We start from the raw sequence: 72,089 nt of genomic DNA on the forward strand, positions 1-72,089 counted from the left end.
TGTCTTCCTCTCCTTTGTGCCATAAAAAGACAAAAGCCAGAGATACAATCATATCTATTCCATCTGTCCTTCCAGTAAACATCCTGCTATAGGAACCTGCTCTTTTTGGTTATACGGCACAGAGGATAGCAAATCAGCTGTACAGTTGCATTATTATTTAGAGCAAGGCTAGACAAAAGCTTTGAAGACAATGCTGTACTATGGGAAGCAATTCTGTGCAGACAAAGGGGAATGTGAATGCACTATCCAAACTCATATTTTCCATCTAGAATTGCTTTTACCCCCCACACAAAAAAGACTTATATTAAAAGCTTTTTTCAAAAAAGGCTAAACAGCAACTACCCACCCACTAGACTAGGCTGATTTTATATTTCAGACTGAAACAACAAGCATTTATTGCTTTTTACAACTGGAGAATTACAAATGCTTCAGAAATAGGGCTTGGCTGGGATGAACCCCCCCCAAATAGTTCCACCTCTGAATGTGCCATATATCTTCATCCTAGAGCTGAATTAAAAAAATTTAGGATACTTTTTTCTAAGAATATCTCTGAGATTTTTCTTTGCAGAATTTTCTTTGAATATTCTCAACTATTTTGGGGTCAGTTGCCACCCCCTGCCTGCCCCTATGCACACATCGTGCCCCAGGTAAGGCATTGTGGAGGATGAAAAAATGGCAGCCAGACTGGAGGGCTTTAGTTCACTGGTGCAGCATCAGCTTTGCATGTGGAAGGTTCTCAGTTCAATCTCCTGGGAGGGATGGGAATACCCCGGTGTGAAGCCTTGGGAAAGCCACTGCTAGTCAGTGTAGAGCAAAATGGACCAAGGGTATGAATTGATGTAAGGCAGCTTCCTAGTGTTATAGGTTTGGCGGGTCAGTCTGGATGATACCCACAGGTGCCCTCCAAATCTGTGATACTGTGTAGGTGAGGGTTGCCACCTTTGTTCTGGCAAAATACAGGACAGGACGGCAAATCACATCAGCTCCAGCCAACATGGCCAGTGGTCAAGGGTTATTGGAGTTGTACTCAAGCAACAAGGACGCGGGTGGCGCTGTGGGTAAACCACAGAGCCTAGGACTTGCTGATCAGAAGGTTGGCGGTTCGAATCCCCGCGATGGGGTGAGCTCCCATTGCTCGGTCCCTGCTCCTGCCAACCTAGCAGTTCGAAAGCACGTCAAAGTGCAAGTAGATAAATAGGTACCGCTCCGGCGGGAAGGTAAACGGCGTTTCTGTGCGCTGCTCTGGTTCACCAGAAGCGGCTTAGTCATGCTGGCCACATGACCCGGAAGCTGTCTGCGGACAAACACCGGCTCCCTTGGCCAATAAAGCGAGATGAGTGCTGCAACGGTCACGACTGGACCTAATGGTCAGGGGTCCCTTTACCTTTACCTTTATTCAAGCAACATTGAAGGGACACAGGTTTCCTATTCCTGGTGGAGAGGATCATGCTGCAGAAAGCAATCAATTTGTTCCTGGAAAACGCCCAAGACTTAAATTTAAAGGCGCCTCAGTAGCCCTGTCAGGCATTCAATCCCTCACACAATGAGGTAGAATGGGGATGAGTGCATTAACTCTGTCCCTTCCATGACACCATAATTTCCCCCTGAGTTGGAGGGATCATGAGTCTTTTCTGCTTGTGAAGGCTCCCTGCGTGATTTAGAACCCTAAACAAAGCTGGCTCCCTGTTGCAGACATTTGCTTCCAACTCATTGAAGGGTGACAAGTAAAGCAGTGAGAGATGGGATTAGAATGCCCAAACAGGGAAAGTAGAGTTACCATATGCATGCAATGAACTCTGTTGAAACTTCAAAAGCAGCAGCTTCCACCCTCATATTATTATATACAAAATCTCCTATTCTGTGCATGTCCAGGCTGCCTGAAAGGTATTTTTAAAATACACATGCAGTCAACAGCTAAACATCATAAAACACAAAAGGTGCAGAAACACAACACAAATGAAAGTATAGCTCCCAGAAAATAATGGACAAGAGGCATGAGAGAATGGCACGTTATCGGAGAACTCATTCCTGCTTTTACAACTTACACGTGTAAAAGCTATTCTACTTGCTAACAGGAACAGAAAGGGAGTGGGGTAGATAAGGATCAATGAATAACATCCTGATACATGAGCACCTATGTAGGAAGGGAGGGAAATTCATGAATACACTTTGTGCAACCAAATCATCCATTCTGAAGGTAACTTGCTTCACATTAAAACTGAATCAGCAGCCAGCTTGAGTTTGCAAAAGAAAAAGAGGGAGATAAAATCCCATTTCTCTTGCAAATGCAATGTTATCTAAAGGTTGAGAATAATGATTCAGAAACATCTAGCCTGCCTGATCATCTGTCCACATTCAAAAACTGAAATGCTGGGTGGAACTAATGGCTCTAGTTATGCATACAGACATTTCCCCCAAGGGAATGAGGTGTGAACACAGTGATATTAAAAGTGTCCTTAGCAGAGCCTGATCTAATCCTGCAGCTGACATTGCTTAGGGTTACTGTTTTATGATGGGCGGCTGTTAAAGAAATTCTAGCTGAAGTGATCTATAGGAAAGAGGAGAGCAAACAGAAAGGAAAGACAAAGAACAGCCTCAGTGTGCCATAAACTACCCCCCCCCCAAACTAAACCTACTAAAACTTACTGTCTGCATGTCCTGTAGCACTAAATGTATCTTTGGGAAGTGGATAATCTTGTCTTGTAAAAGTATCAATGCACCTTTCAACAAACAATAAATAACACAAAAACACACACACAGCAACTTTGCACAAGTCTGGATTTCTGGCTGAGAGGTGTAGGGATGGGATTTTCTGAACATCTTGGCGTTGAGCTAATTTGCACAGATTTCTTCTAATACCTGCCTGTTTCTTTAATCTTGACACAAAGCAAGGTGGGTTTTTAAAAAATAAATCTGCCAAAAATATAAACAATTATCTCATATTAATTATATGCATTATTATATTATGATATTATACACATATTGTATGTGGACGTGTATGTACATATATACTCGTGTATTAATATTTATAAAATTGCGCTTCAGAAATATGGTAGGGTATTGCTTGAGATGACTCCCTCTACATTATATGCATATGTTTCTATATATTTAATTGGGCTTTATTTTCAAAAACAAGGCACGGTCACTGATGCAGGCAAAGCTTGATTGAGTCAACACTACCAGATTCTGTGTTTAAACCTGTTTGAAATGGATTCCTCCTCCATCCTCAGAGAGAGAGATCATGATGGTTTCTGAATGGCCACAGCTCATTAATTTTCAGTAACTTCATCTTTGGGACTGTGAGGGTACTATAAGAAGTAAGCCAGGGCACAAATTAAAGTTTCTCTGGGAGACAAAACAAAGGAAAACCAGGTAATGAATTATTGTTATTTTTAACCTTTCACATCCCACTCCCGAAGTGCAAATAAAAAAGTCTGTTTACACTTAATGAAAACAAGTCCAGACATATTCTGATGCCATGGAAATCAACACTTTTATGAATCCTGGTTTTTCTTAGCACCTAACATGTTCCAGTGCTTGAAAATTGGAGTTAGATAACAACAACTTCTTTGTACAGTTTCTTACTGAGGTTGCCAATCAGCCCGGTGACCCTCGTTCTAATTGCATATGCTTTGTTTCAGCGTAATCTCAATTCACAGTACATAAAGGTTCATATCAATTCACACCACTATTCAGGCAGTCTGTAAAATATGCAGACTAAGAGTTTTGAATGGCTTTAGCTTTGAAATTTTGATCCATCAAGACTAACCAATAGTGGTTTGGTTCATAATATAAGTTAACTGAAGGAAGTTTACAGAGGGAAGGTTTCCTGCTCCCTTCTAGAAACATTTGAACCTCCAGCGCCTCAGATCCTGTGTTGATTCATATATAGAATCATGTGGGCTGCATTGTAGGGTGATATCGGGGTGAGGGTGAGAGTGGAGACACTTTCCTTCCATGATCTAACTCACCTAAGGATCCAGTCCCAATTATGGACGATTTACCAACCACCCCTGGCAGACTGTTGCTCACATATATCCTCCAACATTTCTCTGATGAGAAAAAGGGCCATTCTATTGCTGAAGAATGAGCTTCTGAAAGTTATCTTAGGCTCCAAGCCATTGACTTTGACGTTCTCGAGTGAGGCAGTACAAAAGTGGTCATTTCTGTCCTACCTTTCACATTTTGATATTGTTTTATTGCTCTGGGTTAGGAGTTGTTTTACACCCCCATTCTTGAGTTTTAAAAAATAGATTGTAAACTATTTTTGTGATCTTGATAGTGAGCCACCTTGGGGAAAGTTTTTTTTTTTAAGACACTGTACAAATCATTTCACTAATAATAAGAACATAAGGTGAGCCTTGTTGGAGCAAGTGAAAGGTCTTTCTTTCACCACCACTGCTTTGAGTTGCAAAGCTCCAGTAACTTCATGATGTTTCCAGCTTCCTCAGTTACTTAAGGATCAAAATCAGTTGGAGGATCAGGTAAATTTATTCACTGAATTTACTTAGTCCCACATTTTCCCTCCCCTTTCCCTGTTGTCTTTCTGCCCCATCTCCTCCGCTCCCTTCGCCAAAATAAATATTTATGCAGGCAAAGGGAGCAGAACCAGTCCATCTGTGCAGGTATGTTTAGGTAATGCTCATGCAGATGGCCGGGTCTTGGGAACCAGTCAAGCACAAGGAGGGTCCCCAGGCAAAGTGTGGACACCCTGAAACTGGTGCCAGAAGCATTCTGAATGTACTGAAGATTAGAGAGGCCTCTAAAGGAGGTTGCAGCAGTCGAGACAAGCCAGAGTCTGCAGAGTAGGAAAGCAACTGCCCTATCTGGCAGAATTTGACATGATACTCTGCCAAGAAAATTTTGTTTGTGTTTGGTCTGCATGAAAGGTTGGAGCTGAGTCCCTCAGCATTCAGTAATAGCTTGCAAGCAGCATGGAGCTTGTCTTAAAAATGGGAGGGGTGGGGTATCCAACAGCTCTGTGCATATGGACCTTTCCATGTGGTTAATATGCTGGAATATTGTACTGTGTGTACACATGTGAATTATGCAGAATGCTAACTTGGAGAAGTGCACCATGAATGGAATCTACACACACACAAAAACCATTCTGAAAATGCTTTTTTAAAAAGTGTTTTTAAAAATACATTTAATTTTCCATAAGGCTCACCATCGTCATCTAGTGTCAAATTATATATTGCACTAAAAACACACTTAACACACACTTAAAACGTTTTATTTGCAGCTGTATAGCTGAGTCCATGATTAGAAACATCTATCTGTCATCTATCTATATCTATCTATCTATCTATCTATCTATCTATCTATCTATCTATCATCTATCTATCATCTATCATCTATCATCTATCTATCTAATCTATCATCTATCTATCTATCTATCTTCTACTCTTCCCCAAGGGCAGAAATTCATAAACTTCAAAATCAAAAGTAAAAATAAAAGTAAAAACTGCATGAAACAACAAAAATACAAAATTCAAAGCACATGTTTAAAGACAGTGGTGGCGGCTAAAACATGAATCCCCAATACACCTCATCGATTCCCCAGAGCCTAGGCAAAAGGTTCTGCCTGCAATGAAAACAATGTGGTGGTAAGATGCATCTGAGAAGGGAGGTCATTCCAAAGGCATGGGCCACTACAGAGAAGCCCAGCCAATTTATTCTTTTTTCATAATTTAATTAGCTCCTGGACATATTACTCTTTAAGGCACCAGAACAGATCACCCTTTAAAAGGGTCAGATATGGGTTCCAAGATGCCAGTCTCCAGTAACTTAATTCCTGCACCAGACTGGTAGATGGAGATCTGGGAATCAAGGCTGCCATACAGGTTGCAGTAGCAGTCAGCTGACCCTTAAGGGCAGTGGTGGACCTACATTTTGGGGACCCTGAAGCTGGAACTCTGTTAGTCTCTTGCTGGTCTTCTGTTACTTTCTATCAGTTAGTAGCATGCTCACTAGATTCATTCCTATAAACAATAAAAAGACTACATCAACAGTGCTGTACATCAGCTGCTCAGATTACCAAGCCTGGGAAATTGTGAATGAATCTACAGAATGGAAAGTGAATACATGGAAGCAGTTGAAACTGCAGGCTGCAATTAAATGCACCGTTGTGAGTGTGCATACATTCCATTGATTTCAATAGGGCTGTAGCATTCTTAACTGCCCAGTGGACTACAGTACTTGAGCTACATAGGCCTAATGCTATCCATATGGGTGAAGGGAACAGCTGCACTTACCTAATTAATATAGATTGGCTGCTGAGCAAAAACTCAAAGAAAGTGCTGTTAGAGAAGCTAAGGAAATGCTCAGGTAGTATTCCCACAATTTCTTTGTCTCCCTTCCTTCTCCCGCACACATCCTTTGTTTATTTTAAACAGTGAGTCTTTCTGACAAAGAATCATCTTTTTTGAGCATATGCGGAACCTACAGATCAAAGTTAGCTAAGATGGGGAAGATGCTCAAATCTTTCCTCTCTGGGTATCCCTTTCTTGCAGTGGGGATGCGGGGGAAAGGGTTAAGGCAAACGCCTCTCAAATATTTAAGGAATTGGTATGTGATTGTGTTGCAGGGCCATGTAGGCCAGCCCTGCCCTAGTTGTCACACCCTCCACTATCCATTCATTCAATGTTTGAGAGAAGTGGCTTTATCTATCTAGTGGCATCAACAAGAGATCTTGCAGGCGTTCTCTATGCACACATGTTGTAAGTGTGTAGAAATCATTCTCATGCACACCAAGAAGTGTAGTGGTAGAGCCATGCAGCTGGAACAGGACCAGCCCACATGGCCCCCACATATGCCTTGAATGTGTGGGAGAGTCATTTGTTTCCTCCTGCCCTAAGCAAAAGCCAGAATCCAGAGTGACCAGCAGATAACACTACCAATAGCTTACTTTGGAATTTGTCATATTGACTGACAGTGACAAGCCAAATGCATCCTCCATGTCTTCAGGCTCAGAGGTCCTGGACCATGATAGGATGTGAGCCAGGAAAAGGGGATTCCTTTTCACACACACGTACTTACAGGGAAATGATGTGCTTAGACCAGGAATGGGGAACCTTTTTCTGACTGAGGGCCATACTCCCATTGGGGAAACCTTCATCAGGGGGTGGGGCGCATGCCAGTGGGTGGGGCCAGATGTAAAAGAACAACAAATGCAATTTTTACCTTCATAAAGTAAGTTGGTTTCTACACCCACCCATTCAGGTAGGCAAGAGTCATTATCAGAGTTTAAGGATACATTCCACTCAGTGTATGAAGTAGGGCTGATGAGGGGTATGCCCTGGGGGGAGAGGGGTGGCTGATGGAGGGTGGTCAAGGGTGAGCCCCAAAGGCTAAATAGAGAGAACAATTGACCTCTGAGCTTGAGGTTCTTCACCCCGTGTCAGAATATGCCTTCCCTTATCTGGATCCTTGTACAGTGGTACCTCGGATTACATACGCTTCAGGTTACATACTGTCAGAGCTACCCTAGGTCCCAGCTCACAAAGGACCAACGCTGCTTCGTTGTTAAGTACAAAAGTCTTTATTGAAGTTCAGTTTCACTTCCAGAGCCGCAGCGCACAGCTCTACGTCTCAACCGTTAGACCGCTGATGCTCCGTCTGAGTCTCCTCCCCCTTGACACCAATTTAAGATTCTAGCCTTGCTCCACCTTTTCCGCTGCTCTTTCCTCCTCTGGGTCCGCCTGCCCGCCAGGGTCTCGCCCTTTCTAGCCTCCTCTGACGCTGATTCCCCTGAGCCGTCTCCCTCCCTCCGGCGGGCTTTAGGAGCTGGTTCCCCATCCGGGTCTCCTGCTGTCCCGCACGCCTGCACATTTGAACTTGGCGCGCGCGCCCAGCCAGCAGCTTTCCTCCTGACCGTTTCACTGCTGCTGTCACTGCTTCCCCCTTCGGGGGGGCTAGCTGCAACTGACCTCCCTTCTGTTCCTCCACTCTCCGATGGAGGCGTGGTCAGCCCTGACTCCCTCTCTGGAGGAGACGCTGGCCCTGACACATGTGACTCTTCCCCCCACTACGCTCTGGTGGGGAAACTGGTCCCGATCCTCCACTGCTGTTTTGGGGTTCCCCTCTGGCTCCTTGTTTCTGGTGCGTCCCCCCTGGGACCCCCCTTGCCCTGACCATCGGCGCCCCCTTCTGGGAATCTTCTGATTCGCTGGAGAAGCTCATGGAATCTCTCGGGCCACTGTCATACTCCCCTACGCTGCCCTCGGATTCTTCCCCTTCGCTCTCCAATTCCTCTCTCCCCATTGCTCCTGCTCCTGATTCCCTGACACATACACTTCAGGTTACAGACTCCGCTAACCCAGAAATATTACCTCGGGTTAAGAACTTTGCTTCAGGATGAGAACAGAAATCGCGTGGCGGCGCAGCAGCGGCAGCAGCAGCAGCGGCAGCAGCGGGAGGCCCCATTAGCTAAAGTGGTGCTTCAGATTAAGAACAGTTTCAGGTTAAGAACGGACCTCCGGAATGAATTAAGTACGTAACCAGAGGTACCACTGTAGTGACTTTTCATCTGTGCTTCTGGTAGCTTCTGTTGCCAAAAGCTCCTCCACCTGATGCACGTACAGTTTCCTGAAAAATTCTCCTTTAAGCAGAACTCTTAATTCTTTGCTACCTTGTTCTTCTTTTGCAGAGTCTGAATTTCAGAACTAGGGCATTCAAAGCAAAGTAAGTTCCCCACCTTGTTGCCTGCAACCCAACCCTCATATTATGTTGGGGCAGATTTTGCACGTGTGGATAATAAATTTGCCCTGCTTCTCTATCCAGGCTCACAGATGTCACCTGCATGTCTTTCAAGACCTGTAGCGCTCCAGGATTTGTTAGAAATCACAGATGAAATCAAAGGTGACATCAACACACTACCAGTTCACATGTTTACATTGTTCTCATGAATGAAAGATGTGGGAACAGCAGCCATCTGAGCAAAACCTGCCCAAAGGTAACACGAGAACCCCGAAAACAGGAAGGTACGAGAAAATATGTGAAAAATGCTCATACCGGAATCTGTTTGTTTATGCTGGTGTGGGATTCTATGAATTCCCAAGGAACCACAGCCATTCACCCAAGTCCCTGCCTTGTCTGGTGATGTCTGACTCTGAAAAGGGAGTCGGACAAATGAAAGGAAGGAAATAGTTGAAATGTTCATTTTCCACTGGAACAAGGTTGAATAGCCTTGAGCTGACAGATGTAGAAATACAATTGTTTAACAACTTCCTCCCAGCCAAGAGACAATATTACATACCTTTGTAAAATACAATACCATGCACATCGTACAATACAAGTACATTTTGTAAACTGGATACTTCACAATAGAAAACTTTAAAACTTGGCCAAAATTTTTTGGCTTTACCTTTCAAACAGAAAGGAAGTTATTATGTACACTGAGCTGGAGACCTTTGCTTCACATTACTCCCCCCCCCCCCAATTCATATTAGCTCTTGCTATGTCTCCAAGTAAGCCGAGTACTCTTAATGGTGTTACAGCATAGCTTTGCTTAATAATTAAAAAAACCCCAACCTGTTTATTTTTAATGTTAAAAGCCACTCCTGTCCCACTTGGAGCATCAGTTTTAAGATAACATATTTTATCAAGTAAAACAGAAAGCCATCCTCCAGAACAAAAATAAGCAGAAAAGTTTGTCAATGTATTGCATGGAGGAGGTGCAGTAGATCATAGGATCCCAGCAATTTGTTGGCAAGTTTGTTTTAAATCTTGTTTTGTCGTAAGATGGCCTAGGGGTTCATTGAACGGATGGGCAGGATATTAGATCCCTCAAATATATACACAATTCTTTAAGATGAAAACATCACTCTCTGAGTTCCAATACTATCTAGTCTATATAATCAAATGGACACTCTTCTATATGGAATAATGAAAGTAAACCGAGGAACACTTTGTGCTTATTAAGGTGACAATTGCTATGCTGGATCTTTCCAACTTCCAAGTCTCCTTTTAGTAAGGATGGGAGAGAAAGTCAGTTCGGTTAACATTTTAATGCAAATTCAATTTAATTCACACAATACAAAACAGTATGTAAACCAAAACACAGCTATCTTTCGAAATTCACACTTCTCCAAAAAAACTGTGATGTAGTTCCCTAACCAAACCAGGTGTACTTAATGCTGTAATTAAGGAACATTGCTGGCAAAATGTGTATGTGTAGGTGAGACAAATCTACAAACAAAATATATATTAGGAGATATTTGCACCAATGCTGACACATTTTCATGAGAACTTTTTTAAAAAAGAAATCTAGCACAAATTTAGTGCTCATTTTGTAGAATGTTCTCCATAGGGAGGTTAGATTGATGCCTTCATTATGCACCTTTAGGTGCCAGGCAAAAACGTTTCTCTTCAATCAGACTTTTGGCTGATTGACATCCAATGCCTTTTTAGGTGTGCTATGGGAGGAAGGATTATTGGGTTGTTATTACTATTATTGTTACATATTTTATGGTTTTTATATTGTAATTTTATGTTGTGAACCCCCCTGAGTTCTACAGATGAAGGGCGGGATACACATTTTAATAGTAGTAGTAGTAGTAGTAGTAGTAGTAGTAGTAGTATAGTTCGGCATTTTGCATAGGCTTTTTGCACAGGCATATTATTGCATTTTGCATAGGCAATAGTTTTCTGGTTCAGATGCATGAAACTCACACAGTGAATGGCTTTTTTCTGGAAAAAAAGAGTGTTACCTATCTCAGTGGCTCTTCAGATAGGAAGACATGCACATAACCTTTCTCTCACAACTCACATCAGACAGAGGCACACACATTATCCACACCTAGCAGGCAAAGGTTTGAGCTATGGTACCTGCAATAATAGGATGCTGGATGAGTGCAACCCAAACACCATTTTGTTTCCTATTTCCACACAGTGAGCTTCTTCCGACCTCTCCTCTTTTGTCATTGGCTGTTATTCCAAGATGGAGACAGACTTAATTGTTTTGGGTTGAGTACATTTTACTAATCAGACACATACCCATGGGGGCTATATGCACCCATTGTTGAAAAACATTAGTTTATGATCTTTTAGATGAAGAGCTCTCTGCACAAGGTAGTGAATATATGGAGCGTAACACATCAGCCTCCAGGGAAGCAAAAATAAAGAATGAAGAGATTTATGTGAAGATATTCACATTTGTAATTCATACTGCATTTATTATATATGATTCCACAACATTTAATGTAGGATTTCAGGAACAAAACAAATGAAGGGTACTGTGATAGAGATATTTCTACTCCCATTATCCAGAGCAAGAAGCAATACAACTAGGCCTTGGCCTAGGCTAGGCCTTCAGCCAAATTCTGCCTCATAGCTTGGGCATAAACACAACAGGCCAACATTATGATTTTTCTGTTGAAGCAGAACAGAGAGGGAATGTGGAAAATAAATGTTAATAATTGCCTAGCAATTGCTGCTCCTGGATCATCCATTATTTGTTTATATAAAGGTATCAGCATCTTTGGTCTCTGATAGCTGTAGTCTCTAAATGTATTCACTATAACTTCCCTCCCTTAAGCTATGTATTCTCATGTCACTGCCACAGTTAATGAACCAATTTCCACAGTGAAGAGTTTGTAACCAGAGTTTTCCTGTCAGTAAACCCTGAAGAGAATAGCACGACGACTGGCATACCCTCACCAACAGAAGCTAGTGCTGTAAAATGGCATCTCAGCCTCCCATATCCTATTCTTTAAGGACAAGCAAGCAGGGACTTTCTATATGAGAGATAACCATAGGGAGCTGTTACTATAGTGTGTGTGCAAAAGGGATCTCTTGAGAGCAAAACAGTGGGGGACATTTGCCAGGCAATGTCAACTGCAAGTAGCACTGTAGTACCAAATTTGATTTGGTCTGAGAGGAGCTGTGGGCTCAGCTGCAATTTTAACAGATCCCAGTATTCTGTCCTCCATCTGTGGCGTCAGCTGGTGTACAACTCCTCCAATTTGGCCCTCGCTTTTGGCACTTTTCTTCACTTAGGAGAGTAAACCTGGTCCAACAGTCTGATACACTCTTGGTACATTGTGCTAATAAACATAGTTATTAAGCAACACTACGGACGATCCACCTATTGGTCAGATTGTAGCTGATAATGCATCACACTACAAGAACACTGTGGTTTACATTGCCTCCCCCTTGCCAAAAGCTTTGTGGGGTTGCTAGACCTTAAGGTAGCTGGACTTCCTGGGAATCCTGCCCCCGATGCCTGCTGTATGGGAACTGGGTGTGGTTGGTCACTCTGTATTGTTAGAAGTCACTTTAGATGTTGTTACGTATACCCTAGCTCTGTGAGCAGAAATGGTGTTTCAGCACTTACACAGGTTTGGTCACCTTTGAAATGAAGTCCCCAGAGGCTTGTTGGCATTTTTTTATATACAGGATCATCATAAGAAGAGATACAGCATTAGATATCCCAACAGATCCACCCCAAAGGTTCACTGCACCCAAATCAGGTCTTCAAGGGGAACCACCAACATATTTAAAGCACCAACAGTCCCAGATTTGTCCCCTTTTCAGCCTGCTATTTTTTAAAACAACAAGAACAACCTGCCAGTTTATTATCTTATTTCAATTCCAACTCCATACATAGATGCAGTTATCTTTTCACTGTTACGTTGTTGTCAGCATCCATCTGTCTTGGAAGACAATTGAAGAGTGCTCATTTGGGGGGTGAAGTCAAACTGTTGGAAAGTTGCAGTACCTGCTGTGGCTAAAGAGACCAATATGGGAGAGACATGTTTTCTTGCAGCTGGAGCAAATGAAAGAGTCTGGTTGTACTGCTGCAGATGCACCATGGTGTTTCTTCTCTCTGTGCTCCTCCCAGCAGTCATTCCTCACATTTACACTTTGGTGGTCACAAAATGGCTGCTGCAGGGGTGTGGCATATCACAAAATGGCTGCTGTGGTGCATATCATAACATTAAATGGCCACTGTGGCTTGACATAAAGGAACTGAACAGGGAGAGCAAGCATTGTGGATTTCTGAGGGGATATTTACAGAGTGTCATAGGAGGTACTGCTGGGCACATTGATGCCCATGGGCATCATGTTGGAAATGCCTGTGTTACTTCACTTGGAGGGGTGGTTTTTAAAAATACAGATAAGGGTGGAAGTGGGCAGGCAGAGTTGAAGCTCTCTATGTGGTGGGAATATATCCTCTATTTCTCATAGCTCTTTCAGTATTTTCATTTCACATTTCTGCCCCAGCAAAAGGCTGGAGGACACACAAATTTATGCCAGCATTTTAAATCATCACAAAAGACTCTTCACTAATGTGTCGCTTGAAAAGTTTGAAAAAAGGACTCCAGGAAAGCAATTCCAGTTAACAAAATGCCTAGACAGGAAAATGTATGAGAAGGGTACAGGAAGAAATGAGTCTATTAAAGGGATGCTCTTAATGTGAATCACATTATTAAAAAGAAGCTCAAATGACATTTCCCCCCCATTTAGAGAGTTTAATCATCTTCTAGGATCTCAGCCGCCTAAACTGAGCATTAGACCCTCGCTATCTAGTTTCCGTACCCCTTACCTGTCTCTTTGTACTAGTTTATCTACTGTAGAGATGAAACAGAAGAGTTCTATTTGCCATTACTTTAGATTAGCCTACAGCTTCCAGAGTCTGAGAAAATAAGATGAGGGGGGAGGAGAAGCATCCCGCATTTTATCTGGGATTGAGCTGTGATTGCCCCTTCCAGATGGGTTGCTTCCAGCAACTGATTCTCTTACTGACTCCTGTCTGTTCTTCAAACTGTCACTCCTTAGAAAATTATTTTGAAATGCCAGACTGGACCTGAGAATCCTACCAGCTCAGACTGGAATAACTGGAGCATCATGATTGCATTCTCTCCCAGGAGGCAGGGCTGGATGAGCTAAGTGACATCTGGTTGCACAACCAGAACTGATCCCGCTGGCCAGAATGGAGGAATGTTCTGCTCCTGTATGATGTTCTCTGTGGCCATATAGCTCTCCATTTCCTCCATCAAGCAAGGAGCCAGAAGAGGGGCAGAAGGTAGATCAGGATCTGCTGGCAGATCTCTGGGTGATTTGCAGTACATCAGCGAGAGTTTCCAACTCCCAACTGCTTTAATGATGGGAACAGCAAAACTAGGCTGCCAAAATGAAGAAAGTTACCAGGCGTGAGTTTGGGTGAAAGTACAGTTAGCTCAGTTTAGTTCTGGTACTGGAAACAAATTCCTAGGCTCACCATGTGCTCAAAGGAACATGCTTTATAATGAACTGTATGGCTTTTGGACTGGGCTCTCTTTGGTGTATCTGACAAGGCTGAAAATGATTTAGTTGTTACTTTTTCGCAGGCCCATCCAACCAAGTAAGACAATTAGATGTGACATGGAAGTGAATCTCCCTAGATTGTTAACAGAAGCCATAAAGTTGCCTGTATAGCTCATACCAGATCACTCGAATATTAATGAGCAAAGGGAAAGGGTTTAAAATCCCTCCCCCTGTGAAGTGTTTCTAATCCAAATCAAGAAACCCAGAAGCTGCTAGTATTATCCTTTTTTAAAAAAATTAAAAGTCGGCAGCCCCAGTCACAAATCTATGCAACATGTCTGCTTTGCTCCTCATTCAGTCCCTGCCTAGCTCTGGGTTTTCAGATTTATTTATTTTTTAAGTTATTTTTTATTAAAGCTTGAAAAAACAAGCAAAGAAAAATCAATACACAGAAGTCAACATCAAATATCAAGCAATTTTTAACATAAAAACTAAAAGAAAGAAAAGAAAGAAGTAAAGAAGACTTCTGATTTCTGTCTATCAGCTTTAAAAACCTATGCAAAACTCTTACTCCATAATAACACCTACTTTCCACAAACCAACCTTTTTTCCTGTATTCAAAACTATTTTCAGATTTGGCAAGTTGTGCACATGTTACCAGCTTATGCAATACTGTATAGTTTCCTATGTATGCAGATACAGGAATGATTTCCCCCTCTTAAAAATAATATTTGAAAATTCCCTTGCAGTTTTTGTTGTTAAAAAATTCATTCATAATTGTCGCAACATTCACCATGTGTGTACATAGCTGTGTGCAAAGGATTCTGAGTTCAGATGATACCACAGCATATACCCAATAATGACCAGTCTGGACCATCTGTCAATCTAGATTTGAACTTCCAAGAAGTTGCCTGCAGCCTCTGTGCTAGTTCCATGCCCTAAAGGATCATGGTAAGTAAAAGCATACTTGCATTTTATAAGTCGGTAAAGAATCACCTGACTTGAATACCTTATTATCATTCTTTTAGCATTTCCAGAGATCACAAATCACTTGAAGGAGGTTTCTTTCTGCACACCTGAGTCAGAACATCAGCACGAGTGGTCCTATGAATTGCTTGTGAACTTTCCCTTCAGAGTTATAAAGGGGGGAATCATGAAGCATAAAGGGTGTTCATTGCCTTAATGCTGCTGTGAGAGTCTCTAGGGAATTGGTTACTCATCTCCATTATTCAGTGCAGAGACTGTGTGTGGAAAGAGGTGTATGAGGGGAATATCTCATGATAGTGCCATCTATACACTAAATTTGAACTGCACTGACAAAATCTGATGTGATGATTTATCTGAGAGAAAAGTAATCTAGTCACAGATATAGAAGTCAACCTCATTAAGATGTAGATGCATATGATGTCCTTGAGGCAGGCAAATACAGAATTTAAAATGGATCTAGCAGAACGAACGTCAAGCCATGTATGAAGGGAGCCAAAAGAAGAGGCTATTGAAAAGCACTTTGGCGGAATAGAAAAACTCAATATCATGACCCTTGAGGATGAGGGGTATTAAAATATCGTTTCCCTGTGATAGCATACCCCAAGGGCTTAAATCAATTCACTAGAGAGGCTGAGCAGTGCATTCATTCCATGGAGATTTGTGGGGATTTTTGAAGCTGCATTAGGCTGCCTACATTTGTTGGCATTCCAAGCAAATAGATTCTGAGCTCAATTCCAGGTGCTTGCATTGGTGTTTAAGGCCCTAAATGACTTACCAAAGCCCCAAATATATGAAGGATCATCTCCTTCCCCATAGACCCTTTTGGTAATTCTGATGGCCTCCGAAGCATGAGGGATGATAGCCCAGGAGAAGAGGGCATTCTCTGTAGCAACCCCCAAAATATGAGATGCAACAAGCAGCTTCATTTCAAAGTGTCCGTTGTCTCTCAAAATACACCCCATTTTCCTGGCCTTCAGCAACCAAGGGTTTCTGATGCAAATTCTTTGCTTTGTTAAATTGCATTGTTGAATTTTAATATTGAATGATGATATGGTTGTAAACTCACCCTGGGGCCTTGTGGTGAAAGGCAGGTAAGAAATATCCAATAACTAACTAACCAACTTAATAAATAAATGGCTGATATTGGGAAAGGGGAGACAGAGACCTATGGGTATAGGGCGGCATACAAATCAAATCAAATCAATACATACATACATACATACATACATGCATACATACATACATACATACATACATACATACATAATTGTCCAGTAGCGCATTAGAGACCAACTAAGTTTGTTCTGGGTATAAGCTTTCGTGTGCATGCACACTAAGAAGTATCTGAAGAAGTGTGCATGCACACGAAAGCTTATACCCAGAACAAACTTAGTTGGTTTCAGACAATTTTTTAATTTTGACTATGTCAGACCAACATAGCTATCTACCTGAATCTAGATACACACACACACACATACATACATACATACATACATACAACCACCCACCCACTCTGAGTCTTTGTAATGAAGTCATTCCATCCCCATTAATGCTGTAGCTTTGGTTTCTGAATCTTCATCCCTATAATTCTTTATGGGGCAAGCTCAATATTTTGTAAATGTAACAGTTTGAGTGGACTATTTGGGGTCATTTTTACAATACAAGCCAGCAAAAGTCTGAGCAATTTATTCATATCTGTAAATGGTGGTGGTTTAAAAATGGCCATCAAATGTATCCTTTGGTCTTAAAAAACATTCCCCACCCCTAGTGTAGTACCAAGGTCAGGCACAGACAAAAACGATCTCAGTTTATGCTCATTGTATTGTAAAGTTATTCTGTGCAACCTTATTAGAATGAGAGCAGCCGAGTGCTTTCAGTACCTGCTAAGGAAGGAAGTTGCTGGGCTCCCCTGCCTGACATTTTAAAAATACATTTTAAAAGCTGTCCAGCACAGAAACCATGACATTTTTGTTTGTACTTTGTAGCAAAGTACATTTATCCACTGGTGGAGGTAGGGGTGGGGGAGCTATGCCTGCAAATTTCACCCAATTCTCTCCAACAGAGAAAAAAGTTGTAGCCACTTTTAAATTTTCCTCTTAATAGGGAAGCCACAAAGCTTCATTTCCCCAAATCATATGGATTCAGACCTGAACCAAATCAGGTAGCCTCTAAAGTGTGTAAGATCAAAGTGCTGAATTGGGTTAGAACTGGATCTTGTGGTCAGAATTTTGCATACAGAAGATCCCAGGTTCAATTCCTGGCAACCCAGTTAAAAAGGTATCTGGTAGGAGATTGTACAAAATAAATCTCCCTGGGACCAGGAGAGCTGTTGTCAGTGGGAATAGATAGCATTAGAGTAGATGGGGAAATGGTTTGGCTTGTTATAAGGCACCCTTCTAGGAAATCTTTGGATGGGGCAATTTGTCTTTAATGATAAATTATTTGTCCGTGTTATATAATCAAGACAAAAAGCTCTTGATCAATACATGCTGCAATCAAGAGGAACTATCAAGCTGTCATTTGTGTAGGCATCAAGTGGTATTTATTTTAATGGGTTAAATTAATCAACCAACCCATTAAAATCCAGTTGCTTGAGAGATTAAACAAGAGAAACCCCTTTATAAGTGGACTTAGTAAGAGCCCATCAGGGGTTAAAATATTAGAACAATAGTTGATTAAATTGAGCCCTGCCAAGTCACTGGCAGACAGAAAATGAATGATGGGCAGTGACCTTTTGATATTTGTCTGATTTGATGTTGTTTGCTGTTACTTATTATTTAGTACGTATTGATTAGAAGATGAAGAAATGGTTGGTTGCTATTCAAAATGAGCACACAATCATAGGCTTGACTTGGTTGGAAGTTACCAGGAGATTAGAGCAAATGTTAGGCAAACATTACTTGATTTTCATGTCAGAGTCTTTCTGGAAATGGCACAACTTAAAATGGAACAGATAGCGTATTGTTTAAGAAATAAATTTCCTGTTTTTGAAGCTGGGTCACTACTACAGGATGTTTGCTATTGGGAGTGGGAATCTTTGGGGATCCAAATCATGCTGGATGTAGAACAGACTGTGACAGCTATAATAAAGTGAACAATACAACAGCTCAGGGAGGGTGGTGGAGGAAATGTTATGGAGAGAAAACTTCCAGCACTGGATATTCTTTGCATGGATTCACATTGAAATATAACCTTGAATAATTACAAGAGCTTGAAGTCCCCCCCCCCACCTCATTTCCATACGTTTCCCCTCGTCTTCCTAAATCAAAAGGCACAAAGCCATTCGTTTTTTAATTCATTGCACTTTATTTATTTATTTTCCAATATGCATAATACCGAAAAAGTTATATATTAACTATTGCCAGAAAGTCAAACAATGGAAATATGAGACGATATGGCAGAACATAAACTACTTGTGGCACTGTGTATTATTAATGGACGTCTTGCTACGTTGTTGACAAACACCCTGAAAACTTATTAAATCAAAGGGGTGGTGGTATATAAATGGTTTTATGAAATAACTAAACTATAAGCACTCTGGGTGCGAATGGGCAGACTTGCGCTAGACCCAGCTCAATCTACACACTTGAATTGAGCTCAGCCTTTGCTGAACCCCAAGAAGCAGAGGCTTCCCTCTTGAAAACAGTCACAAAGGTGATAAGTGGATCGTGTTAGGAAGAGAGCTTCAGGTAGTCTAGAACAGGTTTAGTCAATGTGGCGACCTCCAGATGTTCTTGGACTACAACTTCCATCATCCGAGGCCATGCTAACTTGGGCTGATGGGACTTGGAACCCAGCAACATGTGGAGTGCAGCCATGCTAGCTCTTCCTTGTCTAGAGTCATGCATCAACCTTTGTATCTTCAGACAGATGGTTTACTATAGGAGCACACTGAGCTATTGCCACTGAATTTGCTGAGGAAAGAGCCATGGACCCTTTTGTCTTTCTCAGCTCCCACAGGCCAGAAGAAATCACCATGGATCCCTTCAATGGAGATCCAGTACAGTTTGATATTTGACACACGAGGAGAACCTTTGACATAGTGTTCCATGAGTTATGAGCATTTGTTAACCTCCCTGGTGCTCTGCACAAATCTTTAGGGTATACATTATACAGTGGTACCTCGGGTTAAGAACTTAATTCGTTCTGGAAGTCCGTTCTTAACCTGAAACTGTTCTTAACCTGAGCTACCACCTGAACTAATGGGGCCTCCCGCTGCCGCCGTGCCGCCGGCGCGCAATTTCTGTTCTCAACCTGAAGCAAAGTTCTTAACCCGAGGTACTATTTCTGGGTTAGCGGAGTCTGTAACCTGAAGTGTCTGTAACCCGAGGTACCACTGTACTACTTTAACAGTCGTCACTTCCCCCAAAGGATCCTGGGAAATGTAGATCCATTAAGAATTCTGAGAGCTGTAAGGAGGCCACTATTCCCTTCCCAAACTCTAGTTCCCAGGATTCTATGAGAGAAACCATGGTTTTTAAAGTGGTATGATAGTGTTTTAAATGCATAATCCTGAAGTGACCCAAGTTGGCATTTATTTTTTCACTCCCAGAAACCAGCCTAAGTGGCAACTCCCTGCATCAGAAATAATGAAAAGCTGTCTTGACTTCGTCCTCACAGATTGCCACCTGTTCCCACTCAGGCTTCGCAGATATTTGCACCCATATGTGAACTGGGAATTAAATGTTTCTCCCACTTAAAGTATGGGGGGGGTGGAGAACCCATTTGGCTACCGCATGGCTGACAGCCATTGCACCTGTGAGCTCCTCTTGTAGGTCAAAAGCAGCTGGTCCGCCTCCAACCAGCAAAATACAGAATAACGTTCAAGGGGAGAGTGGAACACAAAAGAATCTGAACCATTTAATTTTCATTTTGAAAAATAAAACACTATTTATTTTGCTTCAATTATAGAGCAATCATGCTCCTCTGAATGGGCCTCACAGACATTCACTACAACTTTTCCTCTTAATTAGATGTTTGTGAATTTAAAGGTTCCTACCGTGACTTGGGGAGCAAACAAAAACACCATTTCTATGTTAATTGAATTCTCTTATTTCCACCCATTTCTCACAATCAAGGCCCCTTGATATATTTAATTCTTTTGCAATGGTTCCCATGGCAACTCTTCTAGGTTATGGTGTAGCCAAAGACTACAATGATCATGCAGCCCAGCCTTGCCAAGAGATACATTTTTCTCCTTCTCTCGCTCGCTTGCTCTCTGTCACACACATATATGCTTCCCCCACCTTCCTTTTTCACTGGGGGAATTTTTCCTCATAACAGCCCCCAAACACTCCTTGCTCCTTGGGGTTTTGTGTGACGAGAGGAAGGGTTTGGTTAAATGTTACATGCGCATTACAACATTCCTGTTCACTGTAAAACAGTGTCTGAAAGGAATGAGTTGGAGCAGAGAAGTGTTGAGAAGTTGTTACACTTCCTGCTCTCTGCTCTTTCCCTTCTTCATCCTGCCCCACACCAAAAAGAAACCTGATTCCCCCCCCCCATTCTGTGGAGTTCCAGGATAATTTTTTAAAGGTAAGCAAGCAGCTGGTACCCTCTCAGTGAGAGCCCAAAGGCTCTTCCTACACCACATTCCCTTAGCATACAGATTCATAGCATTACTTTAGCAGTTAAAATATTTTCTAAATCTCCAATCTGGAACGATATAAAATAAACTGCACTGTACCTAGGGGTGGAGAGATCAGTTATTTCCTGTTCTGTGTCAGTTTTGTTCCATCCCATTTCCACACTAATCTGCAAGTTATTTATTTTTCTTTTAAAAAAATTAAAAGTCCATATGAAAATTCACATTTAAATACTTTTTTAAAAATTTCAATTTATGCATGTATGTATGTTATCCAAAAATACAGCTTTTTATACAACTTGGTACTTTTTCTTCTTCTTGACAATCCTATCGCAAAATTCAAAGATGTGCAAAATCTGAAGGTTATAGTTTTATCAGTGTATTTATTTGGAAGGTCAAATTAGGTCAGTTTGCTTAAAAATGTGGGGCAAACTAAATTCTTCAAACTGAACTGACCTCTTAAGTTTGTTATACACAATGCCAGTATGATGTGGGGCTTAGAGTGTAAGGCAAGGGCAGATGAGACCCAGGCTTAAATCTCCACCCAGTCATGAAGCTTACTGCCTAACATCGAGCCAATCATCATCTCCCTACCTGGAGTTGCCAAGGATTGTACTTGGGACCATCTGCATGCAATGGGATTTGTTCTCCAGCCTTCCTCAATCTGGTGCCCTCCATATATTTTGGACTTCAGCTCCCATCAGTGCCAGCCAGCACTGACCAAAGGCTTACCATTAGCAATAGGATGGTAGAGGTGGAAGTTGCATAGCCTTCAAAATCTGGAGAGGTTGGGGAAAGCTGCCTTTACCTGACTTGCCGCACAGGATAGCTATGGTAATATATACAAAGGAATTACAAACAACAGTTAGGGTAGCAAGCTAAGAATACAATTTTTCTAGTCTAACCTGTGATGATCCGTTTGGATTCCAACTCCCATCATCCCCAAGCAGCTTGGCCAATGATCACCAGTGTGGTGTAGTGGTTAAGAGTGGTAGACTCATAATCTGGTGAACCGGGTTCGCTTCCCCGCTCCTCCACATGCAGCTGCTGGGTGACCTTGGGCTAGTCACACTTCTCTGAAGTCTCTCAGCCCCACTCACCTCACAGAGTGTTTGTTGTGGGGGAGGAAGGGAAGGGAGAATGTTAGCCACTTTGAGACTCCTTCGGGTAGTGATAAAGCGGGATATCAAATCCAAACTCTTCTTCTTCTTCATGGATTATAGACAAACAATGTATGAAGGGCCTATGGTTAGACACCTCTGCTCTAGTCTAGTCTTTAGTTTAAATGCTTCTTTGGAGGACTAGAATATCTTCTTCACTGTCTTTCGATGGCTAGTAGGTAGGAATTGGGACACATCCCACCTACCTGAGTAGGGGTTGGAGAGAGGGAGCTTCAGAGCTTGGAATATACTCAACTCAGAAGCCATTTTTGCTGCTGTCTGGGGGACTTGAAGGAGATGCTATTTGCTTTGGATCAGTAGGGACAGAATAGATGCTGTTTGAAATACTTGCATTGCTGGTGTGCTTTTAGTGTGGCAGCCCCTCTTCTGTGGAATAGCATTCTTATTGAGATATAACAGATACCCACTGTTTGCACTTTCTGCATATAGTTGAAGATATTTTTGTCCCCACAGGCTTTCCTAGCTGGTCTTTACCTCAAGGGTCCACTTGTTAGGGTTTCAGTTTCGTTTTAAGTGTACTTACTGTTTTTTTGTGTTTGGTGTTGCCTTATGCGTAAATTACCTTGAGGGGGGGCAGTTTAAAAGGCAATTAATAAATTGTAAAAGTCACGCTCGGCTTAAATATTCAGAAAGAAACAGGCATCAACACACAGACATACACACACAAGCCATAAGACTACCATATCCTCTCACAAGAAAAATATAGTATCCAGAATTTCTTATTGTTTGGAATAGTGTGGAATATTAAGCTTTAGCTTTTCAAAATGCTATTGAAACAATAAATAGTATTTACTGTTGCATTCCATTGTAATGTAAGCCACAGAAATTGCCGCATGACCATTTTCTTTCCCTTGCTCTCTTCCCAAAAACCAGGGCTGCTGGCAATTGAGATGAGCCCAGAATTCTATTCACATACAGCTGCCTATCACAAAGGCCATCACAGCAAATATATTTCCCCCCCACTGCAGCAATCTCAGATTGTTCCATTCCCAAATCCCTGTGGACTTACCACTTCAGCGTCTCTCTTCTGGGAGTGAGCCTAGCCTATTAACTAATTTATCAACATTTACATTACAAACATTAACTAATTAAGCAACATCGCTTCTTCATAGGTTCCATGTGCTTCGTTAGGAAAACTTTTGAGGGGGGGCGTGTAGAAATCTCAAGGGTACAAATACAGCTAGCCTCTCAGTCAATCATTTCAACTGTGCATACATTTGTCTCTCACTGCCCTACAAATGCATCAAAAATTATAAGTGGCAACTCAGTGTGTTTGGCAATTGATTCTGTAATCCCCTCAAGCTTTGGATGCTTATTGCAGCACTTATAAGATAGTTACTATCTAAATGTTGCTAATGAATTTCCACCTTGTGCCTCTTCTAACATTGCCCTCCTTCCATTCTTTCTCCCATCTTAATTTACAGACATGCTCATTTCCTAGGATTTGACTGTAGCTGATGTGGTAATATAATGCAACTCACATGGGGTTAATAAATACTAGATGATTAGTATGCTGGGGAGAAACAACAGGGGAGGCCAGTTGCCTTCAAATCCTACTTGTAAGCTCCCTGAAAGCATCTTGCCACTCACTGTTGCAAATAGAACAGAGAGACCTTTCGTCTGTAATACTCGCAAAAGCTTGACCCATTTTGGGGTGAGCAGTGGGGTGCTTGTACATCCCTACTGGGAATGTTCTTATACTGGAATTACCAGGGGAGAGGCTTTAAGAAATGAGTACTTTGTAATAATTCCCCCCCGCCCCCGAAAAACTATATTTGAAAAAGAAAAAAATGTGACTTCGGACAATCCTAGTTTTTGAACCTATTGCTTCTTGGGGCCCATCTATGTATCTATGTAAGAAACCTCTTAAAACAGCATGGCATTACATCCTAAAACAGCAGTGGGAAAGCTTTTTCGGCCCAAGGGCCATGTTCCCTTCTGCACAACCTTCTGAGGGCCACATGCCAATGGTGAGTGGAACCAGCGGCAACAGGGGGTGGAGCAAGAAATGCCTTTTCCCATCTTTGTACAACTGTCTGGTTTCTGCGCACCCTGACACACCCCTCACTATCCTCTATCCAGATAAGGGCCAGTGAGGGAGTGGGGCCTGGGGAGAGTTCTGAGGGCCAAAGAAATGAGACCTTTCTCATTCCTGGATCCTGGGATTCCAAACTGAATAAGAAAGTGTCTTCTTCACATATTTTTAACTAACACATCCATAAGTAGACCCAGTTCTGATACTTTTCTGATTTTTGTGATCTCCCAAATAATTCCCAACTCTTAAAATTATCTGCTACTTGGGTATGTCCCAGAAGAAACCATGGGGAGAAGCTCAGGACACAACACCTTGTAGTTTCTAGTAGATTTGAAGTCAGGGGCAAATGCAAAAACCGTCTCTTCACATTAGGTGTACTGTATGTATGGCGCTGTGTGTTAAACCACAGAGCCTAGGACTTGCCGATCAGAAGGTCAGCGGTTTGAATCCCCATGACAGGGTGAGCTCCCGTTGCTTGGTCCCTGCTTCTGCCAACCTAGCAGTTCGAAAGCATGTCAAAGTGCAAGTAGATAAATAGGTACCGCTCCTGCGGGAAGGTAAACAGTGTTTTCGTGTGCTGCTCTGGTTCGCCAGAAGTGGCTTAGTCATGCTGGCCACATGACCCAGAAGCTGTACGCCAGCTCCCTCAGCCAATAAAGCGAGATGAGTGCCGCAGCCCCAGAGTCGGTCACGACTGGACCTAATGGTCAGGGGTCCCTTTACCTTTACCTTATGTATGGCTAAAAGAAATTCAAACAAACCCCAAGTTCTGAGGGATAAAACAAGCAAACCTCTTGCTTTTCTGGAGATTGGTCCCAAAAAACAAAAAAAAAAAAAACTTGTAATGCTGGCTTAGTTTGTTGGCAATTCTACCTACATAAAACACACATAAAGAGATCAGGTAAGAAAAATAAAAGCGTCTAGCTAGCCTTCTAGCTTTTTCAGTCAAAGATCACAGAAAATAATGATTTTTTTTTTAAAAAAGAAATAAAACCCAGTCTGGCAAATTGACGTTATTACTAGATTAATTAGAGTTTCAATATTGTACCTACTGCTGAGCTGTTGACAGATTGGGATTTAGCCGAAATCAGCGGATCCAATTAGACCCAGGGGTCCGTAAGTCAAGCACTTCCAGAGTACAAATTATTGGTGACGTTTCTAAACAGTGATTGACAGGGGAGAGCCACACACACACACACGCGCGCGCGCGCGTTTTCCATACTACAAGCATTTCAAGGAAACCAACTTGGAGGTGGTAGATGAGGAACTTTTAGCTGAAGCTTCATTTTGCCACTCTGGCTTTATTTGATCTGGTTACATGAAGCATGTTATCTTCCACTCTGTTTGTAGAGTACAGGGTGGATCAATCATAAGCAGAGCTTAAGGCAGGGGTGGGGAACCTTTTTTCACCCTGAGGGCTCCATCTGGACCATATTTCAGCAGTGCAGGATCTACATTTTGCTGTTGCAGGGAGCAAAAGTCTATACTGCTGCTCCTCTCTCCTGTAGCTTCATGTTCACTTGTCTACTCTCCTACCACCACTGAGAGAAGGAAGTCTGCTCTGGTGGCAGGGTGAGTGTGGACACAAAAGGGAGTAAACCTTGCTTCCCTTTGTGTCCCATGCAGGCTTCCTTCTCTTGATGGCAGCAGCCATGAGATGATGATAATGGGGAGCTTTGTTCCCTTTCGTCCCTCCCATCACTGCCAAGAGAAAGCAGCCTGTAGGTTTGTGTCCCATCCCACCACTGCTGTTTCTCGCCTTCCTTTTTGAGGCAGGGGGCGGGATTAAAATTATTGATCATTCAATAACTCCAAAGGGGGTCACAGCTCACACTCAGGAACTCACCAAACCTGTAGATGGGAACGGGGGATTAACAGGACATCAACCGGACGGATAAGGCACAATCAACACACAGATGGTTAAATGCTAATTGGGCATTTTAATTACTAGCTGGAAAGATAACGAACGGATCTTGAACATACCCTTTCATACAAGAGCAAGAACATTTTGCCCTTACAGGGTCTTCAGCAAAGCAGAAAGGTTGACTCCCATGGCCTTGGTGTCACCAAAAAGGCAAGGAGTTCAGCAGAAGGTTTTCATCACTACATTGTGTTCTTGGTGACTTTTCGTAACCACAGGGCCACCTGAAACTGGCTGACATCTCCTTTTTAGCTATAGAACGTTCTCTCCCTTTTTGTTCCTATTTTCTGTTCCAGCAACCTGACAGTTACAGCTAAAATTCTTCTAAAAGCTCCTCACTTATATCAAGCATCTTGAACCAGAGTTATAATAATCATATATGACAACACAAGCTTATTGCTAATATGTGTGTATACATGTCAAACCTTTATCATGTAGCCACAAAATTAATAAATTGAACCCCCTAATACACTTCTTTGGATAAGCAAGAAGGCAGGCCTTTCTATGGTCACCCACCTCTTCTAATAAGTGGAACCTGGCTGGAACATAAGGTTAGCTACCCTGCCAACCTACCAACTGGGGCAATTCCGTCTCTTGCCCCCTCCTTCGATCCAGGCCGGCATGTCAATAGTGAGCAGGGCCAGAGGCAAAATGGGGTGAAGCAATCACTGTAAATTTTACCTTCGCACAATAAGTTAGTTTTTGCCAACCTCCCCCCCCCCCCACATCCTTTATCCTTCACCCAAGGGAGTAAGAGGCATTATCAGAGTTCAATGACATCTTCCATGTAGGAAAAAAGAAAAAAGAAAAAAAGGCGAGATGGGGTTGGGAAGAAGGTAGGAAGAGTGGAAGTCTTTTGTATAGCATCATCTTTCATAAACCTCATATAGCATCACTAGGCACTGTACAAACAAATATAAGAACAATAACCAAGAGAAAATATCAGTAAAACCTGAAACATTAATGTCACAGAGCCATCTCCTAAATATTTTGGGCTTATTTAAAAGCCTAGACAACTCTACAGAATGACATATTCTATCCATGGCTATTAGCCATGACACAACAACAACAACAACATAAAAAAAATCCTTCCAGTAGCACCTTAGAGACCAACTAAGTTTGTTATTGGTATGAGCTTTTGTGTGCATGCATACTTCTTCAGATACACTGAAACAACAACAACAACAAATGGAACCCTGAGAAATAAACAAACAAATGATTCTTTCCTATCCTGCTAATGAGCTTCTTGCCATCATCTCTCTAACCGTTGTTGGAAACTGTATGCTGGGCTCGATGAACTCTTGGTTTGATCAACATGCTCTTATACTCTTAACAGTGTGATGGTTATACTGGCTATACTGGTAGAGCTGCAGCTCCCCAAGAGCAACTCCCATTATTGTGCTGGTTGGAAACGATGCTGCCACAATCGCAAAAGTTGCTGATGGGAATTCGCAGCAATATTTGCACTGCTTCCCCCATCAAACAGCATCCCATGGGGCTATCAGAATGTATCACGGTACGGCTATTTCTTGGACTTCACCTTTCTTGCTTCCTTTTCTACAAAGGTAGCATAGGAACAGAGGGTGTTCCCTTAAAATGAGTCAGTCCATTTGGTCCATATGGCTTAGCATCATCTACACTGAGAGAAGATTTCATGTAGGGGTCTCTCCCAACCCAATGCCAGGGACTGAAGCTGGGACCTTCTGCATGCAAAGCACTGAGCTACAGCCCTTCCAGTTCATGGTTCTCAGGGCAGAGAAAGGAGGAGGCAGCAGAAATAGCTTGCAGAACCAAGGCAAGCCCAGTCCTGCTCACAGCAGAATCAGAATTAATTTCCAAGGTAGTCCCATGGCTGGAAAGTCTGGCCATTTAACAGAGATCTCTATTATGCATTGAAGCCAATTATCTCTAAATAATTAGCTTGATCAGTCATTTCATCTGCAAAACTCTCTCATCAACATCAAAGGATGTTTCACATGTGCCGTGACTGCAAGGACAGGGACCTTGCCGTATTAAATATTTTAAATGTATCATTCCCCTCCCCCACTTTTAATGACTAAGGAAATGAAGCACGGCAGTGTGCTCTTGCAAAAAAATCAATCCCCTCCTCTCTTTCTGACCTCCGCCAATGAATGCTTGACAATTCTGGCAGTCCTCTGACATGAAAGAATGCCCCAGGAAATAAGGCCTGATTAGCCCACAGCGTTGCCATGAATAACAATTCCTCATAACACACGTACAGAATAAAGGTTTGCATTATCTGATCAGTTATACTTTTCCAGTTCCTTGCACTTGTTAATGATTCTGATGGCTGCGCCAGTGCACCACCAACCGTTATCCTTTCCTAGACATCTCACAAAGCCATTCTCCTAAGAGTCATGGGCTGAGCATATCTTGGTTATTCATTTATAAATAATGTATCTCTTCTATCATAACACTAAATATAGCATAAGCCCATCTATCCTAACACCTCTGGGAATAACAAACCATGCTCACAATCATGACAGAGATGTCATATTCATTTTTGCAATGTTACCCCATTACAACTTAATCGGCTGTTTAGGACTACACAGCTGATTAAGCAAATGGAAGACTGGACATTTGGTAGCAATTTCAGAAAGCAACATGGCATCATTTCCATGGGTGTTCTAGGAAATATGGCTGGGTCAGGAGGCTATGGAGAGGCATAGCTCTTTTTTAAGAGCATAAACAAGGACAGTATGTACTCAGATATTGCTGCCCATGGAAGATACTGTCTAACCTTCTTCTTCCTTCACTTCTGCTTATGGATGAGCAATCAGTCTTTAATTGGTGTTTAACCAAACAACTCTTAAATTAACAATTGCATGCCAGATCTGTACCTCTTATTGTGAGGGACACACGGAGAGAACTTTGGGAAATCTCAGCAAATGTGGAAAGTCAAAAATGCAAAACTTGCAAATTGCAAGTACAATTCAGCGAACATTCAGATAACGAATGCACTCAAATTTATTCTGGCTGACTCCTTGCACCTGGTGGATGCTTTAGAATGATGCCATTTGGAGCTATTAAAGTGAACACAATTTTTAAAAATGGGGAGATGGAGAACACCCTAAATCATTAATAACAGTAAGAACAAACAGCTTTGTAAAATGAAGCAAAAACTACACACGCTGCTTTAAATAGGCATTAAAAATTCTATAGTAAAATAACGTTTAAGCTGACTCAAGTTTATTTAGTTGTGAAACTCTTTTTGTTTATTTTAAACACAACTGTCGACAAGATAATGAGACTTTCAGCACTATTTCCTCCAAAAACTCCCATCTATATTTGTAAGCAGAACAGAAAAATGTTTGAGAAATTTTAATTAAAAAAGCTCTCTCTGAAATACACCTTTTACAGCATTTATAATTACTCAATGCAGAGGAGAGCAAACTGGAATGCATTAAAGTTTCACCAATCAACACTAGCTAAAAACAGCTTTTATCCCTGGACATCAAGGGCTATGCAAATAAATATACAGGAAAGAAAGTGAAAGATAATGTTACAAAAGTTGGGCACCACTCCCACTCTTTGCTGAGCAGCAGCAAGATTCCAGGGGGTTCAAGACACTTACCCAGGGATTGTGCTCCTTTGGAGAATTGTGGTGGAAACTGTCGTATCTTTAAGAAATATGATTTATTCACATATTTATGCCTTCAGTCTGCATGGAGGGAGTCCAGATCTTACAGCATGGTCATTTCAGGAGGGGCTTGTTCCCCACAGCAGTACAGCCCTGGAGTCCAAGGCATCTCTCCCAGCATGCCTGCAGCCAGCCTACCCAAGATGGATCTCAATCTTTGTTCTCTGCCTTCTTCTTCCCAGCATGCCTTGCTCTAAAAACTCTCTTTTCCTGAGACCTCAGACACATACTCATCACAATGGCAACCTCTGTCTGCCCAGGCCCAAGATTCCTCTTAGATGGGCCATCAATACCTTTTGTCATGTTGATGCCTCTATCCCAGGGGAGGCCCTGGCTTCAGCGGCGTACAAAGTGGGGGTGGAGGGGGCGGTTCAACCCGGGTGCTACTCTGGGAGGGTGACAAGATGTCCCCTGCCTCCCCCCAACTGTAGAGCAGCCGAGGGTGTGCGCAGTCCGTACGGGTGCCGCTCGCATGGTGTTTGTACAGGCTGCAGCTCTCTTGAGCTGTCCATATGGGTGTACGTACGGGCTGCCACTCTCGTACGCCATCCATACAGGCGTCCGTACAGGCTGCCGCACATGCACAGTCCGTATGGGATGCCCCGCCCTGGGTCCCGGAGAGGGTTCCTTCCCCACTACCTGGCTTGGAAGGAAGTTTAACCTACTGCATACTTTTCCACTGGCCTCCAATCTTCCCTTCAATACTCCACCCAAATACAGTGGTACCTTGGGTTACAGACGCTTCAGTTTACAGACGCTTCCGGTTACAGACTCCGCTAACCCAGAAATAGTACCTCGGGTTAAGAACTTTGCTTCAGGATGAGAACAGAAATCGTACTCCGGTGGCGCAGCAGCAGCAGGAGGCCCCATTAGCTAAAGTGGTGCTTCAGGTTAAGAACAGTTTCAGGTTAAGAACGGACCTCCGGAACGAATTAAGTACTTAACCCGAGGTACCACTGTAATCAAAATCCTACCCCCCAAATCTATAACAATAATATAAGGCAGAGGTTGTTGGGAGGATGGCATTTTCAGACCCTCCAAGTGTCCCTGTTTTCCAGGGACAGTCCCATATTTACAGAAGCCATCCCAGTTTCTTATTTGATCCCAGAATGTACTGCTTTTCCTTAGGACATCCCTATTTTTATTGGAGAAATGTTGGAGGGTATGGAGTTATGCGACCTCTGAGCCAAGAAGATAAGTAACTACAGTATACCACCTTTAGAATACATCTGAAGGCAGCCCTTCATAGGAAAGTTGTTCAATGTTTTAATATGTTTTTATATATGTTGGAAGCAACCCAGAGTGGCTAGTGCAACCCAGTCAGATGGGTAGGGTACTACTACTACTACTACTACTACTACTACTACTACTAATAATAATAATAATAGAACATGCCTATTTTCATGAGAGAAATATTGGAGGTTATGCATTTTGAGGCATTTGCCAAGTTCTAGTGCCTTTGTTTCCTATGCTGTTTGACAATTCAGAGTGTAGATTTGCAAGAACTAAGCCAAACGTTTCATCTGCATTGCATAAATTGTCTCCCCAAATCCCATTCCAGCTGTTCAGTCTCAACAGAGGCCTGGTTCACACATAAAGCTAAGCCAAAGTTTGCCTTAAAGTCTACAGGCAAGCAGTTAGAAAATTGTGGCTACTTCACTTCCACCGCCAGGCTATTCAGAGCTAAGCCCTGGTTTGGTTTTATCAGTAGTGGCTGGCAGGTGTGTGTGTGCGCGCCCGCACGCTTATCTGGCTTCCCAATGCCAGGTTTGCTGTCAGTTACTGAGAGGGAGAGGGTTATAGCATGGTAAGATTACAAACAGAAGATGCCACCTCTCACTATTTATGCAAAGTTTGTTATTCCCAGAGGTGTCAGGATAAATGAGCTTGTGCTATATGTTCCTGTGAACTTTTAGAATATCTTTTGCTAGTATCAGTTCTTTGAAGATGGGTGCTTTATTCAACAAAGATGCATGAAATTTGTTCTATTTTATTTTTTAGAAATATAGTGTCCTTCTGGACTGTATCCAGACATGCACAAGAAGTACTGTGCAGTATATATAAAAAAGCTTCATCCAGTGTCAAAGGGTGTGATGCTCAGCGCTTCTGCACCTACATCCACATTACTGATCAGCAATATTAGCTTTGACAGGACCAATCACCTGTCTGGAAAGGGAGGAAGGGAGTGGATTCTATCCTCCAATAGATAAATAGCATTGTCAAAAGTTGACCATGCTGACCATCTGCCTGGCAAGCAATATGCTTGCACACAATCCATTGTTTTGCCCCCAAAGCAATTAACGTGGTTTTATAGATTACAGCATATTCTGTTTTAACACATATATGAAGGTCGAACTTGGGAAGATTGTGATCAATACACGCAATATTGACAACCAATAATTCATCATCAAGGCAGATGTGTAATGGCTATTAGAGAAAACCTGGGAAGATGTCAAACTCTCTTCCTTTGCTTTTGTCAGAGAGGGAGGGGGAAGCTTTGTTCCAGTTCCTCTGAAAATAAAAGATAAATTGTGCAAGCAGAAGAAAAATAAATACACACTTCAGAAAAGGGTTGATTAAAGATTCTGAGATATTCTTCAGTCTAGAGCTGTTCCGGCTACATCCAAAATGAAAACATCATTCATCCTTCTTCCTTGCTGTCTTAGATTTATTTTTTTGTTATGACTTTAACAGAGCTTAAAAGTAATGATACATGGAATCGGAGAGTGACATCAGACTCATTGCTAGACTTAATGTGGGACGTTCCATGCTACTGCCAGTTCAATTAAACCCATAAGACTATTTGCACACAGGTTTAGACTGGATCAGATCTGAACCAAAATATCATGGCTGCAATCCAACATTTCCCCGCTTCCTAGGGCATAGTGTACAATGAACTTTTTTATATCTGCCCTGGGGACAATGTTATCATTGTACTCACAAGGATCCCCAGAAAAAGGAGCTGGTCTCGAATCAGACTCTGCAGATTTTGGGAATTTGTACCTCGTCACTGGCTATGGCTTCCTGCTCCCCTTGCCCTGGCTCAGTACATGGTTTCTTCCTGATCTTGGCCACTAAAAGGATGTTAGCTGGGATGGTGCTACCATTCAGTAACACAGCGGGGATGATCAGGGGAGGAGATCTCACTAGCTTTGCATCTATTCTGGATCATATAATGCTCTGTGAACAATGCCATTCACTGACATAAGTAACGCATAAAGAGGGATCTGTGTTCCCCCAAATGCTCTGGAACAAAGCATTCAGAGTGGGTGGAGGAAATGCTAGCCCCTTACCATTTCCCACCATCTCCCCACCCCCTAAAAAAGTGCTACTCAAAATGACACTATGTCATGACACAGCATTGTTCTGGGTTGCTGGGTGGGTAGTAAATGGCATCCATGATCATCAGGGAAGCTGCAGAAGCAGGGGTAATTTTCACCCCACACCTGAAATTCACACAAGCTCCTCTGCCCAACAGCTGCAAAGCCACCATCACTTTCGTGGCCTCTGAAATGATGGAAAAGCAGAATAGCTGTCTGGGTCTAGCTCCTATTTACAGAGATCTTGTAGCATCATTTTTGTAAGGCTAGAAACAGCCTGCCTTTTTCAAGAGAACTGAAAATGGGTTTTGTAAAGGCATCGCTTCCTGCAGTGCACACACTTAACACCTTTGTCTCATGGTCACTTCGGATCGAACCAGTTTGTCTGATTTTTGAAACACAAGGCCCTGCCAAAACCATTTTTATCGAGGTGAGAAGTAGATAAATGTATGAGCGGCGATCCTTCCTTCCAACTGCCTTTAGTTCTATGGGAAAAACCTAAAACTTCAAAGGCAGCAAGAAACTAGGGGGCTTTGTGGGTTTCCCATCCCACTGGTGCAGCCTTGCAAGCTGCGTATATTTGAAAGCGGGGGGAGGGTGGGTAGAATACTCAGTTGGGAATAACGCTGGAATTGGTGTTATGTGTTCAGGCCACCCTGCCCTGGTCAACAATCTGGCCACTGAATTATGCACACACGCACATTTTCACACACATCGTTTTGATGTGATCTTGGCTGTGAGTCATGGAAGATCTTGCAGGTTTTTTCCACCAGACCTGACTGACTCTGGCTATGAAAGCTGAGGCTGCTGAACAGCCTCTTGGGCTAGGGAGTTATTGGGGGTGTTGTTGCTGTTTTTGCTGTTAGTTTTTTGTATCTTTATCTTGTTGTTGTTGTTGTTGTTTAGTCGTTTAGTCGTGTCCAACTCTTCGTGACCCCATGGACCAGAGCAGGCCAGGCACTCCTGTCTTCCACTGCCTCCCACAGTTTGGTCAAACTCATGCTGGTAACTTCAAGAACAGTATCCAAACATCTCGTCCTCTGTCGTCCCCTTCTCCTTGTGCCCTACATCTTTCCCAACATCAGGGTCCTTTCCAGGGAGTCTTCTCTTCTCATGAGGTGGCCAAAGTATTGGAGCCTCAGCTTCATGATCTGTCCTTCCAGTGAACACTCAGGGCTGATTTCCTTAAGAATGATTTCCTTAAGAATGGATAGGTTTCATCTTCTTGCAATACATGGGACTCTCAAGAGTCTCCTCCAGCACCATAATTCAAAAGCATCAATTCTTTGGCGATCAGCCTTCTTTATCTTAGAGCATGTGATTGTTTGGTTTGGTTGCAATTTTTTTATATTTTATTTATTGTTTATTATTTCTTTTGTTATGTTGCAATTATGTAGGGTTTGAATTGTGGAAAGGTGGCATACAAATAAAAGTATCGTGTATGTCTTATGTATGATGGGAAATCACAAGGCAAACTGCAGAGAAGTGCAAATAAAGCAGGTTCTCATTAAAAGGCAAATAACACAAATCTCTCCCACAACCCTCAGCAGTGAACCACTTCTGCTTATCTAACACCCAGCATTTCTTTATTGCCAAGCATTTTACCACCCCCTACATAATGTTATAGCAATTTCTTAATTCCAAGTAATGCTGGCACTTGAGATTTTGAAGGCAAAAAATATAAGAAACAAAACCTGAAACAAACAGATGGCTCTAAATATATAATTAGAGGCAAAATGTGAGAATAGTGGTGTTTCCACTATTACTTGAAAAACAGCCTAGTGAAAAGATGGCCAGTTTAGAGGGAGGGGAGTTGGTGCAATTTGGGGACATTGCCAAACCTATTTCCCCACTTGCCACCATGCAACTTAGGAGTGGAACAGTGCTTTATATCTACAGTTGCTTTTGTTTCCTAAGCATGCATCTGCTCATGTAATATGACTGTAGGGACAGGCAGGAGATGCTTGCAGGGTAAGGCAGGTTCTTCTCTCCCACCCCCCGTCCTCAGGACATTTTTCCATGAAGCTTCTTCTCATCTCAGATAATGGCTTTAGGGTGCCTGTGTAGCACGGTTAACAAAATGGCAGAAGAGGAAGAAGAGGAAGAAGAGGAAGAAGAAGAAGAAGAAGAAGAAGAAGAAGAAGAAGAAGAAGAAGAAGAAGAAGAAGAATTTATTATTTATACCCCGCCCATCTGGCTGAGTTTCCCCAGCCCCTCTGGGTGGCTTCCAATCAAGTGTTAAAAACAATACAGCATCAAGTATTAAAAACTTCCCTAAACAGGGCTGCCTTCAGATGTCTTTTAAAGAGAAGATATCTGCTTATTTCCTTCACATCTGGTGGGAGGGCGTACCACAGGGCAGGCGCCACTACTGAGAAGGCCCTCTGTCTGGTTCCCTGTAACCTCACTTCTCGCAATGAGGGAACCGCCAGAAGGCCCTCGGCGCTGGACCTCAGCCTCTGGGCTGAACGATGGGGGCGGAGACGCTCCTTCAGGTATACAGGACCAAGGTGAAGAAGCGAAGAACTGGCGGGTGCAAAAAGCTTTAAGCACACCTGCTATCTGCCAGTTCTCCCCTGAAAATGGTCCCCTTTTCCCTCCATTACTGTTATGAGAGAAATACAGGATTGGGCTCCAAAGCGATTCCCTGCTGTTACAATATTTTCAGTGCCAGGTTAAGGGTTTCCTGTTTGCCCAGAGAGAATTTTTGTCAGAACTCTTTTTCTTGTTTGTTTTCCTGTTTTTAGCTTGCTCTTTTTTTGTGTGTGTTCTTTGTTGTATTGTGTTTGTTTAAACATATCACATTTACAAGTTGTGTGAATTGTTTTCACACTTTTGTATGCCACCCCAGAATCTTCTGATGAAGGGGAGTCAATAGTCTTGTTTTAATAAATTAAATTAGATTTTTAAAAATTGTTCCATTGTAATGTCTGGTTCAGCTCTGAAAATTAATACTAATGCACACACATACAGCCACTTCAAAAGTCAAGAATCCAGTGATTTCCCCCCTCACTTTATATGTTTTAGTTTTTAACCATCAAACATGCACAAATGTTACTTCTGACATTGCACCCGACTCTTATAAATCCCCAAACATACACCGATTTGCCCTGCCTTTGTGGAGAAAGTGCAAACAAAGGCACAAGCCTCAGAGCTCTTGACTAGCATTTTATTTCTCCTCATAAAGTGCCTTGCAGAGGAGAAATTTCCACAGACTGATTTTGTTACTCACATGTGGTACATATTGTAACAGTAAAGTCCAGGCTGAAACGTTTATTTTATAGTAGATTTCCCTCCTCTGCCCAATAGATATGTATTTGATTTTTATATGTGTAAAAGGTGTTATAGACAAGGGTGCCATTTTTGTGGGACAATTTTATTTGCTCACAATGCATTAGAGTTGCCGCCTGGCCTGTGTTCCTTACTCTCCACGAGGAAGGGTGCTTTCCATTTACGCGAGTTTACCCTCAGTACTAGCCCACAGATGCTCTAAACTTCTGGTACAATTAAATGAAGCAATGTGCACCCGATCTTACAGAAGTGAGGCCCTACAAAGTGCACATATCTAAACTGAGCTAATTAATGTGGAACGCAAAACACAATTTAGCACTGCATGGAGGAAGATTGCAGCGACTGAATACCAGCACCCTTAGAATAACAGTTCAACAGTTTGGCACAAGGGGGGAAAGAGCAAAACAACATATGCCTAAATTAAACTGCATGAGGTAAGGAAATGCAGGCACCTCCATTGAAATTTGATCAAAGTAACCCAGCCAGAGAACCTAATTGTTTGTGAAAATGAAATGACTTTTGTGGCTGCCTGTGGTAAGCATCTAATTTTCAGAAAATGGGCCTTGTTCAGATTGAAAGGTCACCACATACATTACCAGAAACAGGAAGTTTCCCCTTTCCATCAAAAGAGAATGGGAAGTACCATAATATGTCCTGTAAAAGCACTTTTGGCCTGGCTAAGCAGAAAAGACAGTGGAAAAGGGGAGAAGGAATGGGTTGGGGTGGGGAACACAGTAATTTCGGTTCTCCAAGTTGTGAGAAGCTTCATTGGCACAGTGCTTGATCAGTTTCCTGTGGAAATGTGGGCACTGCAGGTTAACTGGCATTTTACATTTATTTAACAATATGCAGGTTGAGTGTTGACAGAGACACAGCATTGCACACTGTGACAGATGACCAGAGTTTGGGCCTTCCCACACCATTTTTAGGGGAGCAGCCAGCATCCTAGGATATTTCCAGAGCTATCTCTCTGTTCCTGGTCTGCCACTTGCTATACTGCATGTCCTTCACAGGCACGCAGCTTGATGACACCATCAGCAGAGAAGGGAAAGAGAAGGTAAGGAAAGGCACACAGTCTCTGGACATTTCATCCACCCTCGTTAAGGCCTGATAGTGAAAGCCATCTCCCTGACAAAAGCAAGGCACTGGATAATTTCCCCATGATTATTAACCAGTCCAATAAGTTAGAAATTGTCCCCAAATAGCCCAAACACCAAACCTAAATGATGCATATAAGAATGTATTGGTTTGGACTCAATTAGTGCTAGCTGGCACTCCAGAGGTGGGTATGCTAACGCTTCCCCCTGTTATCATTTCTGTCATTCTCCATAAGTTGGAGGATGACAACTGAAGCAGGAACAGTGATGAGAAGGTAAAGCTTAGCATGCCTAGCCAAACACTCATTAGTTTCTTTTGATCCGAAATCGGAATGCTTGATAAGTGCTGGAGTTTGGCCTTACTTGGACGCTAAGTACGCATTCAGCCCTAATTTGGTGAGAACAAAGAACTGAGCATCCTTGACTGAGGGAAATGAAGCTGTCATGGACTGGCTGGAAGCAGAGGAGTGGCAGGAGGCACCAGCTGAGGAACCCACAAGGGAATATCCAGGGGAAGAAAGATCAGAGCCAGGGGACTGGAGGTGGGATGACGATGAGCGGTCAGAGAAAGAAGAGAGGGTAGACTGGGAAAAGGAGGGGTGGGAAGCTGAAGAGGCAACAGGGTCTACTGAGCAGGAAGAGGCTGTGGCAGAGAGCAGTCCAGGCTCAGAGGCAGGAGAGGAGGAAGGCAGGCTGCAGAAGAATCCAGGGAGTCTCCCTCTCCTGCAACCTTCCCCACTGGTCTCCCAGAACATGCAAAGAAATGAAGAGAACGGAGCTAAGACAGATAAGACGACAGAGCCTTTGGCTGCTGGGGAAGGAACCAGGGAAGAAGGAACCTTAGAGTATGGTGGGAAGGCAGGGACCTTCAGTCCTTGCAACTGCTTCATTGGAGCAAGACCTACTGGGAAGAGTTGCTACAGTCCAGCTGGCACTGTATTGCCTACTGCATTTAGTAGTAGTAGTAGTACCCCACCCATCTGACAGGGTTGCCGCTGACACAATAAAACACTAAACAATAAAAACTTCCCTATAGATGTCTTCTAAAGCTTGTGTAGTTACTTATCTCCTTCACATCTGATGGGAGGGCGAATAATTGCCTATTTAGAGATGCCAAGGATTGAACCTGAAACCTTTTGCATCCATAGCCTGTGTTCTACCACAGAGTGATGTTCCCTGCCTCCTCTGAGGCTGAAGCAAGAGAAGTCAGCTGGGGTTGACTTGCAGACATCGTGCGTGCATGTTTTTCAGGGGTGGGAACCCTCCCAATTATCCCGAAGCGACAAGCAAAACCACACTCTGATCATCCACTACAGCTTAGGCACTGCTCATTTATTAGCATTCACTTTGCCTCTATCTGTTCAAGGTTTTTATAACTTCTCCAAGTGAGGGGTGAATAGTTCCAACATGACAGTATCTCCTTCTCTAAATTCTGTTCCTCTGCTTGATATCCCTCACTCTCCTTGTCAGCTCTTAAATGTCACCAGCATGCACTATTCATGGGCTTCAGGATTCATATAAATCGCTTTGCCTGGCGTTTCAAACACTGGCGGCTTCCAGACTTTCTGTGTATATACTGCCACTGCCACACGCCTCATTAAGGGCACACACCTGCTCCTGTTGAAATCAGTGGCAGGATTCCCACCCCGTTCAAAGAGAGAAGGTTTGAGCCCAATATACAGCACAAATGCCAACTGATAAATTAACTTTCAGAGAAAACGAAAAGAGGCAGGAAATTTTCCAGGCATATGTGCTGCCATTTGCGCCAAAGGATGACTTTTGCTAATTCAAGGCTGCAGAGACGTCTGTGTATATTAGAGCTGGAGCTGTTTGCTTTATCTGCTACCCATACTTGAAAAACCGTAACATGCTCACTTTGGAACTGAAACACTATTCCGTCAAGAAGTTGATCCAGTGAATGTTGTCCCCACTGCTTAAACAGAGAAAAAGCCTTTCTGGGGTGCAGGTGGGTTCTTCTTCTTCCTTTCCTTAGGAGGGTTTAATCTGAGAGCTGGAGGCACGAAGTGAAAACAGCCAGAAGCAGAATTGCTTGGTTTTTAGACATTGATCTTCAACTGGTGGGTTGTGACCAAATCCAAGATGGGATGAACTACAGCAGTACCAATGAAGGCTGGTGCCTTCATTATACACCAGGCAAAAACATTCTTCTTTGGCAAATTCAGTCAATTCATGCCTTGTTAGTAAATTCCAAGGGAAGTAGCTCAAAGGCAAAGTCTGAGTCATCTGAGATAGCCATCAAGAGCTTTTAGCAGTTTGTGCAGAACTCATTCAACTTATGATTAATTACATTAAAAAAATAGCATTGTATGGATAACAGAAGTATAAGGAGCATGAATAATATGGATACTCAGGACTTTTTTTTTCCAGCCGGAACTCACCGGAACTCAGTTTCAGCACCACTCAGGTGGAAGCCATTGCCATTACAAGAGAACAACAGAGGTGTTCATGGTGAATTCCAGCACCTCATTTTCTAGAAGAAAAAAAACACTGTGGATACTTATTGTACAAAATACAATAAGAAATGCACACACAGCAGTCCAGAATCCTCCTAGCCTGTTTGATACAAAAATTCGTAGAAGTCTACATTCCTTCAGGGACAGGGACATGCCTTATACCAGGACAACCTAGTTCTCCATGCCAGGGCCAGCCCTACCATTAGAAAGAGTGCAGTGGTTGCCTCAGGTGAAGAGTGTGGGGCAGCCCACATTCTCCGAACCTCTTAACTAATCAACACTGTGCTATCTATGCTAGCAGCATCTTTCCCTCAGGAGGCAAAAATGCCTTGGCACAGCCTTGGTCCATCTTTTGGGTGTTAGGTGGCAGATGATAGCCACCAGGGACCACCTACTGCAGATTCCAGGGATAGAACTGGATACCTCCTGAGGGCAGAGTTCTGTCCTGTTGAATGTACAACCCATCATGGATGGAGGGTGCCAGGTTCTCTTTCTCTGTGCCCCTGGGCTTCTCAAAAAGCCTGCTGCTTTCCATTCCTCTATGCCCTTGGTTTGTAGCATGTGACACCCAGCTTATTCCAGCCACCAAGTGAAAGCATGGCAGCAGAGACAGCTGGCAACTGAACAACTAAACAGTACAGGAAAGGCTGGATGATATGCCACAGTAGTTAGGCCCACAGAAGGCTGAAGAGGCTCACTTGGCTGAAAAGCCTGTAGGGTTGCTTGTAGGGAAGCCTAGTCATCATCTGGGTTTTTTTGCACCTTTATTTGGCTGCTTCTCATTTTGGATGTGTAGACCTGTGTCTGAGGAGACCAGAAAAGAGTTCTGAAAGCAGGCACATGGGGAGGAAGTACAGAAGCAGTGGGAGAAGTAGAAAATATAAAGGTGCGTGTGCTGCCTTTCTTATGTTTCAATTTCACACTTAAGGCCATAGTGTTTAGAAGGAACAGAAGAAGATTCCCTCACTGCTGAGTGCATTGCTGTATGTTAATTACTGCTGGGTTACAGTAGTTGTTTCGTTAAGTTGCCAGCTTTTCAGACAGCATGTTAATTTCTTTTTCGACTTCGCCAGTTTCATCCCCTCCAGCAATTTTACTTCAACCACATCTGGTCTTGATTATACCTATTTAGAGAGATGTGGCTAATACCTCTAATGGATTCTAGGGTTGGAGTTTATTTGGAGGGGTTATGAAATGGGTGGGGCACTTTAAGCTTGAAAGCGCAATACTGAAAAATTCATGAATTTATTTCCTACGAAAAGATATCCGAGAACCAATTTACATATTCCCACAGCCCGCCCCCACCCCCAAAATCACATTATGTAGACCTCCTGAGAATATATCATTTCAGAATACAGATTAGGGTGTCCCCCCCCAAAAAAGACTCTTTTTCTTCAGGCAATAATTTGCTTTGAGAAGAATTCAATAGATCAGTGAGCCTCAAACCTATTTTGTTGGCATCCACCCTCTAGCACGGCATATTCCCTGCATGTTACATTGTTAGCTTTCATGGACTAAGAACTCTGGATCTTGCTTCAGCTTCTGATTTGCTTATATGTTCAAGCAAATATTGAATTTCATGAATCAAAGGCTTAATTTAGTAGAAACATTGAAGGAACAAGCCTGAGCAAGATCAGGGATTTTTGGCGCAATGTAATCCTCGTTGGGTAGAGTTTACAGTTCCATAAGAAACATAAGCTATTTTCATGCACACACCTCAGAGAATACACTAAACATGAGCATGCACAGAGGAGGTTATTGAGGCTTCTGAATTACCCACCATTGCCAGTCCAGCAGGGGAAATGAAATCCACTGAAATTCCTACTTTCAGTGGCAGGCTTAGGCTGCAATCCTTATTTCATTTACCTAGGAGTGCGCCCCATTGAATTCGCAAGTAGCTTGCTAACCTTGAAAGCAATCTCCTTCTGTTCTACCCAACACAACGTGCTCCGACCACTCTTCCAGAATTCACTTTGGCTCAGCTCAGTATCATCTACACCGATTGGCAGTGGCCCTCTAGAGTATCTAACAGAAGTCCTTCCCAGCTGCCAGGGATCAAACCTGGCTTCTTTTGCATGCAAATCCTGTGAGCTACAACTCTGTTCCTGACACCCACTTCTCAATAGGTTCAGCCACTCTGCTACTCACACATATGCATAGTTGTTTAGCAGTGGCTCAACTGCTTGCCTGTGTCGCCGCTGAAAACTCACCTAATAGCTTCCCACTGGGAGACAGGCATCCCACTCTGAGAAACTGTGTGGTAGACAGACTAAATGGCCACATTTTTCTTTTCTTCTCTCAACATTATAAGGCCTTATATTCCCTAGGCCCCCATGCTGCCAAGAAACTGGGGTTTCACTCTTCTTCCTTCCTCTTTTTTTACCTTTCTGAAAGACTTTAGCACAACTTCAATTATAAGGATTGTTCCGCAAACCCTGTTCTAGTTGAGATTCCACCGAGTGGCACTTATTACGAAGCGGTCTTCATTGTGCTCGGTCGGGAAGTCAGAATCTTAACCTTTGTGATGGGAATGATAATTACCATGGAGAGCAAGAAGTAGGAAATGGTCTCTCTGCCAGTCACATACCTTGCTAATGATCTGATCTGCACTTTGGGAAAGAGGGAGAAAGAGACAGGGGGGAAGCAGACATCTGTACAATATAGCAGGGTTTTATTATTATTATTATGGCTCCTAACAAAAGTAACTGAAATATCTTCCACTTTGCTAACAAATACCCCGGAGACTTCTTTTCTGAAGAAGGCACAATGTGAAAGTACAGTGAACGGCTTCTGTCATGCTTTCTGCTATATGATGATCTTTTCACACAGGGCTATTGTAGTTTGACTATCGGCTCTGCTGATCTTGCACAGTTACGGAGTCGGTTTTAATGCACACTTCGCCACAATGCACCCATACTTCTCTGGATCTGAGAGCAGAAGCTAATTGAGAGGGTGTGCGGCATCACAAAGCGTGATTCATCACAGAGAAGTTTGCCATTGAGCCTATTAATTGCACATTGCCACACCATGTTTGCTCCTCGTGATGCTGTTGCAAAGCTTTCTATGGCTACTTAACCGAAATTGGAGAAATGCCCAAGTCAGGAGTCTTAAAGTAGATCTAAAAGGGGAGGAGGGGAGGAGGAGAAGGGATTCATTTGGATTGCCTCTATGCTAAACAAACTTCCTGTTTCAGTCTGATCAGATTCTTTGTTGTTAGGACATGCAAGTCCAGTAATGTGTCACAGGGATGCAGACCAACCACACTTAAATAGGAGAAAAGAGAATGCAGTGATAGAAGGGTGTTGCGACCCACAAACCTGGGGGCAATGCATTGTGCAAGGGAGGACTCTACCTTTGTGGTAAGAAGTGCCAGGATCTTCTTCAGGACCCAGAGGACACCACCCTGCTACCTTCATCTGATTCAGAGGAGCAGTCTGACACAGGACCCCTTAGTCCCCTGCTCCATAGGAGCCAAAGATGGCAAAATAAGGTGAGGATCCCTTAACAGCTAGTCAGCTCCTCTGGGAGCCACAGGGCCAATCAACATATACAGTGGTACCTTGGTTCATGAATGGCTTAGCTGTCAAACAAATCAGCTCCTGAATGGCAAAAACCCGGAAGTAAGTGTTCTGGTTTGTGAACGTTTTTTGGAAGCCAAACGTCCAACGTGGCTTCCAATTGAGTGCAGGAAGCTCCTGCAGCCAATTGGAAGCCACACCTTGGTTTTCAAGTGGTTTCGGGAGCCGAACAGACTCCCGGAGAAGATTAAGTTCGAGAACCAAGGTACCACTGTACATAAGGCTTCAGCTGGATCTATTTGCTTATAGATCAGTAGTTTGTATAGCATAGCTGCCTTCTCAGGATGCTGGGAGTTCTCCAAGGTCCTGAGGGCACTCTGGGTGCCTTGGATTCTTCCTCTGAATTATTGCCTTAACTCAGGCTACTGATTCAGTCTCTTGACATGAAACTTATGGGCTTCCCCACTAGTTTGAGCACTCACAGAACAAGATAAAGAGTGCGGAAATAACTAGGTGTCACTGACGTCATGTGATGCTGGATCAATGTTCCTCCATGAAGTATGGTTGCTTATTGCAGGCCCAGTGGCAAAGCATATACAGGTTTAGTTCCTAGTATTTCTAGTTAAAATAGAATGATCTTACTGTTGTTGTTTTCAGGGGGAGCAGCAGTAGCACATCTATTTCATTTCCCCCCTATACAATTCCACAGTTTTAGTGTTGGTCTGGAGCACTGCAGGTGGGGGACACCCCCTCAAAAAAACCTGATGGTGGTGGGAATTTGAAGGAGATTCTACAAAGTGTCTTCTCTTTTGGGGTAGGGTTACAAAATGAAAATCTCATTGGTCAAATCCTCAGAAAAATGTCTCCTGAGGAAATTTTGGCTCAGCTCTAGTTTTATTCATGTAGGAAATGGCAGCATATAGAAGAGCCTACTGGCCTGAGTCAATTCATAGTCTCCAGTTCCACATTGGTGATGGAAAGCCCCATAGCCAGACCTGAGTGCTCTTTCCACTTACAATTCCCAGCAACTAGATATCTACATCTGACAGTAGAGGTAAGCCATGGCCCTCATCATTAGTAGCCACTGAGAGATAGCCTTACCTTCCATGAAGGATGAGAAGAGCAGGTGACATTATCAAATTCCATAACGATATAGATCTTGAATATGCATCTTAGTGCTCCTTGGTACCACTTGTGATCACGTCATTACACTTGCCTCCTCCCACCCTTGTTGTACAAGGCTGTTCCACCCCTTCTGCCTACTCAAACGAAGCCATTCCAGTAGTGAAAAGATGGGCAGAAATTACCTGTGGCAGGTAATGTGTATGCCCTATCCAATTAATCTAAGAATATATGGAGCAACGATTTTCAGAAGATTAGTGGGTGCATACTGAAGGGTCAAATAATAACTCAAAATAGGGGGGGGGGATGCCAATAAAAATGCAATAAAAAAGGCAAATAGAATAATCTCACTAATCTTACTTACCTACAGAATAATCTAATATGAGTCCTTATTGGCCTAGCCTCTGCGGTGCTTTCCATCAGCTGAAGAAAAGAAGCAGAGAAGTAGATGGATTTAAAGATTTCTTGACCCTAAGCCTCACAGACATGGTTTCGATTAAATTTAATTACTGCCTCCTGCCGCTTTAAATTGAAGGCTGTTTCAAAACACATGTAGATGCTATTTGCAAGGCAGCTTGCAGGCTTGAAGTACCTGGAAACATGTAACGACAAAACAAGGGAAGATTCCATTTGGCTGATCCTGCTGGTATAATGGAAATAACACTTTCCTTATGCATCGATCTAATTTGTGAGAATAGCAAGAGATGGCACAGGTTTGCCTGAAAGATCTATAATCATGGGCCTATCTTTTTCTTTTTTAAAAATAAAGGAAGCAGAGATTGTTACATCAGACTTATTGTTACCAAGATAACAATCTCTGACTACATACACAAGGAATTCTAGCATGCTCCAGGAACACCTCCTTAATGGCTTTCTTGGGTCATGCAGAGTGCATTGGTTAAGCCCCTTGATTAAGAACCTGTGGTACTCAGGTAGATATCCTTGATCATTTGCCATGCTGGTTGGGGCTGATGGGAGTACAGGAACATCTGGAAGGTCCCTGTTAAAGGAAACACCTTATACTAACTAAAACCAACTACAGTGGTACCTCGGTTTAAGAACAGTCCAGTTTAAGAACGATTCGGTTTACAAACTCCACAAAACCGGAAATAGTGTCCCGGTTTGAGAACTTTACCTCGGTCTAAGAAAGGAATCCAAACAGTGGAAGGGCACCAGTGGTGGGAGGCCTCATTAGGGAAAGCGCGCCTCAGTTTAAGAACAGTTTTGGGAAGACTGGGAACCGTTTTCGGCTTATTTACAGAAGCAATGCAAAGAACTGGACTCACTAGCAGGTTATGACTAAACACTTAAAAAATGAAGGTAAAGAAAATATGCAGGAATTGATAGTATGTTAAAATAAACCAGAGAAGGAGGTTGAGGGAAGTCCGGTGGGGAGGGGGGAGGGAGGGCAGGGGTAATTTGAGATTTGAGAATTATGATTTTTGTTATAACGTATCATTGGGAAAATGGAAAATTTAAATAATTTTTTTTTTTTAAAGGAATGGATTAAGTTCGTAAACCAAGGTAACACTGTATTTGCTTATCTAACCCAATATTGTCAACTTCAGCTGGCAGCAGCGCTTCCAGGTCTTAACAGAGGTCTTTCATATTATCAGCTCCCTGATCTGGAGATGCCAGGAATTGAACCCTAAGACATTCTGCATGATAACTTGTGCACTGCCACTGAGTTGCAGCCCTTCCTCTGTAACTGTGGGGATTCTGCCTAGAAAGAAAAAGAACATGAAATAGGGATGGTGAGCCTGTGGACTATGTCCACAGCCTAACAGCATCTGAAGAGCCACAGGTTTTCAACTCCTGACTGTGACCCCATATCATACCACTTCAAACAGTCATGGCTTCCCTATTCACCTCCTGGGAGAAATACTCTTGGAATATGCCCTCTTCTATGTCAGTGTAAACAGAGTAGGCTGACAGGGCTCCAACCATGGAGATGGACAGCTGGCCTAGCCAGTCTTTTAATTTCCCACAATGCCTCACATCTATGTTCAGAGTCATTGTGGGATGTCAAAAGGCTGACTGGAGTTTAGGCGCCCATCATCAGTGGCCTCTGGCAGCTGCCCAAGGATACTAAGTGCTGGTTCCAGCTGTGCCTCACAGGGCAACACAGATAGGTCTCTGCTTCCAAGGAGCTTACAACTGAAAGTAGAAAGTGAGGGGAAACAGTTAATGAACACTAAGGATATCTGAATGAGTTTAAGAAATACTTCGAAATAAGTTAGCTTTGATGTTCTGTTGCTCCAGACCTTGCATGTACTTAAGATGGGTGAATTTTTTTTAAAGAAAATGTAATTCCAGCCTTTATGAGACTGTTTGTTATTTTTCTACAGATGCGGAAAATGAAATGCTATGTACTTACCCATTAAAAGAAAGAAAGAAATTGTGGCCCAATAACTAGGCTCCACATGCAGCATCATTTTAAATGTTCTGCTTCTCAGGCAATGAACAAATGTTTTTAGAATTAGTTATTGCCAAGCACATGGACCTATTCCAAGAGAAAAATTAAACAGGAAAAATAAGGATTGACTGCTAACAGCAGCCATATTCTCTGACAGCAACCACATGGCATGTCCCAGTGTCACGCTGGCCAGCTTCTTCAAACTTTTTGTTGTTGTTGTTTAGTCATTTAGTCGTGTCCGACTCTTCGTGACCCCATGGACCAGAGCACGCCAGGCACTCCTGTCTTCCACTGCCTTCCGGAGTTTAGTCAAACTCCTATTAGTAGCTTTGAGAACACTGTCCAACCATCTCATCCTCTATCGTCCCCTTCTCCTTGTGCCCAAAGTAACTTTTTAGCCAAAGTAACTTTGGAAGCATAACCCATGTGTGCTTCGCAACAGCCAGTGTAGTGTAGTGTAGTGGTTACAGTGTTGGACTAGGACCTTGTGGTTCTGAACCTTTTCCAGCTCTGTAATATCCTTTTTGAGTCAAAGTGGCCAGTACTGTACAAAGAGGTTGTACCAAAGATTTGTATAGTGCTGTTTTGATATTTGCAATATTTGTTGTCAATGTCTTCTAATGATCACTAACAAGTGCCTCTTTCACAGCTGCTATACACCGAATCAACATCTTCATTGATCTATCTGCTACAACCCCAAGGTCTGTTTCCTAGTCAACTACCACCAGTACAGACCCTATAAACATATATGTGAAAATGATTTATTTTCCCCTTTTTTTGCTCCGGTGTGCCTCACTTTACATTTGGTTCCATGGAATTGCATTTGCCATTTTACTGCCTATTTAAATTGGCTTGGAGAGAACCTGTTCGAAGCTCTTCGCAGTCTTTTTGTTTTAACTGCCCAGAACAATTTGTATCATTAGCAAACTTGGCTACCCAAATCTTTCAGGAACGAGTTAAAAAACATAGGGCTCAGCACCAATCCTTGGGGGTTTCTCCTTTCCACATCCCTCCATTGGGAGAACTGTCCATTAGTTAAGCTCTTTGCTTCCTTTTTCTTAACCAGGTACTGATCCACAAGAGGACCTCTCCTTTTAGAGTGTCAGACTCTTCCCAGTACACCACAGTGGCCTTCTAACATCTCTCCAGCCGAGAGTTCCAGAACTACTGTCCAATACAAATGATGGTTGAGAAGATTTCTTTCATTATGTTTTATTGGCATATTTTCCACCCTCAGCTATGAGCATAGGAGTTCTCTCCTTCATCCATTGATTTGTCTGAGCAAAACTGTACCCGCCCAGAAGGGATTTTAGGGAAGAATCTAAATGAGATAACCTTTATTTAAGCAGAACCATCATTGTGTTCATTTAGCATGACATTCATACAACACCAGCTGTATTTCTCATCATACCGTTTGGTCGTCGGACAAGATTTCTCTCCAAAGCCACAACAAAGAATGCTTCAGGGATCTGCTCTGGGGAAGATTCATAGTAAAGCAGCCAAAATCTGGTTTGCAGCCAGTTCTCCAAAGTACTTTACTGTATCTTCATATCCATTCTTTGTTTCTTGTCATCCAGAAGTGTCAGGATTTGATACAAACGTAGAAGTTTGTTTTTCCTTTGTTTGTTGTGGAACTTTAAAATTTGAAATCACAAATCGGAGAACCACATTCTCAGAGCAGATGTTTTAAAAACATAGCTTTCCAGCTTTCCTTATATCCTTGTTGCAAAGCAACCGGGCTCCAATTCTCTGCATGCTTTCCTGGGAGTAAGCTCTACTCATAAATGGTACTGAGCAGTCTCAGAAGTATGCATTTGAGAACCAGCATGTGAGGGTTGCCACAATTTTAATAGACCCTGCTCCTGTGCCTTAACAGCATCTTGATCAGCATGTATTTGCATCTGATCATGCTGATCACAAAGGCACAAGAGATTGCTTCTCTTCTGAGCAGTTGGCAATCCATCTTTTGGTTATTCCCTTTGGCAATGACTTTTAGGATGTCATACATGCAGTGGCCCCAAACCACTAAAATTAAAGGCATTTATATAAGCAATGGGTGACACCTCCCTGTTGACATCAGAAGCATTCTTTTCTTTTGCTGGGCATTGCCTTTAAGAAGTTGCAAAATGTTGAAAGCTTTTGCTTGTATTCCAAAAGAAGACAAAAAAAATCAAATCATTCATTCCCTGCTTCGATGTGCAGATTGTGGGGAAATAATTATTGGGGTGGGGGAGAAGTTCACCCCTGACAGAAGACCCTGTGCTGCTGCTGTTGTTGTTTATTAAATTTGTCTACCACCCTTCATCCGTAGATCTCAGGGCGGTTCACAGCATAAAAATACAAGACAGAAACACAAAATACATAATAAAAGCAAGAACAAAAGCAAAACAAACCAATAACTCTTCCCCACCCCATCCATGGACAGAAGACAGAAATGCCCTGTAGACATTTGGGCTGTTCCACCAATTTCCAATTTGCACCAATCTGCAAAGGAATCTGCGCCCCACCCAGATGTTATTTGTCCCTCCACTTTCCCCTGGAAAACCAGCTGTTTTGGGAAAATGTCAGTCAGGTTCTCTGCAGAACATTGGTTCTGATTCAGTGGCAAACCGTGGGTTTTCCCCAAGGACCGTAGTGGGGCAAACAGAAAACCTCTCGGCCCTGTGCTTAGAAAACACGGGACAACCAGAGGTGCATATGAGCCCATTGTCAGTCTCCAACTCCCATCATCACCAGCCAATATGATAGGAGCTGTAGTCCAGCAACATCTGGAAGACCGCAGGCTCCTCATTCTTGTCCTACGCTGACAGAAAATGGTTCACAGCAAGTGAGCTAGCCTGAATCTTTTATGGCAAGGAGGATGTTTACTAGAAAAACAACCACCTCAAATAAGTCTGAGGAAGGGATTTGCATTGGAGATATTTTAAAAGTATCATAGTGCATCCCATTGCAGACAGATGAGCTCCTGCAAAATCAGACCCCCTTCTGTCACCTTTCTGTTATGAAAGCCTGCTGTTTGTTGCCTGTCGAGAGCTAACACTCTTTCTGCTGCTTTCCCTTTGAGGACAAAAATATGACAGCTGTAGCTTGCAAAGGAATTGCCATCTGCATGAATTAGACTAAGCCAATTTAATTCAGGATAATGGGACTTTCCAAGCCTTCAAAGCTGAAGGCAAAAAAGGAAAAAGGAATATATTCCACTTCGGTTCTACAGATCCTATCCTGAGCAAGGTCCCCTTTCCCCTCTCCTGCCCCTCTGTCTCCTGAAAATTATTGCAGCAATAAGCAGGTATCAATATTAGTATGTCAGTCTTAGGAAAACATGTCCTGAAATTGAGTTTGAATACAAATCCTGGAAAGGAAATAGCAAAAGGCAGGTAAAAGTCATCTGTCATTGCTGGAGCACTTTGAAAATCTATAGCTTTCAGCATGGCAGTTGTATTTAAAGATATGGGCGAGGAAATAAATGATAGAGGCACAGAGAAATTGGCACAGGAACTATTTTGAGCTTCAGATTAAAAGGGGGGGAATCTGATTTCCTCAAATGAGCCCCTCTATATTTGTTTTTCAGAATATAAATTATGTCAATAACTGAATCACTATATGGATTCTCTTGTTAACAGGACCAGAACTCCAGAGGAAATGAAAGCAGTGGTGGGGAGGTGGCCCAAGGATGGCGTAGGAATTCATTTCAGATCACATTTTAATGCAAATCTATTTAATTTGCACTTCCTGAAACAATACCTGAACTGAAACACAGCTATCCTTTGAAATTGACACTTCTCTGAACACTGCATGGTATTTCTCTAGCAAAACAAAGTGCATATTGGAGCAAAGTATGCAAAAAATGCATATATTATTATTATTATATCCACCACTATATCATGTGTTTAAAGCCCTGAACAGCTTAAACCCCAGATATCTGAGAGACCGCCTCCTTCCCTACATACCTTCTCAGGTGTTATGATCAGCAGAGGGGGCCCTTTGAGTTGTTGCACCTCCCTCAGAAGTTGGGGGGAGATAACTTCAGAGAAGGTTTCTCTGTGGCAGCCCCTAAGTAGTGGAACTCCCTCCCTTCAGTGGCGAGTCAGGCACCTTCACAGCTTTTGGTGAGGGCTTGCCCTGGTTTAACTATTTTTAAAAATGATTTTGGTAAGGGTTGAGGCTGGTTTCACAATTTTTAATAGTAGGTTTTTTTTAATTCTTGCAACCCACCATGGGCCCTGCTGTAAGGGGAGGACAATAAAAGTAATACTAATAACTAGTGATATTTTTCTAGAAAAAGAGGTGCCGGAACTCACCATGAACGCCTGCCTCATTCTCTTAGAATGGCAACGGCGTCCATCTGAGAGATGTTGGAACTGAGCCCCGGCAAGTTCCGGCTGAAAAAAAAGCCCTTCTACTGGAAGAAATTTAAAGACTATCTGCAGAAACACTGTAAAATTAATGAATGTTAAAATGATGTCGGATTGAAAATAAGTGGCATTAGCAACAAAGTTAACAAGAGTATGCAAAACTGAATTGATAATGGATGAAAATATAGAGTTATAATATGTTAAGATACAGAGTTAAGATAAACGAAAGAGGGTAAGGATTTGCTGATTTGATTACTTAAATGGGAATACAAAAAGGGGAGGTGTGAGGAGGCCAAGGAAATAAGATAATGAGTTAGGGTTACAAAAAATGGATTTGTTTTTATTCTTCTTTCTTCTTTTGCATGTATTTTTCAATGTTTTTTTTGTATTTCTTTCTTTTTATATGACCTTTTTAAATTTATGTTTTTGTAAAACTTCAATAAATATCTTAAAAAAAAAAAGAAAAAAAGAAAAAAAGCCCTTCTAATACCAGTAACAACAACAAAAACAGTGGACTTCAAATTGGAGGTGGGGGAGAGATGAGAAACTGAGATAAATTGAAATTGACTGGTTTATCCATCCCTGGGGGTACCAATAGTTTGTTATTCATGGCTTGAGAATTTCAGCTCTTGGTTTAAAATAGACATTCCCAACTGTCACAATTTTGGAGAAAAGCCTGAAATAGGAGGAAGGCTGGCTGAAGGTCTCGCCATGCCTGAACTCATCGAAGAAATTTTGTCACACCAAAGAGATGCATTATACCATTCCAAAACTGCGACCTAGGATCCTTTTCGAAATGTCACATACATTGCTGGGGCACAACTTTTAAATTGTACACAGCTGTGTGCAATCTGATTCTTCAGGAAAATGTACAGGCATTATGGAACCACAGAATCCAGCACATAGGCGGGTAGGCCTGGTCCTCAGAGAAGCATATGCACTTTGAAACTGGCACCCAACCATATGCAAAAATGCTGCTGTTCAGCTTCTTGGCACACAGATTCCCAAGCTGCCCTTGACTAGTCAGTAGGTCCAGCCCCACCATGAGACAGAGTGAGGCAGCTCCTTCAAGCAGCAGATGCCGAGGGCTGTCCAGAAGCTCCCACTATTCCCACTGAAACTTCTAATTTGTCTACCCTATGCTTGCCCACTGTTCCCAGGTGTGGCAAAGGATGCTGTCCTGCTGCCAGTGCTGAAGTAAGACTCACTTGCTAATCTGGTTGGATACTACATAAGGCAATAGGAACATAGAAAGAGCCCTGCTGGATCAGGCTGAAGAGCCATCTGACCTAGCATTCTGATCTCACAGTGACCAACCAGGCTGAAAGCAGGACCTCAGTGCAACTGCATATGAAGTGGAAGGGCACCACCTTTTCCTTTGTATCAAGTAGCAAGGCCTCTTGGGTCAACCCGGCTAATCAGTTTCAGTCCCCTAGAGATAGGTGCAAAGATCATTCCAGGTGTTTCAGAGAAAGAGCAACTAAGTAGTCCATTCACATGTTGTTCCCCCACAATGACCAGCCTTTACTAAAGCTCCAAAGGCTGCATCCCTCTTTTCCAAGGTGGCATTGGTGCTGATCAAGTTGTCTGCTTCTGTATAATACAAAAAGATTCTGAAGAATCACCTTAGCCCCCAATTACCAGAGAAGTTTCAGAATGGAGAGGAGTAAAAATTCTCATAAAGAATTCAGAGGATGTGGCTTTCAGTGACTTGAGCAGAATAATTTTTGGGAGGGATGGAATGCTCATTGCATTCTGCTTGTGGTGCTCTGCGCAGGGAGTTATCCTTATCTTTAAATGAACAAATGCTGTGAATCTTCCTCCCCACCAGCCTGTCTCAGCAGAGCAGGGCGGACGTGTCATTTTTGTCAACTGAATGCACAGTTAACACTCTTTGCCCTGTGTGTGTGTGTGTGTGCGCGTGCGATTGGTGTTTTTATTTTTTTTAAGCCACATATGTGGGCTGAATTCTCATCTCTGTTTTTATTGATTCTTTCCAGTTTGATATTCTAACTGGCTTTTGCAGATGGTAAAATGAAAATGTATTTTACGGATATTCATAGACCACTTTTATGAAGCTCAAATCAGACTTTTAATATACATACACACTAGCTTTCAAATTCTGAAAGTTGCTGTATTTAGAACAGCACAAAAGCTTGTCTTATATGACTGCAGTTTTAAAGACACACAATTCAAATCTTATTCTGAGGAGGCAGGGAGCCTTTCTGGTTGCAATATATAGTAGCGTTCCCTTGGAAATGACCTTTAGACATGTGAATTTATGGTGTAATCAGTGAAGTAAATCTAGACGTAGGACCACAGATGCAATGGTGGACCATCAACCAGCATCTCCTATTTCAAACAGCATCCACTTAAAGAATGCCACAACTCCTGCTTCCAGATAATTGCAACTTTCACTGGTTACACTGCAATTCTCCCAAATTTCCCTCTCACACACACTGCAGGACACTGTTCTCAGCCCCAGCCCAGTTGAAGAAACATCCACCACCAGCTATCAGGATCCACCGAGGAAACATCAATTGACCACTACTTAGCATTAGTAAGCAACAGAGTCTACAAAAGATGGTCACCTAACAGCTGTTGCAGTAACATACAGACTCACTTCTTTAATGTTATGTCCTAATATTTGCACTTCTGGAGGCAAACACCCCATGAAAGTGCTGAGGCAAAAAACAAAGTGCTCAGACATGGAGTTTTAAAGTGCAGATCTGTGCCTAGAAATGTGATACACAAAAGGAAGTTTGGATAAGCCCATATTCTGCAGGTATAGGGTCCCCTCCAGAATGAATTAATGTTGGCCAAATTGCAGGTCCCGGGACAATTGCGGGGGGAAGTAAAAGGGAATCACTTTCCTCCCAAATACATATTGATTTCATATTTTCAAGGGACGGGGATTGTCTCTTGCACTCTCTTACCTAAAAAAAGAAGTTGCCAAGTAATGTATATTCTTACCTGTACATATTTTATTTTAGCACTAGCAACTTCACACCAACCAGCTTAGTTCATTTTTGTTGGAAGGCGGTGCCCTTCAATAGTTATTGCAATAGTTATTAAAAGGTGATATTCCTAATATTGCTCACTCCAGAGAATTCCTCCCACCCCCAAGCAGAACAGCTAACAATTTCTTTACAAAGTTGAAAGAAGCTTTTCTTTCTGTCTGTCTGTCTTTTGATTGCTGCTTTCCTTTAACCAACCCAGAGCTTTTCTGTGCTTTGCAGGCGACATTTAGACAGCCTCACTTCCTGCAAAGCCCGTGGACCTAGAGTAGGGAAACACAGAGACATAGAAAAGTATAGAGTTATAATGGACAGACAAATATGAAGGACAGAAAAAACAGTGTGACAGAGCAATGTGAGGCTTGGTGGGGAGCTGATCTGACTCAGGGTATTTTATTGACTTTGTGGCTTGACTCGGGGAAGGGTAAAATCATTCCCAATCCCCCCCCAATTAGCCTCGTTATTCAGCCCCAGCACAGAGCAGTTGTGCAGACTGCTTTTGTGCCCCTGTTCAGCATTGAAATACGTCTACTTCAACATTTCAGATTCACATAGTGTCTGTTAACAAAATCTTCTCAGTGACAAATGCTGACATTCATCGTATATCGGATAGCCTGCAGACATTTTCACGGAGCGAACGTATCAAAAGCTACCTCGTTTTTTACAGGCTAATTAAAGGGACACTTTCAAGGTTGTGAGGCATTAAAATTACCATAAATTGGCAGCCGTTCTCTTTCAGAGCGCCAACTTTAAAGGAGTATTGTTAAATTTAAACATCACACTTCTACCATCTTTTTATTTATTTATTTAAAAAGGCCACTCTTTTTACATAAGCTTGGCTTTAGATCACTACCACCAAAAGAAATTATTGAACATGTGCAGCCTGCCCATAATTTGGAGCACATGACATTTTAAAACTTGCTATCCTAAAACTACTTTTGAAGGGAGCTTTGCTATAGAGTTTACCAACAGTATCAGGTGTGAGGGAAGGCAGGGGAAAACCCACTATATATCTGAAGGGACCCTATGCCAAAACTTGTTCAAGGAGTTAACACATAAGCCACACTTTCTTATCTACTAGCATCCTCTGAAAAGTAAGGGCATTGTAGACTTGGAAGGGACCCTGATGGTCATCTAGTCATCTAATTCAACCCCCTTGAATTCAGGAATCTCAACTAAAGTGAAGATGGCTATCATATCTCCTCTCAGGTTGGATCTAGACACATCAAAGAAGCGTTTCAGCTAAACACGTTGTAAACTCACAGGGAAATCCGGTTGGGAAAGACAGAAATCCACAGTGCCATCTGGTGTCACAGTGTTATATCACATTTGTTGTTTAGTCATTTCGTTGTGACTCCATGGACCAGAGCACACCAGGCACTCCTGTCTTCCACTGCTTCCCGCAGTTTGGTCAAACTCATGTTGGTAGCTTCGAGAACACTGTCCCACCATCTCGTCCTCTGTCGTCCCCTTCTCCTTGTGCCCTCCATCTTTCCCAACATCAGGGTCTTTTCCAGGGAGTCTTCTCTTCTCACAAGGTGGCCAAAGTATTGGAGCCTCAGCTTCACAATCTGTCCTTCCAGTGAGCACTCAGGGCTGATTTCCTTCAGAATGGATAGGTTTGATTTTCTTGCAGTCCATGGGACTCTCAAGAGTCTCCTCCAGCACCATAATTCAAAAGCATCAGTTCTTTGGCGATCAGCCTTCTTTATGGTCCAGCTCTCACTTCCATACATCACTACTGGGAAAACCATAGCTTTAACTATATGGACCTTTGTCGGCAAGGTGATGTCTCTGCTTTATGTTATATTGCATATACAATACATATAAAATGCTTTTCTTTTCTTTACTAATCTAGCTGAGTCCTCTCTCCTCTTATTTAGGCTAAACATATCCAACTCCCTCAACTGTTCCTCATAAGACTTGGTTTCCAGACCCTTGATCATCTTGGTTGCCCTCCTCTGCACACGTTCCAGCTTGTCAACATCCTTCTTGAATTGCAGTGCCCTGAACTGGCCACAGTACTCTAGGATGCTGGATTCAATGAGCTGTTGGCTTGATCCAGCAGGTCTCATCTTCTGTTCTTTTTCAAGAGATGTGAAACAAGGCCAGCAGTGGAATTAGCCAGCCAACTGAGCAAGCACAGACTTGGAAGACCTCCACCATGCAGCCTCCATTCTGTATGGACAGAGTTCCTGATGCAGTGCAGAATACTAAGAGGAAAGGATGGAAAGTGTCACTAACAGAAGAAGAAGAAAGGAGAGATGGAGTCTTAAAGGTGGCCCCACATCACAGAATGAACATGCACGACAAGGCCAGAGCTTTATTAAAATCAAGGACCTACAAGAAAACAATGCAGTCAGCCTAACATAGTGATGGTGGAAGGCAAATCTCCTTCACCCTTTCGCCAGGAAACACCACCCTAACTTGGGTCACAGATCAGACTGTTTGCTGAGTAGGGGCTTTAGTTACCTGCTTGCTTGAAATGCAATAATAATAATAATAATAATAATAATAATAATAATAATAATAATTTATTATTTATACCCCACCCATCTGGCTGAGTTTCCCCAGCCACTCTGGGCGGCTCCCAATCATGTGTTAAAAACAATACAGTGTTACATATTAAAAACTTCCCTGAAATGCAACCTGTACAGACCACCCTCCCACTGTCCTTCCCATTTGTAGGGATGCTATGACCAAGGTCTGCCTCATATCCTACCCACCCTCAAACTGACTGGCTGTGAGCTTGGTTGAAGATACTGTCACTGACTTGGTGCCCTTGGGTGAGAGCTAAGCTAAACCCCTTCCCTGCCTGTTCAGTTTTGACAACAAGTGCCGATTGGCAGGGGACCCAACAAGACTGTGGTATGGAGCTGGTAAAAAGAAAACGTGGTCAACATGCCTGGAGACCACCTCAAAAATCCCCATACAGCACCAAAAGGCAACTGGCTAAACCACCAAAGGGATGAGAAGGCAAGGTGCAACATCAGTTGCAAAGAGGAAGAGGTAGGGGTGGAGGACAGCTTATAAGGCCAGCTGCACATCCCCATGTAAGATGCTCTGGTGGGACCAGGCAGCCTCTGTGCAGATGAGTGAGAGTCACAAAATTAAAGATTTAATGACTCAATGCATTTCAAATACCCTCTCCTAAAGACTAATTCTTTTCATATATACCTTAATAGCACTTCTATTCCCTGAATACCCAGTGATAGTTTGCATTTGTTGCACCCATGGGGAAGAATATCTGCAAAATGCATTGGACCATTAATTCTTTAATATTTTGGACCTTTGAGTCTTTCTTTCTTTCTTTCTTTCTTTCTTTCTTTCTTTCTTCTTACACTGCAGACTAATGTAGACTAAGCCATGGGTCCCTAACAAAGGAAATTAAGAGATACAGCCAAGGATCTCTGAAGTTCCTCCCAGGTGGGTTAAATATGCAACATAGGACCATCTTATTCAAGATGGGTACCTCCTCATTACCCTGCCAAAAGTAATGTGTTGTACACATGATGTCAGGACATTGAGAGGAGCCGGGGGCAGAGAAAATCCTGGCAGCCATGCAGCTTCAATGGCCAGTGTCTCCTCTTCTGCCTCCTCCTGGCATTGCCACTCTGAGGAAAGGTTGTGGGGAAATCAAGAATATATTGGCCTGGCACTTGATTAGTTTCCCCCCAATAATTGAAATTGAGACTATTTTGATCAGGGCCAAAATGATCAGACAGGCTAATGAAATCCTGGTTTAGGGCTTGACCCTTTCATAACATGCCTGTGGTGCAATCTAATAATTTCCCCCTAGATAGTTACCAGTTAAAGGGGCCCTTTTCAACGGCCTGCCCTACAGCCTGTGTTTTTCATAATATGGAAGTGGTTTCAATGATAATGATGCTGCTGAAGAAAAAAGCTTTATTAAGCCTGAAATCTCTCTCTCTCTCTCTCTCTCTCTCTCTCTCTCTCTCTCTCTCTGTGTGTGTGTGTGTGTGTGTGTGTGTAAAACTGGAGGCAGATGCTTCAAATGCAGTTGTGCTCCTCCATCCTTTTAAATATATTTTTTCAACTAATTACCTTGCACTGAGAACAATGGGAAGAAAACCAGAGGGAGCAACTCCTAGTCTTGTCGAAATGTCTCCCTGGTTTGAGGGGTGTTAGCTGGCTGAGTTTTGGATCTAAGCTATTTCTCAGTCTGCTCCTGACATGCCTGCCCACCCCAATACCTCCTTTTTGGCCCTACCAATGTTGGTGCTCCAACCCTTGGACCCTCCAACCCCTGTCCCTTGGACAGCCTCTTAGGAGCCATACATTTGCAGCCTAAGTGATCCACCAAGACCCAAAGCAGACCTGAGAGCTGGTGCTGAAGAACAAATAGAAGTAGTCTGCCCATCTCACGGTTCTATAATTACATTGCAGGAAGAGATAGTCAAAGGTCACTTTGTAATGCTCACTTCTGTTTTAAAAATTGCAGACTACAGGATGGGGGTGAGGGGTGGGAAAACACAATGACCAACAGTTGTCTTTGTCCTGGTTCCCATGAAGCAACCAGCAACAGCTGAAGAGCTTTTTTAAGGAGATGTGTTTCCCTTATTTCACTTGGGCAGGAACCAAACAGGAAAAGCCCTGAATGCGGTTAACAACACAGCTTCCTTCGGCGCATGAGTTTGAAGTCCAACCAGAGGTTGAATCAGTTCCTCCCTTTTCATTGAGCAGCATCTTCAAAAGGAACACTTTTAATAACTCAGGCAGACCGCAGTGCCTCTGATTTAAGTAGCAAGTATTGATTGACCAGTTAGAACTTCCGTGCTTTATGAATTGTTCTTGAGAGGTGAGGAAATGGGGAAATCAATGCTCCTACTTGCATTTATGTTCATGCCTATGGAACAAGTCAAGAGTTTCTAATGCCGTCCCAAAAGGGGAAGGGGATTTCTTCAAAACACAACAAGGCTTTGTGCGTGCCAGAAAGATCAACATGGCACATACTTCCCCCTTTACAACTAAAACACTGTAATTAGGCGATTAACAAACAAATGAAGCAAACGAAAGTATGTGCCCCACTCCATAAAGGAAGCTGATGCCTTGGTGTGTAAGAAAAGTATATTACCCTGCAGTTTCGAATTGTTCTGAAGCATCAAACCAATCAAATATGTGACCTAGAAAAACTGGCAAGTTGTCTTTTCTGTAATACAAATGCACAGTGTCTATTGCATGTCTGTGTGGTTTGTGAGCCATCTAGCTGAACAGAGCCCACCAGTCAAATATGATGCTCCATTAAAAATGCTTGATAAACTGCTTTTGGGGGCTGCTTGTCTGCAGAAATTGTGTGTGCATACACACACACACTTTTCTTGATATGCAACACAAACCTATGCATGTTTGGTCAGAAGCAGGTCCTGTGTTCAATAGGGCTTGCTCTCTAGTAAACACGTTCAGGATTACTGCATAGAATAGGAAAATCCAGTGGTACAATTCTGGTACCCATTGCACAGAGACAGCAGCTCATAGGATTGGGCTTACCCATCCTATTATAGGCGCTAATTCCTTGTGCAGGAGCAGTAATGTAGACTGAGTCCAGGAACAAGCACAGCACAGCACAGCTGATGGCTGAAATAATCATTCCTTCTGTGTCAGCACATCTTCCCTCCCTTGTTCGCTGTGTCATCTATCAAACTAAGATCAAATCGGCTCATCCTCACACTGTGCTTTCTTGTTATCAGTGAGAATTTATGGTAAATGGAGCAGAGGCTCTATTTGCTGAATGATAGATACCACTTTGCAAACTATTGTCTGTGCTGGAGCATCTAATCCAATATGCTGGGCTGCCTAGACCATTCCTGATAAAACTGGCCCTCAGGAGTGACATTTGAATGAAGACCTGTTGACCATGACTGCTCCTAGGGAATGGCCCTAAATCACATTATGCAACACCTTGCTGAAGCTAAAAAGGTCAAGTGGTAGTCAGCACCTGGATGGGAAACCACTAGGAATGGCTTCCAATCGTAGATTCTGTTCTCTACGTTTTCATATTGGCTTCCGCTTGTTAAAAAAATAGCTCCTCATGAAAATTTATCAGTATTTTAGTGCAAACATTCTCTTAATACACACATTGCTGTATGCAATTTGGCCTAATATACACGTTTTGCAAAGTAATTTTAAAAATACAGCACATTGTTATATGCTGTTTTCACTAATATGTACATTCTTATGCATACTTTGTCCTAGTTAATGTATTTTTGTAAACATTACTTGGCTGGAGAACTGCATGGCGAGACTTGGAGAAGTGCAAACTTCAAGGGATGGCTGTGTTTCAGTTCATGCATTGTTTTGAAAAGTGCAAATTAGGCAAGTTTGCCTTTAAATGCAAAGTGATTTGAACTTTATCCCCATCTCTGGAGATCACATCTATGTGCCAAGAGACAATAGCTGATAGGATTGGTTCTATCCATCCTAATATAGGTGCCAGCTCCTTGTGCGGGTGCAGAAATGTAAACTGAGCCAAGGTGCTGCCCAGGTGTACTCCTAGTGCAAGTGGCTGAACTAATCATTTCAGCTGCCTCAAACCCTACATGTGCACAAGGAACCAAACTGAAGAAAAGCAGAATACAAACGTAAGGAATAAAATAATGAAGGACAAGTTTCTCAAGCAGCTTTCTTGGCTTGAACATACGTAGATGGATGAGAACTGCATGGGGCAGGGGTTGAGAAGACCATAGGAAATGATGCACAGGTCCATTTTTAGTATAACAAATGCATTCAGCGTGCCACCGATTTGCCAGGTTAGCTCAGAGAATTCTGTCTCTCTTGCAGAAACCGCAAGTGGTGCCTGAAAACTACTTACATCCCCAAAGGGTGGAAAGGTTCTTTCTTTTCTTTTCTTTTCTTTTTTGCCATATCGATTCCCACTCGCATCGTGGCTGGTCGCATAACGGCTTTACATTTGTCTTACCTCACTAATGCAGAATCAAAAGGGTCAATACAACAAGGCCAGATAGTCATTCACAGATCGTTTGATGTGCTCCAGGTTAATGCCTGCTTCTCTCCGCCGCCACCCCCGCGGCCTCCTCTAAGCATCAATATGTGCAGCAGTTTTGTGGAATGGTTCTGCTTAGTACCACTCTCAAATCAAGAGAGATTAATTGCCTCCTCTGAAACCTGAACAAGGAACCACAGCCTTTGTTACAGAAATGATATTGCTACTGTTACAGCTCGTCTTAAGAAGCTGCCTCTTTCTCTCCAGCCCCATTTTCCCTCCTTGTTTTATTTTAATTCTTCTTCTTTTTTTTAGTGGCAATAAGATTTCAGTTTTTCTCTCTCCTCCTGGTCATCACTACAACCACCATTGCTTCAAATCGACGAGGGAGGGATCGCCAAATAAAACTATGCTATCTTCTAGCATATGACTAGAGTCCAGAGGCAATAATCATTTCAAACTAGCTAAGAAAAAAGAAGAAGAAAAAGCCCACTATAATAATGTTAGTCAGGTAGCTGTTTCTAGCTTATCAGCACCTGCAGATGCAAACATGCACTGACAAATACTACACCAGAGGGTAGGATAAAAGTGGAATTAGAAAATATTAGCTTCAGGAGATACTGGGCTTCCAAGTGTGATACGCAGTCCTAATGTAGATAGCATGGAAAACTCAGACAATAAGTACAGCTTTGAATTCAGACATGACCTTCAAAGATATATTTTTTTCCAAAAGACAGAGTAAGAGCCCTAAACCTTTCAAAGAGCACAACCAAACAATAAGCCCCCAACTCTACAAACACCACAGAGGATTCATGCTCAATAATGCCCTGGCAGAAGTCTTTCATTTCTGGAGGTTCTTTAAAAAACGTCTTTATTTATCATGTTTGAAAGACATCTTTCCTTTCCTTGGTTTTTATCACATTCTCTAGGCATCTTATCAACATTTGCTCCAGCGAGCGTGAGAATATTTCTAAAATAGCAGGACAGTGAGCCCAGTGATAAAGCAGGAGGTTAGCGGCAGTGCAGCTCAAGGTGTGAGATAAAAGAACAAGGACTTCCACAAGAGGGGACTTTGGACGAGATGCCAAGAGGCCATTTTAGAAGAAAGAGGTCAATTCAAACCATCACTGCAAATAGCAGAAGGGCCCATGGCTCCTTATGTAAAGTTTACGTTTCTTGGATTCCATAGAATGGCAGTTTCAAGTCTGATGGAGCCTCTGTTTTCATATGGTCATTGCTGGTTTGAAAACTTGCCCTGGGAAAACTTGCAACCCTAGTCAAAAGTCGCCACCTCAAAGAGGAAGTTGGGGAAATTTCATTTTCTCCCTCTCTGCACTCAGAGACAGAATGGTTTGGTTTTGTATGCAGTTTGTACGGAAGGGTCCTTCCAGAAAAAGTAATCATCATTTGAAAACTATATTTGCACAGCATTCATTGCACGTGCAGTTCCCTATCCATCTCCTGTCTGCACATTGTCTATAGTTGGATCAGGGTAATGTCTCTCTAATTTGGCTGAATCGGGGTACAGGGCAGGAATAGGGAACTTTTTTTCAACCCAAGGTTCTCATTGTCAGAACCATTGTCATTATCAGAGAGGAATTGTAAGATTTCAAGCATTCATTCCAGCTGTGCAAAAACACAAGATGAGGGGGTGAAGTGACTGGTGAGGGGTGTGGCCTAGGGAAACTCTCAAGGGCCAGATAGACAGGCTTTGAGGGCCACATATGTCATCCAGGCCTGAGGTTCCCCACTCCAATATATAGAGTATGATCTTGGTTTTCCTGTTTTTGTATCTTACTATAAAGAAGAAAGGCCAAATCACAGTGATCTATCATGAGTCCTGTTGAGGTACCATGTCAAACAATCTGCTATATTTGCATGTATTTTGGTGGGGTTACTGATGCAGGATTGGCGATCCACCCCAATCCTCAACCATCTCACTACCTGAGCTGTTTTTTGGGGTGGTTGCATTAGGAGATTTCAACACCCAGGTCAAGCCCCCATCATCTGGAGCCGTGCAAGACTTCATCAATTCCATAATCATGGACCTGACTAAGATGGTATCTTGCCCTACATATATTGCAAGGCACACTTGCTCTGGTACTTGCAAATGTGGCCTGTAAATAAGAGAGTTTGAAAGAACCCCAAGCGTAGTTCCCTACCAGATTAGGTTTTTTATTTGCTAGGACTCCTAACATCTTCAGGGGTGTGACTATTGAAAGGCTCTGCCTTTGGAGGCTACTAGATTCAGAGAGATTCCTGAATATTCTGTGGGATTTTCCAACCACTAGAGCTGGGGATCCTTTCAAAGCATGGTTGATTAGTGGAATGGAAGGATGACCTGGGTAGTTGACACAGTTGCTCTTAAATGCCCTCTTGACTTCCTTGGTTTTCTGAGGGCCTTGCAGCAATGGAACACTTGGGTACATGCCTAGCATGATAGTGGTGAAAGAGCACACTTTAGGGTGTATTTCATGGCAGCAGCAGAAAAGAAATCTGCCACCATTGTGTTGACCAGCAGGATTGTTTCTGGTAGTGAATGATATGTTGCATTCAAGACTCCAGAGAATCAATAAGATGACCCTTCTTATCAATAAGATGATAGCTTCCTCTTTGAGGTCTGAACAGCAAGATCTTTGTTTCTCTGGTGGGATGCTGTGTGTTGCTCAGCCCTGACAAATTGAGCCTTATTGCACAAATTGCATTGTAATCCTTATCTCAGTTTATCTTATGTCTGTGAGAGTAAAGGCATTGTTATTTCCAACTACACAGAATCCACTGGATAGTAATAGTGACTTACCCAAAGCCCAGAGATGCTAGAGCTGGCTAAATTCTGGATTAAAGTCTCCCGGGCTGAATCCAATCATTTCTATCCATTTGCTCATGCTTTGAGTCACTGAGAATATAAACCCAATATTGCATACATGCGTACATACATATATATGTGCAAAATTCATGAAAGATTTAAGAATTTTACGAGCAATATGGGCTTTATTAATAAATGATGGCTATTTAAGTACCTTTCCTTACAAAGTACTTAAGAGAGCTTCGCCGAGTTCCAACACTGGGATAAAATATCAATAACATTTTGCAAATATAACTTGAGACTGGAAACTGAACAGTTGGATTTGGAAGTGTTGATAGATAATGACCTCCCAGCGCTAAGGGTAGGCTGTGTGCAAATGGATATAATCCACAAAATGCAGGCTGTGCTCTGCATAGGGGTACAGATGAAAGGCATCTGGAAAGTTGAGAAAAGAAACAACCAGTGAACAAGAGACCAAAAGATCGTGCAGGGGACAGATAAACTAGATAAAACCCTCCAAAGGCAAAGGACTCACAGCACTGACCTGCTGATTTAATTCTGAAACCAGTAAATACAGAGACAGGATTCCATGCTGCCCACAGGTGAAAATTTTGTTTCACTAATAAGCATTAATTCATATTCTACACTATGGACAGTTTGCTTGCCTGCTTAAAGGGAAAGGATGAAAAGGGTCTCTGATATGAAGCCAAGATTGCCTTTTGTTCTCCAGGTATTGGATACTGCAGCGAAGCCTGTCATAATGAACATAAACAGAGGCATGCTATGATTCCATATAATAACAAGGCAGGGATATTTGTTTTTGTTCCATCTCATAATGAATCGCCATGTGTTTATAGATGATTGAGCGTGCCTATTATGTAAGAATACGGGTAAAAAAGAGGGGAAATTCTCGTTTTCAGTGTCCGTTAGACTTTACCATTGAAATGGCATCTGCAGTATGTTGCCCACGTTATTGTATCTGATTTCATTCAACGGTGCCAACAACTTAAGTCTTTTAGATAGTTTTACAGTGGTACCTCGGGTTACAAACACCTTGGGTTACAAATACAGCACATTGTTATATGCTGTTTTCACTAATACAGTGGTACCTCGGGTTACAAACACTTCGGGTTACAGACTCCGCTAACCCGGAAGTAGTAACTCGGGTTAAGAACTTTACCTCAGGATGAGAACAGAAATCGTGCGGCGGCAGCAGGAGGCCCCATTAGCTAAAGTGGTACCTCAGGTTAAGAACGGTTTCAGGCTAAGACTGGACCTCCGGAACAAATTAACTTCGTAACCAGAGGTACCACTGTATTGTGATTAAACCGGCGAGAACTTGTCTGTGCCTACTACTTAAGAACTGGCCCCTGTCCTAACTAACACATTTTAATTGACTTTTAAGTTCACCTGCTAGGACAATTTAATCAGGAATTAGTTCAGCTGATTTCGGCCGGCATCGGGGGTAGGCATTGGAAGGCCCATGCCAAGACCCATCACACACATTTGTGGGGGGGAGAGGGAGATGTCACTTCTGGTGTTTGGATGATGATGATTGAATGTATATACTGCCCTATACCCAAAGGTCTCAGGGTGGCTCTGCTGTTCTTCCTCCATTCCCTCTCTGCCTGTTCAGCTGCTCTCTCTAAACCTGCAGGAAGTGACAAGAGTGAGGAGGAGACAAAGTGTTTCCCCCCACTTGTTTTGCACTCTTCCTCTGAGAAGTTGTGTGGATTGGGCCCAGAGCAAATGGGCCTGTGAATGGGCAGTGGTGGGGAGAAAGACCACTCAAATGGGAAGTGGGAGTTGACTGAGGGCATATTGCCCAAAGGGCTCCCACTGCACTGGACTGACCATGGAGCAAGGCCTTTTTCTTGGTGGCAGCCACTGAACTCCTTCCCCACAGAGGTGTTTCAAACACCAGCATTATTCATCTTCAGCCATTTGTGGAAGAACCAACATCCCCCCTTTGATGTTTCATTTTCTGGGACCAATCTCTTCCATTTTGTCTAACCTATAGAGTGCTGTTATCCTTTAGAATTGTTTTACTTGTTTGTATAATTACTGTATATAGGTTTTTTTTCCCTGTTTGTAATTGTATGAGTCTATTTTTGCAACCTACTCTGGGTAAGATAAAGGTAAAGGACAAGGACCCCTGGATGGCTTGGTCCAGTAGAATTTGACTATGGGAGACCTTAGGGTGAAGGGCAGGTAAGAAATCTAATAAAATTAAGCAAACAAATAAATTTATGGTGTGGTCTGCCAAGTCTATGTATTTGTGTTCAAATTACTCCACAGGCTGTTATAAAGAGCTATTGCCTTTCTGTTCACAGAGAATGAGGCCACATCCACACTGTGCATTTAAAGCACTATTATTCCACTTTGATACAACATGGGATGCGGGTGGTGCTGTGGGTTAAACCACAGAGCCTAGGGGTTGCTGATCAGAAGGTCGGCGGTTCGAATCCCCACGATGGGGTGAGCTCCCATTGCTTGGTCCCAGCTCCTGCCCACCTAGCAGTTTGAAAGCACGTCAAAGTGCAAGTAGATAAATAGCTACTGCTCCGGCAGGAAGGTAAACGGCGTTTCCGTGCGCTGCTCTGGTTTGCCAGAAGTGGCTTAGTCATGCTGGTCACATGACCCAGAAGCTGTACACCGGCTCCCTTGGCCAATAAAGTGAGATGAGCGCTGCAACCCCAGAGTAGTCTGCAACTGGACCTAATGGTCAGGGATCCCTTTACCTTTATTCCACTTCGATATTCATGGCTCCCCACCAAAGAGTCCTGGGAGCTGTTGCTTAAGGTTGCTGGAGACCACCTCAGAGTTTACAATTTTCAGAGTCAATTCCTACTCCCAGGGAATTCTTAGAATTGTAGCTCTGTGAGGGCAAGAGGGGTCTCAGCAGCGGCGGACTTTGGGCTTTCAAATTTCAGCAGCAGCCTGTGCCAACGCCCAACTTCTGCATCCTCCCACCTCCCATCTTCCATTCTACATTATTGCTGCAGCGCTCCCTGTGGCACCCTCTCAATTCAGCACCCAGTATTGGCAAACTGTTTGCACTCCCCTAAATCTGCCTCTGGTCTCAGCCTCCAATTATATGCGTCAAGCCATTGCTGCTCAAAGTGGTATAATAGTGCTTTAAAGGTATGGTGCCTAACCAAGAAAACTGTGTAACTTGAATATTTCCATCATCATCATCATCATCATCAAGATCACCACACATATTTCTTTTCATAGTAATAGTTGGCTCTTGAGGAGCAGTTACACTAGGTGAAGTGTCACCTGATATTAGCAAGCTTCTCAAAGCAGCTGAGTTCATTTGTTCCGATCATGTTTAACATATAACTCGCCTTCTTCAGCTCAAGAAAAACATCACAAGGGGAATTTGCTGTAGGATGACTGGCCAATCTTGGCAGGGGGTGCGGGGGGGGCAGGGGTGGTAGTTTAAAAATCAATTCATGTCATCAGTCTGAGGAAAGTAATCAAGTGTTGCATCTACATTCCCTCAAACAAGTTCTAATCTACCAGTGGCTTATCGCTTAGTTGATTTAATGAGGCTACTTCAAGAACTGCAAGGTACCTTATGGGAAAACAGCGGATGCCAGGACTGAGACTTGGGATTTGATAGCCGAGGATGAGAAATCCTTGTTAATCATGTGTGCCTCAAAGTCAATAATTAAAATCTCACGTTTCCCTGCCCCCCTCCTCTAAAGGAGTTCTGCTCTCTGCGGGGTGACAAAACTCGCTGACAATCAAATTGCATGACTTTCATGTTAGAGGTTTAAGGCACTGGGACAATAGTTAGGTAGTTTTTATTCAAGAGCCTGCCAAATTAATTAGTGGGGCTACAAGAAAGAGGCCGTGCGGTGCTGCACGAATCCACTCCGGGCAGCTGCACAACTCCCTGCAGAATTAGAAAGGCTGCCTTTGCTTTCCCAGAACAAAAAGAGTTTTTTGTAGATAAGCACTATATCATGAGCTGCAAAGCAGGTGTTGACGTTCCAGCCTACATCAAGAGTGCCTCTGTAGAAGGCTGGGGTAAGATGAAGGACTTGCCAGGCAGGTTATTGAATCTCATGCAGCATACTGGCTTTCTCCAGTCGCCAGGGGGCTTATATCCATCAAGTCATACTCAGAGAGGAACCACTATCAGTGCATTTCAGATCATCATTGCTAACTAAGGTCCGTCTATTTCAAGAGGTCTGCTCTAAGTATGGCTTTGTTACATAAAACCCAGCAAAAAAGGGGGGCAGGTGTCAATAGATCCAGATTTAAAGCAGACCCATTGGATTCAGTGGGTCTATTCAAAGCATGGCGATGACAAACCTAGACAGCATCTTAAAAAGCAGAGACATCACCTTGCCGACAAAGGTCCGTATAGGTAAAGCTATGGTTTTCCTAGTACTAATGTATGGAAGTGAGAGCTGGACCATAAAGGCTGATCGCCGTAGAATTGATGCTTTTGAATTATGGTGCTGGAGGAGACTCTTGAGAGCCCCATGGACTGCAATAATAATAATTATAATAATAAATTTTATTTATATCCCGCCCTCCCCAGCCGAAGCCGGGCTCAGGGCAGCTAACAACAATAAAACAGTACAAAAGTACAGCACAAACAACACTCTAAAATCATTCATTATAAAATTAATTCAAATCAAGCCACTGGCAACCATTGGGCCAGAGCTCCGCGAAGATTGCCCAGGGAGGGAGTCAGGCTGTGCCCTGGCCAAAGGCCTGGTGGAACAGCTCTGTCTTGCAGGCCCTGCGGAAAGATGTCAAGTCCCGCAGGGCCCTAGTCTCTTGTGACAGAGTGTTCCACCAGATTGGAGCCACAGCCGAAAAAGCCCTGGCTCTAGTTGAGGCCAGCCTAACTTCTCTGTGGCCTGGGACCTTCAAGATGTTTTTATTTGAAGACCGTAAGTTTCTCTGTGGGGCATACCAGGAGAGGCGGTCCCATAGGTACAAGGGTCCTAGGCCACGTAGGGCTTTAAAGGTTAGAACCAGCACCTTAAACCTGATCCTGTACTCCACCGGGAGCCAGTGCAGCTGGTATAGCACCGGGTGAATGTGATCTCGCAGCGAAGACCCCATAAGGAGTCTCGCTGCAGCATTCTGCACCCGCTGGAGTTTCTGGGTCAGTCTCAAGGGCAGCCCCACGTAGAGCGAGTTACAATAATCCAGTCTGGAGGTGACCGTTGCGTGGATCACAGTGGCTAGATCAGGGCGAGAGAGGTAAGGAGCCAACTGCTTAGCTTGGCGGAGATGGAAAATGCCGTCTTTGTTATAGCTGCAATCTGCGCCTCCATGGAAAGGGAGGTATCGAAGATTACACCCAAACTCTTAACGGACGGTGCTGGCACTAATTGCGCCCCCTGCAAGAAAATCAAGCCTATCCATTCTTAAGGAAATCAGCCCTGAGTGCTCACTGGAAGGACAGATCGTGAAGCTGAGGCTCCAATACTTTAGCCACCTCATGAGAAGAGAAGATTCCCTGGAAAGGACCCTGATGTTGGGAAAGACTGAGGGCACAAGGAGAAGGGGACGACAGAGGACAAGATGGTTGGACAGTGTTCTTGAAGGTACTAACATGAGTTTGACAAAACTGCGGGAGGCAGTGGAAGACAGGAGTGCCTGGCGTGCTCTGGTCCATGGGGTCACAAAGAGTCGGACACAACTAAACAACGAAACAACAACAAATTCTAAGCATGACTAAGTCTGACTCCATTCAGGGTAGCCAAATTTAAAGCCAAATTTGACCAGAAATAACAGACTTGAAGAGAACTTGAAAAAGTGTACATATATTGAAAGGTGGATGTGAGACACTGTAGAAGAAGATGAAGCACTTTTAATGCCCTGAAAGGGACACCTTTTGGCCATGTGGACTTTGATTTGCAGACCGAAGTTGCAGGCTCATCTTCGCTGGAAATCAGAAACAAGACATTATTGGTGGTGGCACCACATTTTTGGAATTTTCTCCCTAGAAAGATGTAACAGGCTCCTTCTCTTCCTGCTTGGAATGCTTTTTTATTTTGGAATGCTTTTATTTATTTTGAAACCATTATTTCTATTGTCTTAAATTAGTCAATGTCATTTCTAGTACTGATGTTTGCTTTTTTGTATTTTTGAATGTATCTCTTGTTCTTACTGTTTTAATATACCGTAATGGTGTTATGATTTGGATAATTCTATGTTATTTTTGGTACATTTTTGAGAAAGTGAGATCAAAATAAATTTAGATAAAAACAAAAACACAGCCACCAAAGCCAGGATGACTGCCGTTTTTCAAGCAAAGTTCCACCACAAACAGGAAGCTGTTTAGAGCCCTTCCTGTCTAGGAGGACTCAGTCACAAACTTGAGTGGATGTGGCCAGCTCAGAGCCTGAAAATCCTGTCCTCCAGCCTCCAATCCTGATGGAGAACCATGCATACTGGGTTCTAATGTGGGAGCTCCTGACAGTTTTCGGGACGCGGGTGGCTCTGTGGGTAAAACCTCAGCGCCTAGGACTTGCCAATCGTATGGTCGGCGGTTCGAATCCCCGCGGCGGGGTGAGCTCCCGTCATTCGGTCCCGGCTCCTGCCCACCTAGCAGTTCGAAAGCACTCTTAAGTGCAAGTAGATAAATAGGTACCGCTTTACAGCGGGAAGGTAAACGGCATTTCCATGTGCTGCGCTGGTGCAGGCTCGCCAGAGCAGCTTCGTCACGCTGGCCACGTGACCCGGAAGTGTCTCCGGACAGCGCTGGCTCCCGGCCTCTTAAGCGAGATGGGCGCGCAACCCCAGAGTCGGTCACGACTGGCCCATACGGGCAGGGGTACCTTTACCTTTACCTTATGCAAACTTTCCTAGGAATAAGCCAGGCTAAACACAGTGGGGTTTGCATCTAAGTAAACATGACTAGGATTACACTGCCAGTAGGCACTATGGACCAAAGCATCTAATATTTTGGGGAAGTGTTGTGCGTTTGTTTTTTTTAAAGAAACACATACTAAACAACTATAAATATGCAACCAGAATTTGCCAGTCTTCAGCAGACCCCAATCTCACAACTATAGACTCAACGGGCTAGGAAGTATCATCAGAGGGTATCCAGTCCAAGCACCATCCCATAACTGAGCAACCTCCTATGTGTAATTTAACAACATCATCAACAGCAGTGAATATTGAATTGGTTCATAGTTAGATGAATGTTAGATACCTTTTGCTGAGCGTTAGCCCATTGTCAAAGAGGACAGGATTTCCAGAGTGGAGTAAATTTTTATATATATTCTGTATAATACTGCTTTGAATCCTACTTCAGAATATCTTTAATGCACTCACTCCTAATTTTAGAAATTGGGGTGATGGTACATAAAAGCAAATGCTTTTTTCTGTTCAGTGTCTATACAATGTCATGCTTGAATTAGCTTATAATTTTGTTTTGTAAAAAGAATCTATAGTTTGTTTCTCTATGATCCAATGCTATTACAAAAGGGGAGATGGGAGAGAGAGAACAAAATATCTGGAATAATTGGAAAGCATACCTCACCAGGATATGATTATGCAAATCATTTTCTTGACTCGGTTTCATATTTTAAAATCAATATCAGCACACAATGTAAGTATACTTCTGGAGTACCACATAAATAACAGCCAGAGCTTTCTCATTTGGTCAGTTTTATTTTAACCGTGCCTTCCAGTTCTTCTTCTAGGGAGAAAAAACCACGATGAGCAACATAAAAGAGAAAAGGCCAGTTTACATATCTTGCTCTTTTGATTTCTTCCCCTGCTAGTGGAGAAGGGTTCAAGCCAATCCTGGTAAGCTCAATTTCCTTTGGACAATGGAAAGCTGAAAACAAAGGGGGCATGTCTCCATTATAAGAGTCAAACTGGTTCCTCAAATGGAGCATTCTGTTCCTCACCATGATTTTTTTTTGGGGGGGGGGCATGGCAGTTAAGTTGCAATTCTTTTGCAATTCACTTGCAATTCTATTGACTTTTTTTCTGGCTCTATTGAACAGCATGTACGTTTAATGTACACACCTGGGGAAGCCATGGCTAATCACTCCTTTCTAGCACACATCCACACAATGAAAGAGACAAAATGTGTAATAAGA

The 72,089-nt window shown here is 42.8% G+C and overlaps 1 long non-coding RNA gene across 1 annotated transcript; it reads left to right on the forward strand.

Annotated features, from left to right (window-relative positions):
* The first annotated feature begins 11,199 nt into the window (after nucleotides 1-11,199).
* Nucleotides 11,200-47,660, forward strand: LOC310746351. The gene is made up of 3 exons (XR_014540661.1): nucleotides 11,200-13,033; nucleotides 15,140-15,201; nucleotides 47,507-47,660. It is a non-coding gene; the product is annotated as an uncharacterized lncRNA (long non-coding RNA).
* Nucleotides 47,661-72,089: the final 24,429 nt, after the last annotated feature.

The sequence above is a fragment of the Podarcis filfolensis genome (genome assembly GCF_964270895.1).
Source record: "Podarcis filfolensis genome assembly, chromosome: 12".
NCBI classification, from domain to species: domain Eukaryota; kingdom Metazoa; phylum Chordata; class Lepidosauria; order Squamata; family Lacertidae; genus Podarcis; species Podarcis filfolensis.